At 37.9% G+C, this 72089-nt stretch overlaps 2 protein-coding genes across 2 annotated transcripts in view; both read right to left on the bottom strand.

The window, feature by feature from the left end:
- LUM (lumican) overlaps nucleotides 1-4703 on the bottom strand; it is an 11210-nt gene extending 6507 nt beyond the window's left edge. The window contains exons 1-2 of the mRNA XM_054215363.1: nucleotides 4427-4703; nucleotides 490-1386 (exon numbers count right to left, since the gene is read on the bottom strand). Of these exons, the coding sequence (XP_054071338.1) occupies nucleotides 490-1366 (877 nt within the window). The 5' untranslated portion in view covers nucleotides 1367-1386; nucleotides 4427-4703. The remainder of the gene's footprint in view (nucleotides 1-489; nucleotides 1387-4426) is intronic.
- A 17778-nt stretch (nucleotides 4704-22481) lies between these two features.
- DCN (decorin) lies at nucleotides 22482-62740 on the bottom strand. Its single transcript, XM_054184014.1, has 8 exons — nucleotides 62555-62740; nucleotides 58214-58446; nucleotides 41534-41646; nucleotides 31331-31544; nucleotides 31032-31145; nucleotides 29717-29810; nucleotides 25091-25229; nucleotides 22482-24005 (listed from the first exon to the last, which is right to left on the bottom strand). Exons 2-8 carry the CDS (start codon nucleotides 58416-58418, stop codon nucleotides 23811-23813), a joined length of 1074 nt encoding a protein of 357 aa, XP_054039989.1. The 5' UTR covers nucleotides 58419-58446; nucleotides 62555-62740; the 3' UTR covers nucleotides 22482-23810.
- Nucleotides 62741-72089: the final 9349 nt, after the last annotated feature.

Here is a 72089-nt window from a genome sequence, read left to right as displayed (position 1 = left end):
GTGCTTTGTGCCTGATACCTTATGAATCTGCTGTCTTCTCCGTCTCTCAAACCATGACACCCCTCCCTCCAGCACTCTCACTACCAGCTTTCTGAAAGGTTACACATACCAGGTGATGTCTGTCTCTTTTTGCTGGCTTACGTTCCACACTGACTAAACTTTTCCCACTGTTTTTTCCTCAATTTATAAGTCAACTCCATTGGCTTCAATGGAGTTACTCCAATTTACATGAGATGAGAATTTGGCCAATAGTACCCACATTAGTATGAAAACAGAAACTTCTGTCTTTAAGGTTAATTTGAGTAGCTATCAGATAAATGCCTGTCTTTTAACATCAATGTGGACAACAGTCAGAGAAATGTCAGTGTGCTAACAGTCTAACCAGTACCACTTCTTCAGACTGGTTGATCTACCTTTTCAGATATTTTTGTTGACCGTCACTGTCCAGACTGTGGTAAAAAATATTGAAAATATGCAAATTTAACTCACTGTTAATTTTGTTGACTTGGAGGTAGAAGTTTTCGAGATTCTCACTGACGGTTGGAATGCTCTTCAGTTGATTGAAGGAGAGATCCAACTCAACCAGAGATGTGATATTGAAGACATTGCCTGGTATTCCAGAATCTGTTAATTTATTGTGGGATAAACGTAAATATTGCAGGGCTTTAAAACCTTGGAAGTACTCATCGGGAACATTGGAGATCTGGTTATTATCAAAATACAGCATGAGTAAAGAGTGAGGCAGTCCTGACGGGAGCTTTGTAAGTCGATTGAAGCTTAAGTCAAGATACAAAAGTGAATTCAGGCCTTTAAAAGCCCCAGAAATAGAATCTGCTTTCAGCTGGTTGTTCTGGAGGTGAATGACAGTCAGATTCACCAGCCCCTCAAGTGCACTGGGATTGACTTTTGTGATCTTGTTGTGACTTAATTGCAGGTCATCCAGAGTTTTGGGGAGTGGTCCAACAGCTTCAGTCAAATTGTTGTAGTTAATGTGAAGTTTCTTCAGATGCTTTAGTTTAGAGAAGACTCTTCCCTTAATTTTTGAATTTTCCAAATGGTTGTGATCTAGGATCAGCCACTGGAGGTCTGTTACATTATCAAACGTGTTCTCTTCAATGCCCTCAATCATATTGTTTCGAAGATAAAGGTATTTTATTCCACTTGGTACAATCGGAATGGTTTTCAGTTTAAGATTGTCACAATACATGGCAGTAGGGTAGCTCAAAGGACAATTACATTCTGGGGCACAGACTGCTGAGGATGGCCCAAAAGGATCATAACCGTAATCATCTGCAGGACCATAGTCATATTGGCAAAAAATGCCACTAATCAATAACAGAAAGACGGCTAGGGAGTTTAAAGTCATCTTTCCAATGTGTCTTGTCCCTGTATAGTGAAAGGGAATAAAAAAAGTTATAACTTTCTTTTTTTCTCCCTTTCAGCAATATTTGAAATTTTACCACATAAAGATTGTAATTAAAAACTAATTAATTCAGTCTTCCTGTTTAAAGCAATTAATTAAGAAAAAATACATTAGTTTGTTAGCATTGCGTTGTTACTGCTATAAACTTACAGTCCTTGTCTTGTCGTAATCTGTCTTTGTAATGCAAAATTGCAGGCCATTCTGCTGCTGTAAGCAAAACATTCTTTACACCTTCCTGCATTCATTCATTAAGTCACAAGAACAACGATAAAGTCCAAGTTTTTTAAACTTGGCACAGAAGGGTTTTCAGTTTTGCTGAAGACCATGTTCAGAGGCAGTTCTGCTGTTTAAATTCTATCAGGCGTTCCTAATATACTGAATTGCCTCATGTGGCAATTTGACTTAAGTTTGAAAGAGCCAGGGAAGTGACAAACTGATGGTAATGATCTGCTGTATAGGGTGTTGTTAAGATGCCTGTAGCTTGAAATATCTTCTTCTCATGGATCATATCCAGTAAATCATGATCCACTAAGTTTCATATCCACATAAAGAGCAAACTAATAGAAATAGGTAGCATTTTCCCCTGGACATGTCAAACAACCAGCACTGCATATGTGTGCACGAGTATACTCTATCTAACATGGATCTACAGTGGATCTGAAATGACTGAATTTCAGATAGTGCAAATGTTCTTGCAAATTCTATATATAACAGTAAATGTGTTAGTTACATTGTATGACCATTATAAATCAATAGAACAATAAAGCACCGTCTTTACATATTTGGTCTTCCAGTTCACAAATGGTAAAAGGACATTCAGTGTCCTTGGGGGTGTTCTATTGTGATCCAATGAGTTGTCTCACCTTAATTTTTAAGGGCATACCTCCCTCATCAGGTACTCCGCAAGAGTCTAATTTGTGAATTTTAGTATCTTGCTTTTATTTCTTTGTACTGAGATAGATGTTGTGTTGGAAAAGTGGGTCTAGCATCACTGAAGTTAGTGAGCTTACTTTGATTTTCACCAGTAAAAGAAAAGGCTAAGTGTATTCAACTACTATTCAGAAAGTGAGACAATTAAGAAAATCCTTAGAATCTTCTTGTTCTCAGGTAATTTCAGAAAGCACGTGAAGACTGTAAACAGACCATCAGACATTGATCTCGGGTCTGGGCAATCTTCCAGCAAAGTTAGTTTTGCTATTGACATTGATTAGTACATAGCGTTAAAATGCAGAGCCATAGCCAGAAAGTCTTTCCTAATTCTAAATTTCCTTGCTTTTATTGACTTGATAAAAGACACATCACATTCTAGTAGGCTAATAATCTCAACTAAAGTACCTCTTGGTGGGGCCTATTGATCTCATGCAGTACAGCATGAAGATTTTTTAAAAAATGTTCTCATGTTATCTCCAGTTACCCACAAAGTCCTTCTGCCAGATTAGTGTTAGTCCCATCACATTTACATAATTATGAACCACAGGATAGAGCAATCACTGAAATATGAGTTATCAATGTAATTTTCTTTGTCTGTTCTTCATTACTGCATCAGAATATGCAAACTCAACATTCAGTCCCCTGCTGGTATAAATAAGTACAGCTCTTCTGAAAGCAAAGACACTACCGTGACACAATTCAGCTCAAAATCTGGTGTTATTTAGGTACTAAACATTAAGGATGGGAGACTAACTGCTTCTATATTCATAGTATAAAACAGAGCATCTTATTGGATTACACTCTCTGGCCTCACGGTGACATTTTTACACATATGCATCGTTTTATAGTCTTACTGATAAAGTAGCACAAACATCCTACTTTAAGCTCAAATTCTACTGTTCTTCTAGTTTCAAATTATATTTGTAATGGTAAATTTTATTATTGATATCACAGGCTGGCAGTTCTTTTAAATAGTACACATTTTTTAACTGCTCTGCAGAACCCTGGAAGTAATTTAAAAAGTTAGACCACAAGTGTTTTGAATTATTTTATTAACAACATTTTAAAATGTAGATGGCTATTCTGCAGTGCAAGGGAATATGAGCATGTGTGTGACATAAAATAGAACACTAAAGTACATACGTTGTGCAATTAACTTGTTTTATTCATGGATTTCTCATTCACGTATCTAAACGTTCCCCTGTCAGAAGTGTAAAAGGTAAATAGATCACGTACACATGCTTGTTTGTTGCACTGATCTGTATGAATCCAAAAGGTAAAATCAGAGTACATTCTTAGACGTTTATCTTATAACATAAGCATGTTAGAACTAATTGCCTGTGTTTGTTCTAATCAGTTATCTTGTAAAATACCTGTGAAAATATTTGTGAAGTTGCTCAGGCAACTTGCCAAAACATACTAAATGGCAAATCCATGATTTTGGAAAAATGCTTGCTACAGAAGTGCAGACAAACTATTCAAACTGTTTTCAAGCTAGTCTATACTACCTTAATCCTAAAGCTGTTGTGAAACAAAATAAGTATACGTTTATAATTCAGTCAGCCTTAAACTAAATATACCTTAATTCTGCAGCATAACCTCTTACACAGTGTGCAAAAGATTTAATTTTTAAAAGTTTCAATATTGTGTTCAAAATGTGCTTTAAAATTAACAAAATGCCTGCAATTTTCCTCTCATTGTTTACTTGATTAATCATTTATAGATCAGGATACCTTATCGTTTTGTAAAATGAAGCAAAATGATTTAACAAATGGAATCTGTGGAGCTCTTATGAATGAATAAGTAAGCAGTGAGTACTCTTAAAAGTTTCTTTGTACTGTACATCAACTCTTTTTTTGAAGTAGAACAAAACAGACTGCAAAAAAGTGCAGTACTGATGCGCAAAATATGTGAGGTTGTTTTAAGGAAATTGAGAAAGCAAATCCACTAAGCAACTGTTGATTTGTGTTCAATTTACAAATTGGCAAACTTATCCTGACATGTTTTCACGTTCCCATTACAGCTATATTTAAATAGCTGAACATTACACTTAAAACATGCAGCAGCACTTACCTTACTGCCTTGAAGCTGCTTTCCTTAATTCCCAGAGCAGATGCAATAAGGGACTGTATCGACCAATATATGCCGTAAACAGTGTCAGGAGGTAAAAGTCTGCCAGATCCTCTCTGTTACAAGAGAAAAAAAAAAAAAAAAAAGCCCTAGTCACGCTGTTCTCTGAAGCTGCTATGTCATCATGGTGATCTTGTGGTGTGGCATGTACAAAAATGCAGCTCTCTAATGAAGTGCAGGTGGATACCATATTTTGTACAAGGACAACCCATCTGTTATTCCTGTGGGATGAGAGGATGATCAGTGTTTCACAAACCTGAGAAAGTTTAGACCACTAGCCATAGCCTTACACAACTAATTTTTTTTTATTTTAATTTAGAGGGAAAACACTTCAGATTGTAAAACAAATTACAAACAGACTTTTGTTTTCTAACTTACTTTATACTGCTAGACATGAGCTAACAAATAGCACTCAGACCTCAATGCTGCTGTGCTTCTTCAGCCAAGTGACTCATTCATTTTTCTGCCTTTTTCTTTAACTATCTTATGTCCGTAGTAAAATATCCTTAATAAAAGTTTTAGCTTATGGATAAGAATCAAAGATGCAGGATTATCTTTGAATTATAACCCTTTCCACAACATTAAATTCGGAGTTCAAAGGGTCTTCTGCAAAGCACTGGAATTTATTTGGTCTGGAGATTTTCTTTGGTGATAGAATGCATGTTTGTTTAATAATCCCAAGAATGGTTTTTCAGCAGTTACTGTAAGCTCACTTTATACATTTGTTCATTTTTGCACTTACAGCTTTCTTCTGCTTTTCAGAATCTGGAACTACTCAGCTTTACGTTGTCTGTTTCTTATTCCATGGATGTAGTTCAAGAATGCATCTTAAGGCTTGGATGAGATGTTATTTTCACCAGACAACGCCAAAAAATAATGCATTAAGACAGTAACTGTTTAAAGTGGGTCTTAATTCTTCCATAAGAACCTTCCCTTATCTCCAAATGGTGGATGTCTTCCCTTTTTATGGGATACAAGTTCTTTCTTATAAAGTTGGATGGGAACAAATGTGAAATGTACATACAGAAAGCCTGTACAAGCTATTTTAAAATGTCTTGTGTGTTTAACTGTATTTAACTGTAATAGCTGTGGGTACAAATCAAGTTTCTTGTCTGTTATCAACTGGCTATCTTTATGAAAAGTCATGGTACAGGATGTGGCTAGGCTGGTGAACCCCAACAGCTCCCTGAAGAAGAGGAGCCTGGATGTGGGCTTCCCTCAAAGTCTGCTGCTGATGCACCTGGGCCTCCATGCCACTGCAGGTTACCGGGTGAGGGAAAGGCCTGGCATAATTCAGTGCCCTTCACTGCGAACAGGAAAGACGTCGAATGACGGCAGACCTCTGTGCTTCTGCGGTAATGCAATTAGCAAACAAAGTGCCAAGTGTTAGTGCAGCCCATAGGGAGTGAATATTAATCTTTCAATGTTCTGACATCATTCCTGTCACCCTGGTGAGGAAGAACCATTTACATGTTGGGAAACAGATGCTGGTGACAGACCATAACTACATTACTATTTGAATGATGCAAAGAAGCAAATGTGAAGCAGTGGGATTACGATAGTGAATTAAGGTAAGTAGGTGAAAAAGCGTATCAGAACTAGAAATGTAGAAGTGGACAAAGCTGCTGTTGTTCTGCATGTGGACAAATGGAGACCAGATGGAGTTTCTCAAGCACAGTATCATACTTATTTGAAAATTACTTCATTAGTTTCAGCTGACCAAGGAAAACCTTAACTGTAGCCTTGACTGCAAGTGATGCAACAAGCAGGAACATTCAGCAAAAGATCAACTGGAATAAAGAAAATATTTTGAACACAGAAAGAGATGTCCTGTAAAGCAATACTGAGCTTTGCTCTGTGGAAGAAGGTACAGCATGCTGAGCAATGGAGCATAATGTTTGTAAAGAGAATTTTAAAATTCATGGGAAAGGCACTGGTTGCGTTTTCTCTGATTAAAGATTTGTTTTGAAGGACAAGCTCAATATTATAATAAATTAATACATATTTTGATCTTTCAGTAATAGTTGTAGTTTTACATTTGCAGTACAAATAGAATTGAACACTGGCTGCAAATACAGGATAGCGCAGGCTTAACATGGTTTTTTGGCACAGTTATATTTGTGCGCCAGTTGTTTATTACATTGATTTCTGTAGGTCCAGTATACATCGTTTTCCTCATTCTATTAACAGAAATACAAAGCATGCATATCTTCATAACTTGTAGAAAAATCTTATTAAACAAACGTGATGATATTTCACAATTAACATATGGTAAAAACTTGGGTCACGTAAAGTTCAGCTGAGATTTTTCCATTCATATAGTTCCCATCTTGCTGACTGTTTTAAATTAGCTACATACATTGCACAGTCAAGATTAAGAATCACATGCCTTCCAAGGATCAGATATAAAGCAATAGATTTTCCCTTCTCTTTAATAAGATTTTTGCCATCTCTCCACTCTGTTATTTAATACTTTCCCTTCAGCATCATTTTGTATGCTTTCCTAATCCTGCCCTTGTGGCTCATGAAGCACTCACCTCATACAACTCTGTTTGGGAGAGCGGGTGGGGACTAAAGCCCAGCAAATGGAGATATGGATTCTTACGGAGCAAAAGGTGGGAGAGTGGGTGGGTCATGTCTTCTTTCTGGCCCTATTTTGTGTTTTTGGGGGGGTTTTTTTGGTAGCTCTCATAAGTCATTAAATGGCATGTGAACATATTTCCAAGGAATTTCCAAGGAATACACAAAACAATGTGTAAATTCACCTATGACACCTAAGTTGAAAACAAGTTATGAATATGCTTCATATCTGATAATGTCAGGACATATTGTTATTTCACCTTTACAGCAACTGTGCTCCTAATTAAGCTATCTCAGTTTGTTTTCTCCAAAGTTAATTTTCTTATTCCTTATTTATTCATTTTTCTTGAATGGGAAATGTGATCAAAACCTATTCTCACCTAGTTTTCTTCAGCTTGTGATCCACGAACAGAAATATGATTTTTCTTTAATTCAAATCTCCATTCTTGTTAATTCGTATTTTCATGGATGGAGATGGCCAAGAATTCTGTCAGGTTGCAGAGAGAGAATCTCAAAACAGAGCTCACTGCAAGCATATCACTTCACTGTGGGTGAGATCTAGTTTTCAAATAATGTTTAGTTACAGTGATATCTTTTCTGCGTTTTCTTTCCTGTAAAACTATCCTCTTTATAACTTCTACCCTCTTCAGCATAAATGGAAACTCCTCCCAATCTGTTTGCTTTTAAACCCCTTTTCCCCAAAAGACTCAAGTTACTAAAACCTAATAAATATTATATAAACCAACTGCTTCCTTTTAGTCTTAAACCTGTGTACACACCTGGTACACAGATGTGTATCCCAAGAACGAAGATATTTGGGTGCCTAAAATTAAGAGTAGGACATATGGGTCATAGGGGCATATATCCCCGCAAAAAAGTGGTTGTGGATCTTTTTACTTTGCCATATAAAATAAGTAGTGAGTTTTTGCACTGATCACTCATTATTTAAATTAAATATTACTCTCAAGATGAAATGAAGGCTAGTTCATTTAAATTGTCTACCTGTAGCAGAAGGTAAAGAAATGTCCCTTAAGGAAAACTCCATTCCATCGCCACCATACAGCAAGACACTTAATTAAGAGATAGTGTAGTGTTTATGCATGATGTTTTCCATATCTCTAAATAATGAATAAATAGCCTGTTGGACTACGTATAGTGAATAAACAAAAATATGATATTGGCTCAAATCTCCAGTAGTAATTAGATCAATGTTTTTGTGAAGTCCTGCAGCATTTTGAAAATATTACTTAAGGCTGACTCATATCAAATGAGTTCCACTAAAAACATTTCAGTTCCAGATTCTGAAGGCTGTAGGTGCTTATTATTTTTTCATCTGAAAACTTCCATTCCTCTAACTTGAAATTTTATTTGTCCAGCCTCTACACTGCACTTACATGTTAAATGGAAAGTTTTAGGGCACATACTATAAGCATTACAAAATTTGTGGTGATCCAAATCCTTTTTTTCCTTTCTCCTAAAAAGGAAATAACAGCTTTGGAAATCTACAAAAACAGCAATAGTGGTACAACCTATTAGCAGACCACAACAGATATTTTAGTTGAGCATGTTTTTGTCATTCTGAAAAATCGTTCACTGTTTTGCTTCAAACTTGACAGCATCTATATTCTAGTACTAATAGCCTCCTTCCCATTGCTTTTCAGACTTTTTTTTTTACTAGACTGTGCTTAAATTGATTCAAATTGTGAATAGCAAAATTCCTTTGAGTTGATTCAAAGCTTGATCGAACCTCTTTTATGATAAGAACTACACAGATGAAGGCAACGTGCTTTTTTTAAAACAGATTCCTAAACATACTGTATTTTGTGCTATAGCATTTAAAATGCACAGGTCTACGTGTAAAAGAAAGTCAGGTGGCCCTGATACCTGAACCAATTCAAATGATTCCTAATGTAAAGAATGTAAGAGGATCTCAAGGAGTTGTTCAATTTGTGGGAAAGTTGTTGTTACAGGTAAAAATTATAGTAACAGCTCTGTATTTTAAACAGTACAGGTAATTTACAGGAAAAGAAAGAAGTGTATTTGGCAGACTTGGCTAGTTTACTGCCTATTGTTTGTATATACTAATGCTGTATCAATCTTGTTTGAAAATCATTGGATGCTAAGCATCATCCCTTAATCTGAGCATTAGCAATGTCTGTCTGCTTTCAGTTCACTGCTGTCTAAGGTCAGAAGGCATCATCTACCCTGACCTCCTGCATAACACAAACCATTAAACTTCATCCTGTTACTGCTCTACTGAGTTCAACTAAACTCCTTTGCTTACATATGCTTCTGACAGCATATTACCATGATCTAAGACATGAAAACCTTGGCAGTTTTCTAGTTTGATGCAAAAATCTGATGATTTTTGCCCAGTCTGGTTTCAGTATCTGGCAGGTTGTGATGGGCATCCAGGACTTTCCCATCTGTGGGCAGAGGGTTGCATCTTGAGGAAGCACTCAACATAATTTAGACTGTCAGTCGAATAAGGCTTATTTGTCACAGTGTTCATCCTTGTGTCTGTTAATGTCTACTTGCAGGCAGTACCTAGAAGTAGAGGGCTGGTTCCCAGGTGGTAGGAAGGAGGGTCAGCTCGATTAGCACAGACCCAGGGCATCCCCGCTCAGTACATTTGTCTTCTTCTGTTTTCCTAAAGGAAACTTTAGGTTTATGAATGCAACAGGACTGCCAGCTGGTACAGAAACAGTAGCTTCCAGCTCGCAGGCTGCAGGGGGAGGTCCCGAGGAGTTGGCTGCTTCTCTTTGTGCATGCAGCTACAGTGGGCAGCAGCTGCTGGGACAGTCTGCTCTATCAGACTTCAGCAGAAGTGGGAACCGCTGCCTCCTGCAAAGCTGGTTTACTGCATCATGCTGCTTCTCCATGAGACGCTATCTTCCAGTGAGTTCCTATAACTGCAATCCTTCGCCTGAAGTAATACAGCAGTATGGTGCTATATGGTTGAGTGTTAGGTCGTCCTGCGAGGAGCAGGAAGTTGAACTCCATGATACTTATGGGTCCCTTCCAACGCGAGACGTTCTATGAATCTATGATTCTATGATTCTATGCAGAAAGCAGCAGTCTGGTGTGCAGCCACATACTCCTTAGCTTTGAACACGGGGTCCAGACCATGAACATAGCATTTGGGCTTCTGCCAGTTGATGCAACCCTCAACTCGAACATATCCAGATGGTGATGATAAATTGTCTTTGGCATGAAGATGGGACAGTTTGGGAGCTGCTTAGTGTGCGGTTTTTTAAAGTACTACTCATTGTCATTTTTAAAATTAAACACCTCGGAAAAATCTACTGCTCCTAGAGAAGACCCTGTTACCCACAAAGTTTACCATCTCATGAACAAGTAAAGGCTTGATACATAATATCTATTATATTATTAGTTATTTATTAGAATATATTCTAACATTAGTTGTCACTTAATTCATTACCAACTGAATGCTGTATCAGATTTTTGCATTATTTTTTCCTGGGGCTGATGGCAGGTTTATAGCCTTGAGGTATACTATCTACTTACTTGTAGTCCAGGAACACCAACAATACACTGGTGTTCTGGTATTCCCAGGCTCATGAAAATGGACTGTAAATGAACCAAAGATCTCTTACATGGCTTCCTAAGACATTTAGGTACAAATTACTATGACAATCCAATTTAAAAATATTTATCACTAACAAATATTACTTAGTTTTTTCCCTTTAGAAAGAATATGATAATCCTCATATGATGAAATCAGTTTGATGAAAATACATCAGTCTACTCCTCTCCAAATGCAGAGAAACAATGATTACTAATTATTTTGTTACATATTTAATTTTTGCCCATTGTCTTGTGTCTGTTTAGTTGTGGTCCTTTAACATTGCTAGAATTTATTTTCCGCCTCATAAACTTCATCTTCTTCCAACTATCTTCAGCCTTGCTATCTGTGGATGCATCACCGATACCTTCAGTGCAACTCAGTTTCATTTTTGCATTATTACTAATATGTACAGAGACACTATTATATATGCTTTATGTTTCCTCATTCTTCATGTCTCATACCTTTCTTCTTTTTTTTTCCCATCCAATCGCATTTCACTTTTCTACTAAAACAAGCAAGCTTATGAATAAAATTGCCCTTTTTTGGTTGCAAAATCAAGGAAGAAAAGGTATTTGAGGACAATCTCTCAAATTCTCTTTAAGTATAGGTATTTTTATTTTTCTTCTAATTTTTTCCTCCCAGACAAATTTGCTCATCCTTTTCCTGTTTGGGGACATTGAGCTTTTCTGAAATACTGGCTGGAAATATGCTTTTGACCATATTAAATGGTCAGCTTCAGCAACCACCAGATTCCAATCCAGTGATTAACTTGCCCTTATTAATCATAAGGAGGTCCAGAGTGGGTTTACCTCATGTTGTATGCAGTACCTTTTGTCTTCAGAATTGTGCTAATGCTTTATTATTGCCTGCATGGCACTGCTAGTAAGATCTCACAATTTATTTTTTTTTTCCATTAGAAAAGCTTTTTCTTTCATAAGGTACTCCATCTTCTATCTCATGAAGATTACTTCCACTGCTCTGTGAGGCCATCTTTTTTATAAGTGTCTCAGATGCTGTATCTCACACTTTAGTCCTGTGAGACAGCAAACATAGGTGTCTACATGTGTGCTAGCAGTCCAAGCGCTCCTCATGATCAGTGGAGATCTAGTAAATAGAGGTATGGAGCCTAGGGAGTGTTTCAACTCTCTAAACAGACACCATTACAGTATTCAGTTACTTAAATGTGGGCATCTAGTATCATTTCAGATGCTCTAAGGTATCCAGCTCGTCTGTATAGGTTATGAGAAAGGACTTAAAGGCCTGTCCCCTTTTCAAGTGGCAGTTGATGACAAAGCACAGTACTTCACAGTCCCTAATGACAAGGCATCTGCATTTAGGCAATTGCTTATTGTCAAGGGGCTTCAGTCAGCTGGTAACTGGGGCATTTACTGCTGTCTGTCATTCCCTGGACTGTCCAACACATCCAAGTGGGACTGGCTGCTATGACTCAGGATCTTGAGGAGACCTATCCTGTCCTGAAGTAAGGACAGGAGGCCAGGCACCTGTAAGCAATTTAGAATTATATTAGACACTTATGTTTTGGTACTTCGTGCCCTTGGAGCGCCAGTGCAGGAGATAGACAGTCTCCTAAGTGAGGTAATATCCTCACTTTGTGTAAACTGACTGAATGGTGTTTTCTCCAACAATTTTCTCTGTAGAATTCTCTTAGGTGGGTATTCAGTACAATGTCTGCAAAGAAATGTCACAGAAATAGAGCCAAGCAAAATGAGATGTACAAACCTGGAGACAGTCATGATCTATTCCTCACCAGTATTTTCCATTTTCTTACCACCTCTAAAAACATAATAATAAAAAAGCCAAAATAGGGAATTTTTTGAAAAGTCAAATAAAAGTTTAGAAAACAGTCCTCTGTTTCCATTAGATCATCACCTGAGTCCTCACTGAACAGTTTTGTTTTAATCAAGCAAAACATTTCAATAGATTGCTTATATAATTTATAATTGTATAAGTTATAGACAAGGGAAAGCACAGAAATAATTTAAGAGATTTTGCATCACAAGCTTCCATAGGCTTATTTTGAATTGAGACAAGAGCGCTCAAGGTCTAATTTGCTCTCTACCTAACCCAAGAAGGGACAAGTTGCACCAACATTTTCCTCATACTGTGTTGATTAAGTACTGTGATACACCACTGCCCAAGTATTCTTGTTGACCTCCCATAGATTTTAGACCTCTGTCTACTGACCCTTTTTTCTTTACCCCTGTATTTTCTGGACTTCAGTAAGGACTTAACAATTGTATTTGGATAATTATGTGTCTGTATATTTATACACATGTATGTCTGTTTGCTAAATGGCAAACTGATTTGGACAAAAAACTGGAATCAACATCTATCTCTTTAGCTTCTTAGTAGTCTTTTTTTGGCTTTTCTTAATATTTAAAATTACTTTTGTTTATACAGATACATTATGCTACAAAGCAGAATATTTTCAAAGATGCTGCACCTTTTTGGAATGGCGATATGAAGCTAACCTAGAGGGAATTTCTTTCCTTCTCTGTTCAAATGCTGAATGTAATTTCTTTTGGATTGTAGGTATGGAAACACCTATGAAAACATTGCAATCAAATATTGTAACTCCTCCAAACTTTCAGTCAGATCAGAACTCCATGTTATCAGCTGTTCAAAGATATAAGAAGACAGAGATAAAGTTTGCCATGAAGGTCTGAAGAAAGCATTACAACTGCTTGAGAAGAAAAAATAGGAAAGCATTCAGATAGCAATTAGGCAAAAGCATTGTCAATATTTGGGTAGGTCAATGCAAAATATTAATGTCACCACATTTTAAACGATTGTATATGAGCGAATGGATGACTTACCTCCCCTTTAGGCTTTACCTACACTAGTAAATCACATAGTGGCCCTGGCACTGGCAAGTCATTTTTTATAGTATTAAGTTACAATGGGCTTTTCCCTGATTCTAGCCTGAACTGAACAATTCCTAGCCATGGTTTGGGACTTACCACTCTCAACAGAGCGTTTAAATGAAGCCACCCTGTTTCATGGGGTAAAATAGCCTTACAGTAGAGACGGGGCTAAGTCACGCTAGTTGGTCCAGAGCTGGAAAATGGCATGATTTGAATTAATAATACAGATGCAGATTTAGACTCTGGAATATAAACTGGGCCATCAATAAGAAAATAGTCATTCAGGTCCTAAGATCTGCCAAGATTAGCTGATCCACAATTTGAATTTTATCAAATTATAATTTCATTGTTTTCACCATTTTCTCAAAACTTGTGTGTATTTGCATGTGTATGAATGTGCGTGTGTCACTCTTGCTTTACACTGAAGTTTTGAAGAAGGTACATGGATTATTTTTAATTTTCAAAAGAGAAACAAACATGTTCCAGAAATAAGATCTGATTCCAAGCTTTAGCAGAGTAACAATTTTTTTTAAGTGGAAAAGCTGGTTTTGCATAGAACTGCTGACACAAACTTAGCTACAACATTACGGGTGAGCAACACTATAATTTAGGTCATGTTTCTATCCCACAGATAACTTAAATAATACAGTTATCCAGTTGCAGTATAGCAAAGTCCGTTGCTCCTGTTCCAACCTCATGAAAGCAGAATGAGACCTTCTTGTTTCCAGAGCTAAGCATCACGCATTTGTAATATCTTTGCTCATGAACAGAAGGGCTTTACACTGTGTTTTAGCAGTTTATTGTGGAACTTTTATCACAACAATTGAGTAACCATGAGAATACCTGGTGTCAGAAAACAATATAAACAGGGTAATCACATTAGAAAGACCCACACCTTCTGTAAAAGAGCTTTGGCGACGCTTTTGTGCTTTTCTCATATTCTACCAAGGTTTACTCTTCCCCGTTTCTGGGGCTTAGTATTAGGGGTTTTTGAGACATGCAAATGTTGATGAATGAGCAAGGCTGGCTCTGAGCACATGAGTGAGCCTGCATCCTCATGTCCCCTCTGTCCAGATCCATCAGAGTTTTGTCTTGTCTCAGACTGGTGACTTTTCTAGGGAACCCACATGAGTGTCATTCTTTCAAGCAAGGGGGGAATAGATGTGCAGATGATATCCCACAGTGTTTTGATTCAAAGGATGGTGAAGGGAAGAAGGAGTTTGCTTTACCAATCAGGAGGTATCCTCCTCCTGAAAGCCATCAATAATGACTTGTCATATATTCACATGTCAAAACATTTTCAGAAATTTGCCCTCCAAGGTCTTGGAAAATAGCATTTGGGGTCCTAGTTCACTCAGGTGATGGTGAACATTTTACTCCATGCCTATGTGCCTTTCACCCTAGTAAAGGTTGTCTTGTCTATGTCCGAATGGCGTGTTAAGCTTGGAGCCGAGAGTGTCCTCAGGGAAGAACTCGTTTATTTCCCACATTTCAAGCCTGCAAACAAGGCTGTTAGAGCGACTGGGGACTTCTGAAAGCTCTGTATGTGACAACACACCATGTTCTGGGCACTGAGCACACCAGCAGGCTCTGATTGCCCCAACAAGCCCCATCCACATTCTCCAGCCATGCTGCCTCCACCTATTGGCCCAACAGCTGTATATAAACCCAAGCCCCTGCCCTACCTGGGTTTTGGGTATGCTGTGCCTGGTTTTGAACCTGATATTATCTTATTGACTTGATATTTGAGCATGATCTTGGACCTGCCTCCTCAGTGGACATCTGTCACTGCATGGTTGGCCAGCCTGGTTACAGTCACCAAACCAGCTCTGCTCTTCTTCAATAAGTGCTGTGCAACTTGCTTATGAGGTTGCTGCGTTTCTGGCTCCCAGCTTGCCTTTCCTTGCAGAGCTACCCTCTCTTGCTGAACCCCAAAAATAAGCTCAGGGAAAGGGCAAGGACCTGAGTTTAAATATATCTCCTGGGTCAATGAGCAGTAGATGTCTAGGTAGGCAGAGGCTCTGGAAGACTATGGTCATGGCAGCAAGAGCCTCCTGGTGTACTCAGGGCTTTGGTACTGCATATGGTATCACAGAATGGTTTCGTTTGGAAGGGACCTTTAAAGATCATCTAATCCAATCCCCCTGCCATAAGCAGGGACATCTTTCATGAGATCAGGTTGCTCAAAGCCAAGTCCAACCTGGTCTTGAACACTTCCAGTGATGCATCCAATAGGCATCCGCAACTTCTCTGGGCAACAGGTTCCAGTGCATCACCACCCTTAATGTAAAGAATGTCTTCCTGATATCCAACCTAAAACTACACTCTTTCAGTTTAAAACTCTTTCCCCTTGTCCTGTCAGTACAGGCCCTAGTAAAAAGTCTCTTTCCCTCTCTCTTATAAGCCCCCTTTATATACTGAAAGGCTGCAATAAGGTCTCCCTGGAGCCTTCTCTTCTCTAGACTGAACAACCCCAATTCTCTCAGCCTTTCTTTGTAGGGGAGGTGTCCCAGCCTTTGATCATTTGTGTGGCCCTCCTCTGGACCCACTCTAACAGGTCCATGTCTTTCCTGCGCTGGGGATCCCAGAACTGGACTCAGTACTCCAGGTGAGGGTCTCATAAGAGCTGAGTAGAGGGGCAGAATCACTTCCCTCAACCTGCTGGACACGCTTCTTGTTATGCAGCCCAGGATGTGATTGGTTTTCTGGGTTACAAACACATATTGTCATCTCATATCCAATTATTCATCCACCCATGTACCAAAGTCATTCTCTGCAGGGCTATTCTCAATCCATTCATCACCCAGTCTGTACTGATAGTGGGATTGACTCGGCCTTCATGAGGTTCTCATATGTTTATGTGCTACTACACATGCTCTCATACCAGCCCAGATGCCTGTGAGGTAGCCAAGTGGCTGTAAAGCTCTTTTACCTCCTTTGTCTCACTTGAACTGTCAGTGAGGGTGGAGGGGGTTGGGAGACATCCTCAGCTTCCTCCTCGGTAGAGCAGAGCTTTGGTAAATGGGACATGTCTTCTCCAATTCCTATTCCTGCTATCTTTTTTCTTTTTCAGCCCTGCAGAATAATCTAAAATGATTGTGCAGTTGTATTTTTCCATAGTGTGAGCACATTTCCACATTGTAGGGGACACAATTCTGTGGGTCAGAATTCTGACAAGGACGTTCAAAGGAAATATTACCATTTCAGAGTAATTTAGTCCTTTGACAGCAGTAAGGAGCCTAACTACTTAACTTTTTCCATAACAATCCAATTATCTACATCTGCTGAACAGAAATTTACACAATCTTCTCTGTCTCCTTGTTACCTACACATGCAGTGGCTCCTACTATGTATCAAAAATGATTGGCATGTCATTAAAGAACTTGGTGCTGGAAATGTGCAGTAAGGGATAGAAGGGAAAAAATTACCCAGAAGGTTAACCTTTTTGTTTCATTTTGGGATGGCATGACAAAATATTAATTCACCTGGGGTTTAGGATCTCTCAATCACTTTCTGTTAGCCAACACTTCAAAGACAGTGCTTTAAGACTTCATTGCAACATACCCACTTTCTCCTTCCACATGAGAATGTTGTGGATAGACAAACCTCTGAAGGATTATCCTCAGAAGTGAATAAGCCTTTTGAAGTGTTTCAGTTGTCTAGAGTTTCTAGCACAGACAAGCAATATTTAGAATGGTTCTGTCTTTCATGTAAAGATTATTTTATGCATTTTGAAATTCTTTTTTTTTTTCTGCACTCTGGAATTTAGTTTATTCTCTATAATCTTTTGATTCCTGCAAAGAGTCAATACCTTGAAATTAAAAGATGAAAGGATTCATCAGCAGAATACTACATGATTAGCTTAATTGGTTCTGAATTTTCCTGTTGAAAGTAATTTCTACCATGCATTTAGTAGCAGACACATGGACCCTATTTTCCATGCCTTTATATTAGGATTTAAACACTCAGAAAGTTGCTCCATGGAGAAGCACTAGCCTAATTCATCTCAATTAAAGTCTTCATCTGGAAGAAATAATGTAACTTTTCCAAACCTGAAGTTTGCAAAAATAGTAACAAAATTCTTAAGCTTTTTCATTCAAGTATAATATGGAGTTTTATGCATTAGTTGAAAATGAACAGAAGGTGTAAGTATGATTTATCATAAATTATATACTTCAAGGTGTTGAGTCAATAACAGAAAAGGTGGGGAAAAAAACTGGAATTTTTCTTGATTTCATGCAGATATGAAAATAGAAAGATTTTTAAATTGTAACCATTTATATAGAATAAAGCAGTACATATTCTACTATCCATTCTGCCAAATGCTAGGAGAAAGAAAAACTACCAAATTAATATTTGTGCATATAAGAAAAATATCATACCATTTATCACCAGCAATCATAATTTGCAAGTATTCATCTTCTCTCCATCTGTGTGTGAGCCAAAGACAGTACCTGGGACAATTCTTTGGTTGCAACTTTTCTGGATGGAGGGGGTTTGGATAGGCTTTTTTGTCTTTTTGTTTAAAAACTGCCTTTTGTACTTAGACAGTGGATGGCATTATTTGTTTAATTCCCTTTCAAAATTGAGTGCCCATCTGTAGCTTTCAGCTCCTCTGACTGAAAACGTTGGAACTATTCCCATGTGTCAAGGTTGGTAGATACAATGTCTACAATATTTGTTATTTTCCGAAAACTTCTTCACCGTGTTGCTTGCTGCAGCCGTACACGTGGATTCAGACATGACGATCACTGCTTCTCATCACGCTGCAGATTCTCTGATTTTGTTATTAGTTCCCTTTATTTCTTTTTTTTTTAATATTATGCTATAATCTAAAAAATGTGTGCACATATATATGTATGATTAGAGCAATACCATTTTTTCATAGTTTGTCCATTCTTTTTCTCACAGATGTAAGTTAAGTCAAGTCCCAGTTTAAGCAGGCAATAAGAGAGCATTAACATTCTTCTGGTCTGCTGATTTAAGACACCCACATAGAGGTAATCTCCCAAGCTTTCAAGCGGCGTAATGTACACACTGAGTAAGAGAACAGCCTGACAAAGCAATTTGGAAGAAACCACAGCTTTGTATCTCAGAAAGATTTTAGCAGGCAGGGCAAGCATCCCTCTGTAGTGCCTGCGTCCAGACACATCCTCAGGCACTTCTGGTACGTGAACAGCCCTGAACTTCCAGAGCAGGAAGCAGGGCAGGAGACCAAAGGCTGTTTTATGTCACTTTTAATGTATCCATTGATGAGCCTAGCTGATTGAGTGTTTGTGTTGAGTTCGATTCAAACACTAAAACAGTTTTTGTGCCTTTTCAGGAGATGCACAGATACTTTGTTCTATTGCAGCTGGAGTTCCTGGAGCACTGTTCGGGTAATGATGTTTTACGCTAAAATTTATCAACTATTTTTAGTTCCACTATTTCAGTTTGAAGTCGATGCACTTAATATTGAACATCTCACAGCTCATGTTTCCCTTTCAGTGCTGTGCAAACTTGCCTCTAACATGATCCTTAATTTCTTTTTCTTTTTATTGAATAAACATTTTCCAACTAAACTTGCACTGGCTAAAGCCTTTTGCTGGTTTAAAATTTGGAATGGAAAAAACCCAACCACCTAGCAATAGCTTGGTAATGACCATGGAAAATAAGGCCACTTCTTTTGAAAAAAAAAAAATACATAGATGTAGAGACCAGTTTCTGTAGTAAAACTGACTTCAGAGCAATGTGTACATTCATAGAGGATGAGCAAAATAACATCCATGTGCAAAGCAAGAATATTTGACTCTGGATGTACAAAAAGGCTATTGATGTTACAACTATGCACTCTGATTATTTAAACAAAAAAAAATAAAGGAAAGTGAATCAGCAGATTAAGAATGCAAATTTACATAGTCTCCTTTCATAAAGCCTCATAAACCTCTTTCCTCCTGGTTTTCACAATTAGTGAACAGTAATTTTGTTACTGTCCCTCCGTGACACTAGATGGCACTTCAGAGTAGTGGTGGGATCAGAAAGCCTTTTGTAATCTTTTCAATATTTTGCGTATGATATTATAGAGGCATTAAATTAATGCTAGCATCAAACAAAAACAATTTATCAGATTTATACTAAATTGTATATATGAGTATGAAGTAGATAATACTATCTGTTTAAAAGAAGTAGCAAACATAAGCAGAAAGAGATTATAACAAAGTAGTTCACTGATAGGTCAAAAAAGTCAGGTTCCGGGCCAAAGAGATGTTTCTAGAGCATTTGAGAAGCAGCCTGAGAAGGGAACTGAAAAAAATGTATAGACTTGGAAATCAGAGCAACATGTTGTTGCCAGAGATTTAAGAGATGATTCTTTCCTGGAAGTTAATAGAGATTTATTGTATTTATGATTCACCAATCAGGTATATGACAACTGTTCATAACCTGGTGCACTTTAGGAAAAACCATACAGCTCCCTTCTGGCCTTAAAAGACAAGCATATATGAAAGGACTAATTGATTTGTAGTCAAGTTTTGAAAAATAACATTCTTAAGCAATACATGGTTTTCCTAAGAAAAAGTTGTGTATGCACTTTTCGGAAAGCCTAAACCTGAGGGATATCACATTAATTTAAAAAAAAAAGGGGGGGGGAATATACTACAAAAGCAAAAGGATAAGTTTATAGCACTGCCATCAAATTGCAATAAAATCTTAAAGAAGCATCACCTCTTCAAGGCATCATTTTTGTTTCTAACTTATTTAGTTAATTCAGCAGAAGATAGGAGGGGCTATTTTCTTTAGTTAAAAACCTCTTACATGGATTTTAACTAACACTCTAAGAAGATTCATGAATAGGGGAAAAAGGGTACGTTTAGATATCAAAAAAATAGCAGAAAATATTGGCCATAATTCTGCAAAGCTCTTTAAATAAGAAAAAGGAAAGTTCATTTACTCAGTGATATTCCTAAGCAGTGTGATGGACAGTAGGTATTATTAATTTAAGATGGCAGAAAATACATTTTTGTCTCCAATTTTATTATTCTGTCTTCTTTATCATAAAAAGATAGAATTTTTAAAATATTATTAGAAAATTGGTTTTAAAAGAAAGCAAGTGCTATTATTGTGGTTTGGATTTGTTATAATTTTATATTCAGTGGAAGAAATGAGAAGCCTCTGTACATCAGTTAAATCATTCTTGCAGTTGAGGATCTGTAGCTGCACTTTTTTTATTCTCGTATCTCGTTTTCACCAGCCCAAATTTTCAGGTTATTGGCATATGTTTTGTTTTAGGCTCCCTAGGAGAGTCTTCATACCTTATGGAGGGATTGGAGATGCACTGTTGGGCCTAAAGGCTTTCAGCTTTAGCTCTCTTATTTCTTTCCACCCAACTATTATAGTTTGTTTGTGTTTGTTCTTTTTTTCTTTCTTTCATAAAACCATAGAATCATAGAATAGTCTTGTTTGGAAGAGGACCTTAAAGATCATCTAGTTCCAAATCCCCTGCCACGGGCAGGGACACCTCCCACTAGACCAGGCTGCTCAAAGCCCCATCCAGCCTGGCCTGGAACATCACCATGCATGGGGCATCTACAGCTTCTCTGGGCAAGCTGGTCTGGTGTCTCACCACCTCAGAGTTAAAAATTTCTTCCTAATGTCTAATCTAAATCCACCCTCTTTCAGTTTAAAATCGTTACTCCTCATCCTGTGGCTACACTCCCTGTTAAAGGGTCCCTCCCCATGTTTCTTGTAGGCCCTCTTTCTTTATTTTTGTTTTGGTTTGGTTTGGTTTGGTTTTAAGTGGAAGAGCCATCTGTTCTGTATTTATATGAAAAGCAGTTTTAAAAGTATTGGGTTTCCTGCTGCTTCGAAGTCTTTGCAGATGCTGTGCGTCTGTATTGGACTTAGGACAGAGTCCTATCAGTCAGAAACTGTAGGTATGGTTGCACAATTTATGGAAAACCAACAGCCTGTTTACCTTCTGAATTTGTCGTAGTCTTGCTGAGGATGTTATAGGGTTTGCTTATTCTTTTTTATTGCGCAGGACTGGGAATCAGGAAAGTCCTATTATCTTTGTAGCCCTTGGTTGTTAGCAGGGAATGTATTTTATGAGGAATAGCTTGTGCTTTAGCACAGAGGGCAGCAAGCTTGGTATGGGACATAACATAGGTATTACAGAGGCGGACCAGGCTCAGGTATTTTCTTCTGAACTTAAACTGCATCTGGTTTGTAAGGAAAGCCTTAGCATGGAGAGATTTTAAAGCCAAATTTTAAAGGAGGGACAAATATGAACCCTGTGTATATATTTATATGAAGTTTTATGTAATAAGTAATTGTTATTGTTTATTGTATAAATCTCTTCCTGTGAGTTGTATCTGTATCTGCTAATTTGAACCGGGTACATAAAAACCCTGTGGAGTTCTCCAAGCTAAGACAATGCCTTTGTTCTCGGTTGAAATGCCAGTGCTTAGCTTTCTGCACAAAGTCTGTCTCTGAATTATAGCAGATATTCAACCAAGAACCAAAAGGAAAAAATCTAACTGCTCATTTTCTGGAAGGATATAAGGTACTGTTATTTTTATTTAAAAATAACACTCAGAAAATGTGAAACCCAGAAGTAAGAACAGATGCAAATGGGGGTAATCATTGGCTACTATATGAAGAAGATTGCTAACAAGAGTGCACATACACTCTTTCTGTGTAATGGCTTTAGAGGTTCATAATAATTTCCAATTATTTGCTACCTGAATAAATTACAAATATAAAGAGAACATATTCATTTCCTAGAAAAAATACCTATGAGTGTTAGGCATGAAAAAGTTTCTTGAGGCAAGAGAATTTCACACAACTTACTCTTACTTTAGCTGTCACCATGCCTAAGATGTTCAATTTTCAAGACTTAATCATAATTAAAGTTCTGACACACTATGTAATGCCATCAAAACAGAAAATAAAGACAAACACCTTGGAGTTTGCCTGTATTACATTATTCTTTAATATAAATGACATATAAGTTTTACAAATTAGAGAGATTGACCTTGGAGTATTAAGAGGCTGCAGAAGATTCTTTTAAGGTGACATTTTTATCGAGTATATGTTTAGCTTTGTAGATTGACAGTAGAAATGTGCAGCCTACCTTTGATGTGCTTGCTACCCACTGGTATGGGTTGAAGAATCCAATTTGCATAGGGCTTCAAATCACTCTAAGAAGGTACTTCTACAAATGATGTCCCAGCAATGTCCAGCTAGGCCTTGCAGTTATTTCACTTCATATTTTGCTATACTTCTAATTTTGCTTATAACCTAAACGCCACAAATTCATCAGATGGGGAGCCTGCATATCTCTACTTAACGATTAAAAACTTTGTTTAAAAAACAAAAACAGTAAAGGATGCTGACAAATGTACAATGCAGAACAAGTGAACAGTGAACTGCTATTATTTTTGGTTTAGATATATACATGGATTGATACTAATGACTAAACCCTAATACCATACTCTGCAAGGCAGTCTCACTGAAGTTATTAAAACTGCTCTTCTGACTAAGGTGAGAGAGATTTGCCCTAGAGAAATTTAGCCATTGAGCTCCAGACATAGGTTACAGGTTTCGTACTGCAGACTACTCATTATTTTGTTCAATAGGATTATGTTAGGCTAATCCCGAATAGCATTGCTCTAGAAGAATGGCAAACTTAAAAGAACTATGTGTACAATATGAAATTCTTTTATTTTTCCCAAAATAATGACATTAGCAACAACTTTATTTGCCTCCGCTAAATAGATACATTCAGAATTAGCTTAGTGTTATAGTGGATATTTTTAAACCTCCAGGGCTTGAAATAAATTTAAAGGAGGTAACTCTCACCTTCTCAAGTCTTAAGATGATTTGAGAGTCCTTTTTCCCTCTACTATTTTTTCGTGTGTGTGTGGCTATAAAAATAACCTCAATCACTATCTTTTTTTTTTTTTTTTATATCATAGCTTGACAAATATTTACTCCGAATCTCATATACAGTGGAATCTTAAAACCTGTAGCATTCAGAAAACTGAAAAATACCACAGAAAGCATGCTGGAAAAGAAGGCTGAAATAAGTCAGTTAAAAGCACAGTTGGCAATTCTTTTCATGGTATGCTTGATCTTGTACATCTGTAATCATTCATTTATTCTACATCAATGGACCATCTCCACTTTAAAGTGAAGTTTCTGGTATTTGGCATTAATTGTTAGCAACAATTTTTTGAACAGGCCTATTACAACAGGTACTTTAGCTGAAACACAACCGAACCCCTTCTTTAGACATCTATTTGTAATTTCCAATCTGTACTGCAGAGCGTTCATGGATACATCGGAAAGCAGAGGGCTGGATTTCCCAGTACTGCACGGGGTTGCTGAAGAGACTCACACCAGAATAGCTAGCCTTTTTGGTGTTGTAGCCAAGAGGGCAAAAGTCGTTGATACCAATTGAAGCAATTTTGTTGTTATGAAGATAGACCACCTGAAAAGCATAGAAGTACAAAAGTGAGAAATAGAGCTACCGTGGCAAATAAGATTAATGATTTGATGTCAAATACTTGGTGTGTACCGTGCAATGTTATACAGAGTAACAATATATCCTTTCTTCCAAACAAATGCTTGATTCTGCTTACCTTTTGAAACACCTAGAATATATCCAATTAGAAATAATTTCTAAAGAAAGAGCAGAAACTATGCAAGGCAATGTAATAACATTGCTATCATTTGATAATAGTAACAAAAAAAGGATTCAAAGATGTGGAATTATTCAGTGCTGTGGTTCAGAGGCATGTGCTGAATATAAAGAATATATTTGGTGCTAACTGGTTTCTCTCCAGCTCTAACGCTTTCACTCTCATGAGTGCAACTGTACAGGACTCAGAGCCAAGGTAATCACTAATGATGATTTAAAATAGCTGATGAATATTACTGTGCTCCAAAGTTACCATTTCTGATTATTTTTCCCAAGCTACACGCAAGTGGTGATTTACATTTGGGAGTCTTCATTCTTTGGGAGCTTTCATTCCTGTAAAATCTTAGTCCAAGTGAAGACAGATTTTAATTGGTTCCAAGAGGCCATGTTTCTAGATATCCAGCCGCACAAACCTCAAAAATACTGCTGATGTGAAATGCATATTGCCTCTCTTTGCCCTCCTGAAGGTACAGCTTTGCAAGATACCACAGGGAAGGTTCTTGTGGAAGGCTGCAAAATGTCACTGAGTAGAATTGAAAAAATTCAACAGAAGAAATGTTCTTTGAAAGCATTTTTTTAGTAAAAAGGAAATCAAAGTACACAAATAATCCCATATTTGTCGTAAACCCTCAGACACACAAAGATACGAATGCACACCGCCAGATCTACACACTTCCATAGCCACACCCACACAAAAATCAGAGTACGTCTTCTGTTTGCAACTTTTCCATGCCTATTCAACAGTTTACGAAACTTTCATCGCATTACCTTCTGCACAAATACTGTCTATGTTTCTGTTCAAGACTGAATAACCACACAAATACCACTCAGAATCTTTCAACAGTTGCTCTCTGAGGCAGCGTGATAAACTTTACCTGAATATATTTGTGTTCACCCAGCCCACCAGGTACTCTGACAAGTTCATTGTTGTTCAAATGGAGCTCTCTCAGATGAGGTACATTGTTAAGAGACCCATTTTCAACTGAAGAAATACTGTTGAAGCTGAGACCCAATCTGAAAAAAAAAAACAAGCAACAACAAACAAACCCAAAAATATGTTAAATTTGTTCCCACAACTGTCTTTCTTAGGTTGGTTACTTCCATATACTACTGTTGTAGAACAGACCACAGTAATTTTCAGAATTATGCATGAGGTACAAAGCCACTATGGAGAAACAGTTTAGATAAACATATTTAAATAAGTTTGACATCTAATGTCATCATGGTAGCATTTAACTTGTGTCCATGGTACTGTATACTTCCATTATATGACTAATCCCAGTGTAGATAGGTACTGTGTACCTCCATAGGCACCAGTCTTTCTTCAGAAGCCGAATAAGAGTTTCTTGAATGACTTTAGGAGTACTGACTGCAACTTTCTTTGTCAAACTACATAACGCAGGGTGACCAGAACTCTTAAGTTTAAATCTTCACCACATCCTTCTAAGATACTTATGTAGTTAGAGCCATGTTACAGACTGGAAACAGGAGCTGAGTCATACATAATGATCTGTTCAGGAGGACACAGAAGTGGGACATACACATTTCTTTTGGGTTTACTAGAACAATTTATGTTCAATTTGGAAAAATTCTGGTCCTATCTGTGTGTTTCTGTGATAATACTATTTCGGTTTGCACCTACCAAACTACAGAATTTTTTCAAGAGACTCTCATAAGTTACAATGCTCTGTGTTGAGGCAGGGAATTCAGTGGTAATTCTGCAGGAGTTGTCATCAACAGTGTTGTCCTTTGAGAAAATTATTTCTATAAAGGCTAAACCTACTTCATCTAGTTTGCTTTATATTTTTCTTTAAGCGATCTTTTTTTTTTTAATTTTGAGGGAAAATTGCTCTGAGATTTATTAACTGACTCAATTTAGAATTTAATATAGGTAATCAGAATCCTTGTGACAAAATAATTTGCTATGGATGAGTATTTTTAAAGAAAGTCTGATTCACAGTAATCTACTTCTGTAATTCTTTGTGGCTTGTGCCAGCTTCAAAAGTCAAAATCTGCACCTGGTGTAAAATAACAGAACTAAAAATTCTTGTTTGATCTTTATGGCAGAGATTTTTCCTGAAATAATGCTGTCCAAGAATGGAAGCACATTTTAGAATTTTCATTTTAAAAAATAAACAGTCAAAGAAAGGTCTTGCTAACTAGTATTATATATATTACAAATAGCCATAATCATATTCATTTAAACATTGCAAGGTTGTCAAAGTATTAAATGACAAAGGAGAGTCCAATGAGATCTCCCACTGACATCAACAGGGATTTATTTCACTCAGAAATCAGTTCACAGTATCACGTATCTTTGCTAGGATTTGATCAGGAAGAATTTTCATTTAAAAGTTATTAGAACAAAATTCCTTTTGAGTAGAGTATATCAAGATTTAGTTAAACTTGGGGGATTTGATCCTACAGAGCAATTTGGTCTGAAGATCTACAGAATGTCTATTAAGGACTTCAGTAAAGGGTGCTTATAGTGAATGTCTTTAAAAGGATTGGGGAAAAGAAACACATTTTGGCAGAAGGCTATAAATTCTTGGTTGACATATATCTAAATATATGCTACTACATAAGCAGGTCTATAAGCAGATGTGTCACACGTAGGGAGACCAGCATGAAAAAAGCAATTAAGACTTTCATATTGGTCTGTTGAAGCAAAAGTAACCCCTTTACACACCATAAGGATGGACAAGATCCAACTCAGGATTAGCCCATGAAGGGAAACTGTTTTAGGGAAAGTAAAATTGGAGGAGTCTGTAGAAAAGTGGATCTAACTCCCACAGGCAGTGAAATTATATGTAATTACATCTCATCTAAATGTGCTACAAACAAACTCCTAGTCACTTAGGGCTGTGTTTACAAATGAAATAAGACAATATTAGTGTGTAAAATACAGGGTGATTAAGAGTGTTAGGGAAGAATATGGTCTTCATCTCTCTTCTTTTTCCCATGGGAACAAAAAGGGAAGAATTTGAAAAATCAGTCTTTCTTACTATATTGACGTACTATTTCCTTTTATGTTAGTGAAGATGTAACATATTTCCAGTGCTTTAGCTGACCTAGTCACAGTGTTCTAAATCATTGAAGAGCAACATCAAAGACATATCTAAACACTTAAGAAATTCTCAAATGTTTTTTCACCTTCTGTTGCCCTCAACATCCCTGCTTGCCTATTCCCACTTTTTTGTTATGTGCACTTTAACAGGCTTCAAGCTGCTCAACATCATTATTCAGGGCTTGATGCAACTTCCACTGTATGGAGCTAGACCTTTTCAGTAAACTTTAACAGGCTATAGACTTTAGTAACATCAGCTGTATTTCCTCCTGTGGATTTCATTCCTGCATGAAACCAGCAAAGTCTTTGCTGGGTTTACATTACGGAGATTATTTTTTTTTCCCAACTGTAGCACTATATGAAGACTTTTGGAATACTTAAGAGTAATTTTACAAGGAAAACAAACAAACAAACAAAAAGGATAAATACTGGTGATCTGCTAGAACTCAAGAATTCAAAAAAAAATGAACACTAGATCTACACTGAGCTCTTTTACAGTTCAAAACACCTTAACACAGTCAGAAAAGTGACCTGCTTCTCAAAGCCCAACTGTACTTTAGGGCAACTATTAGACTGTTGAGCATGCGTTGACGTGATCCAGGAGGAGAGTGATCTGGCCCCATACTAATGTTCTCGAAGTCTTAGATGTATAAATAAAAGCTATTTTTGGTAGCTTGTTTCTGCCCCATAACGGGCATGTTGCCCCTTAGATTTATCCCATATGCTGTCCTAGAGCTCTCCTGTAGCTCACTCCATTCTTCATCTGTCTGCTCTGTTATGTTCAATGCCCTCCCTTTTCATCAAATCTGTATTCTGCCTTACTTTTCAACTTTGCAAAAGAGGATTTCTGACTACGCTTAAGTTGCCTGCTTAAGCACAGGCCAGAGAGCAGTTAGGACTTGGTTCCTGCTCTGAGCAGCTCCACATTTCCACACCACAATCAACAGAGTATCTGGTTTCTCCGCACAGTAGAGCCACCATGGAAGCAGCCCAAGGTTAGATATTTTTAGCAGTCCATCAGCACTTGCTGCATAAAACTTCATGTCTTAAGAAGGACTTCCAACAATATTGTTCATGTGATGTTGCCTGTATTGTTTTCCAAGTGTGAATGTGAAAATTGGCTCATCTGCAGGACAACTGACTCATCCACACCTCCCTCCTCCAGTAAAGTGAATTACTCTCTACCTGAGCAGTTACAATTTTATTTTGGTTTTGGAAGTTTTCTTCATCATTTCTCTGGAGGATGTTACATTTTATACTAAGCCTCTATCATTAACAAGAACTGCTTCATAGTCCCCTAGCCTATAATTATGGTATATATAATTTTTCATTAAAATCCACGAGCAGACTTTTTTTGAGTGGTGATCAATCTGTGATCAAATATGAACATTAAACATGAATTGAAATGCCTTATTTTACAAGCTCTAGAAAGCTGTTCTAAGCCTTATCACCTGGAACTGACAGATTTAAAATACATGTTAAATTACTACATACTTCATTGCACTAAATTGCTATCCAATCTACTATAAGTAGTGGTAAATTTAACTCCTGTTGCTCAGTAAAGTTTCTTTTATTTCTGTTTTCTTCCTTGATTGTGACAAGAAGAATGATTAAGATTATTAAACTGAATGATTAAGGTGAAGACCCAGGAATTAGATACAATAATCTGATTAATGGTCTTATAGATCAATTACACTTCTATTTTCATAGAACAATCTTAAAATAGTATAGCATAGTATTAAAATACCCTGTATTAAAAGGCCCATTTTACTATTTTAGCACGTTATCTAATATGAACTAATTCACCAATAATTCTGTATGTCTATAACTGCTCTTTGGGAATTTTTCTTACATTTTCCTACAGTTAGATAAACATATTCAACAATATATTCACAGATTAGCAAGGTACAATCACCCTGAAAAAAATGATACTTTTTTATTTATATAGTGTGATTAATTTTTTGTCACTTTCTTGGACTCATTGCAGATTTGCTTTTCTTAAGAAACAAAAGAAACTGTTTCAAGCAGGTTTGGTTCCCATGTGTTTTTTTCCTCAGTTTGCAGAGGAAATTGCATGAGCAATGCAGTGTCCCAATAAAACTGCATAAACCAAAGATGGAAATACAATGAGAGAAGCATGACATAGTTAAAAAATCTAATTGCTTTCTTTATACTTTTTTTCTTTTTTTTTTTTTAAATCAAAGAAACAGTTGTCCTGGGCATACTTCACTCATAATTAAAAACAACTGGAAAGTGATGTTAGAAAAAACCAATTGTTTTGTTCTCTTAAGTCAGTGCACAAGTCCTTAGAAGCTTTCCCTGATACGTTATGTGCTGCTTCAATGATGATAACACTCATGAAGCCCAGAATGATGTTTTTTGTGGTTACAATTTCAACTAATATTTTATGTGAAAAGAAGAAATGAATTCTTACTTTGCCAAGTTGGTGAGTCCAGACAGACTTTCAGCATCAATTTTGCTGATTTTGTTGCCATCAAGGTGAAGTTCAGTAAGGGATGGGGGAAGGCCTGAAAGAGAAAACACCATCAAAGCACTTTTAATAAAACTGGATGATCTTTTTTAAAGGACTTGTGTTACACTGAGACTCTTTTACAGTAAGAAAAAAGATTTTTACTAGACATGGCCAAGAACAATTCATTGAATGAAACAAGGAACTTTCACAATGAGGGAAACTGAAAACAGCTAGTAACAGTTCTAGTAAACATTTATTTGGCATGAAATAAGATCATGCTCATAAGGTCATCATAGAACAGTTAAAAACTAACAATTCTTCTCAGATATGAATTCTAGCCTTCATTATTATGTAAATGGGACATATATGATAGTGTAAGGGAAAGAGCCTTCTTTTTATCCAGACTATGCACATACATAAATCTACAAACATTTGGCACCTAGATATTTAACAAATAACAGCAGCAGAAAATGAGATTATAAAGTTTAAGTAAAATAATTTTAATGTTATTTTAGGTAGGGCACATACTAGTTTGCAAATTCTGTTTATCAGGAAAAAAAAATTGGAACCAAATATATTAACTATGTGAGGTCCCTCAAAGGAACATCCAAAACAGGAAATGTGGTAAGAAAGAAATAACAACTTGTATTAACTTTCAAAAACTTTTCAGCTATTTCAAAACAATCTGCTGGCTAAAGTATGAATAAATTCAATATAATTTCCTCTGGATTGGAATCATTCTGGTTTGTTTTGTTTTGTGTGTGTTTGTGTTTTTTTAATAGGTTATATTGATGTTGTTCTTATTTTTTAGCAATTTGCAATTAATTACTTTTAAAACCATCAAATCTTTCTGTTTTGTATAGGAATAGTATTTTTGGCTTCAAACCCGCAGATTTGTGGAGGGCTGATTTTATGCTTATATAACTTCTGTTAATTCTACATGAGTTTACATCTATATAACGTTGATCAGGCTCACAAAACAGGGCTGGAGGATGAAAACACTCTTCCTCTTTGTATTTAAGCTATGAGATAAGGAAAGAAAAATAATATAAAATGTCTTGGTTTTGACAGTGAACCTCTTGTGGAGCTTCTCATAATAGAAAAACAAAATTTTCCAAACCAATAAAGGACAACAGAACAAAAATTGAAGCAGTCAAGTAATGGATACTCTAAGGACTGACTCAAAAGACTTCCATAATTTTTTTTTTTTCCAGCTGACTAAAAGTCACTATATTATACCTGTGAAAATCTCTGAAATATTCATTGAATTTCTTACCTTTTGGGATGCTAGTAATGTTGGTGTCTGCAATACGGATGTAGGAGAGCCTCTTCATCCCCTGAAAAGCTCCATTTTCAATGCCTGAACTCTTGATAGGATTGGTGCCTAGTTCTGCCAACAAAACATGGTCATGAGCTGTGCTGCAATGTAGGTACCTATATCCTTCAGGTCAAAGCTAATTTGGAGGTACAATTTATTGGAACATTTCTTGGCTTTTTACATAAAATCACTGATTGAACTAAAAACATCTTGAAAAAACACTGAGATGATTTTGTTATAATTTCTCATGCTCGTACCTAAGACAATCACTTGATTCAGTCCGTTAAAGACGGCTTTCCTCAACTTGGAGATATCATTCTCATGAGCCCGGATCTCCTGAAGAGACTTCGGCATGTTTTCCGGGAGTTCCTTCAGGTTGTTCTTGGACAGGTAAAGTCTTTCCAGTTTCTTCAGAGGAGCAAAAGCTAATGGGCTTATTTTGCTGATTTTATTGTTAACAAGGATCAATGCCTGTGGAGTAATAATGTAGAAGATCTCAGGTGACCACTAGAGAAGTTATTTTAAGGAATGAAACATTAAAAAGTTATTATTCTTTTCTAGTGTCTTTTGATATCTTTTGACGGCCAATCTAGCAAGCTGAATAAAATGCAATGCAGTACTAAAACAAATAGATTAAGAACTTCTGAAAGCAGTGAAAGATAAACAAGGCCTACTTAACACATAAAAGTATTATTTCATTGCTGAGGTATATGCAGCTTCTGTTAACATACATAATTTATATCCAAGTCCAACCCTTCCACTTGAAAGCTGTGAAGAACAAGTAATTCACATAAATCCAACATTATCAGGTTTATTTGCGCTTTTTGTTTTTCTGGTTTCATTTATTCTGAGGATACTTTTATACCTTACACATCATCACACAATCATCCTAACCAGTTTTTCCTGAACAGAAAATTCTATGACTCAATACAGTGAAGGCACAGCCTAACTTAATAAAAATATGTATATCATCACCTCTTTGCTGTTAGTCTAATAGACTGCACTTACTAGATTTCTGACTGATAATACCCTCATTTTTTGCAGAGATATAAGCTGAGTTTTTTTGGTAAGTATAACTTGGTATGGAAGGGGAGCAATTTGAAGCATCATACTGTAAGTCCTGCAGTTAGGGATCATGGACCATATTCATTCTGCCTCCTATGTAGGTACCTAATCTAGTTCTCACAATTGTGATATCTAGACTCAGGGTAACTCTAAGCAAATTAGCTCTCTACACTGTCAGGAAAGAAAGGCCTCCATAAAATCTCTGTTACCTGTTATAGGTGGTCTCTGTATTCCTCTGAAATTTTACGTTATTGCTAACTCTCTTTTAGATTAACCAACCATGACATAAAAAGGGAGAATAAAGTCCCATTACTGTCAGAAGAGTAATGCAGCTAACAGAAAAGATTTTAGATATGATACATATGAGAATGAATCTTATCATTCCTTCTGTTTGCTACCTACTCATCAGACTTACAGCGCTGCATGTTTGTGCAGTGAACTAGGTAGAATGGGTTGCATCAATAGCTATTCATATTTATTACTAGAGAATAGCTATAGAATATCTTTGTTCACTAACTCCGCTATGCTATTTTCAGAAACAGAAGACAACAGTTGCTGCTAAACCACATTTTCTGTATTGCATATACCATAGTTAACATTCACTGCTTTTTAATGCACTTTAAGTATTTTCAGAATTACACTTCAGCCTGTTTCTTGGAGGAAAATTGAGCATTCAGCTCTTTCCACAATCAGTTCAGTATTAAAACAGTGCCAAGAAGTGTACCACTATCAATGACAACACCTCTCTATCATGAAAACTAAAAAAGAGGTGAGAATATAGTTTAAAATGGTATTGGATGTGTGGTTTTGTCCTTAATAGACTCCTGTTGCAGATCATCCTGAGCAAAGCAAGCAGTGTGTTCTTTACATGGTTTCAATGAGTACGCATAAAGCTGAACATATCTGGTTTTAATTTTGTATGCTAGCTAGCAATAACACATTTGCAAGAGGAGGTAGAAAAGGTCACTCACAGTTCAGCAGAGTATTTCTCTAACAATAAGCCTCTCCCAAAATAAATATATTGGTCAGTGGAAGCCATGGCCTCAACTGTCTTTTATTTGAGCCTGAGCTATAAGAACTGCCATGAGAACACATGGGGTACACACAGGGTACACACGGGGTGGGGTTTCCTGAGTCATCATTGCCAGAGTTGTGGTACTGATGTAGATTCTGCCCGTAGTGCAATACAACTGGCTGCACAATATTAGGACATGGGAAACAAGCCATTTATTCTGAGGGGTACAGCTTGAATTATGCAGATGAGTCTCTTTCATTGTTTTTATCATAATAACTCAATAACTGAATGTACTATTGCTAATTACATGATTTTATTTTCTTTCTTTTTTCTTTATTTTACCATGGATTTCTTTTCCATAGATCTTTAAGTCAACATTCAATGAGTTTAGACTCATTTTATCAGCCCTTGACATTTTTATCCTGCATCCTGCTTTGAACTCCTTGGTCATTTATCTTGGTCTGCCTTATCTTTTTTTTCTATTTTATTTGGGGTTTTTTTTAACTTTGTTGCCTTTTTGATAAAAAATGTTCAGGCTATGATTATCACAGTTGATGATCTGATGTGAAATATTTCCTGCTGGAAATATATAGGTATACATCAGCTAGGCTCTGCAATGTAAATATTCTCTGAATAGTTGATGTTAAGAGGATTGTTACAGCTCTTGAGAGCAGAACTGATAGTCCAAAAATTATCTAGATATCTAGGATTAATCTGTTCTGCTTCGCCCTTGCTTTCTCCTGAATATGATCATGTCATCTTAGGAAAACACACAAAACTGTTGTTTTATTCAAACATTCAGAAAGTCTCTCAGTTAGAAACAATGGTATCTATCAAAGGTAGGCTTAAAAATACCGATTTCACAGTGGGAATGTATGTATGGTGGTATAAAGTGGGAAGGTATCACAACCCCATAGTTTTCAACTGTTTTGTACCAGAGTATGATTTCCCACTCACATCTCACTCTGCAAGTCCCTGCTCCCAGTTTTTTAAACCTGGACTATTTTTCCACACTGTTGTGCAGCTGTAAAGAAATAAAAATAAACCTACACATCAGAATTTGCAAGAGAAGTTTTACTGTCTCCCAGAGCAACAGCAAATGATGAGGATAACACACCAGCATAGCACCTGGCAAGCCATACCCCTGGGTTCCTTTCCCGCTTCACAATAACTCTATTATATGCAAGACTTAAAGAACGAAGTTATTAGCCTTGGAGCACTGCTGTTTACTTTCCTCAGAATGTGCCCCGTATGGTTTGCATGTAACGAAAGTTAAAACAAAACAAAACAAAATAAAATGAAATACACAGGGGGATTTAGAGGTCAGTGAAAACAGGAACTGGAGGAGAAAAACCTAGGGAAAACATCTGCAGGCAGTGCTATTGAGGAAGGGATGTTAGGCAAAAACATGCCACATGGACTAACTATCCTGAATAAAGCCCAGATGGCATGATGGGGCATTATATTCACCTTGTCAAAGGACATATAAAAATTGTGTACAGAGAGTACTTGGAGGGGAAAATAAGGGTCAACCTCAAAGTGCTGGAAGTGGTGGAGCCCCTTGGCTACAGACAGCACTTGAGATGCTGCTAGTATGAAATGATTTGGCAGATTGAAGAAACGTGACAGCCTAGAACAGAGCTAGAGGAATCGGCACTTTTATTCAAAAATCTATCTTCTTCCACACTCCCATTTTTGGTGGAGAAAAGGATATTTCTCTTAAAATAAATGTACCCCCAAAGAAAAAAAAAAAAAAAAGCGAAACGTGTCACCAAGTCCTGATACAAAATGCTGAGCACACCAATGCACAACTTTCAGCATGACTTGGTATGGGTGCTAAGATATTTAGCCATAGGTAAGAAAAGAGGCAAGAAAGCAAGGGAAAACAAACCGGCACAAATACATCGAGCATTAGTCATCGCTTAGTCAGGCTTCGAGGGCTCATAGCAATTTTCTATGGATAAGAGAAAATTTAGCTTCTATCCTCATTTGCTTGAGATAAAGTCATTTTACCTTGTCATATATAGCATGTGAACATTGCACTGTAAACCTTGACTCTGTTATAATATGTCACTGTGGTAATACCTATAGACCACCTTATCATGACCAGCAGTTTAAGCAGTGCTCAGAGAAGAAAAAAAATCCAGGTTTTGCTCCGAAGATTGTTTACTTTTTACTGAAACACCTCTGATATTAGAGTAGTAAGAAAAAAAAATAAAAGTCACTGTATGACAGGAATAGATGTTGGCTCAGTTGAAGTCAGTGGGAGTCTGGCCATTTAGCTCCCTCTGGCCTGGTTTCTACCTCAAATATTTATTCCCAAAACAAAAAGGAGGATTCACAATTCAGGAAAATTTTGGAACACTTGTTGGCAGGCTTTTGTCAAAATACACCCTGACAAACTGCAGAGGGAGCGTGTGGCAATCATGTAGGAACTAACGTAGGGTTGTTCTTCTTGGGGGTTACCAAAACTTACAGGTTTTGCCCTGTCTGGGGGTGGGCAGCAGGGGATTGCATTTTTTTGTGTAAAACTCCATTATGTGAGAATGTCAGGGGATTGTTCTGAGTGGTTTTCATCCCTACTTCTGGTCTTCTTAGTTTAGAATATGTTGAAGGGAGAGCCTTGCCAAAATCAGAATTGAACTGTAAAATGATCAGCAAATTGTTATCAGACGTAATACATGGTGATACATCTGTTTTGCCAGCTGGGGATGGTACTCTTACCTAACATCAAATCTTTAATGATGCATGTGTCCTTCAGGGTTTAAACTGAAAAGTCAATCTGCTGACCCGATGGAATTTCTTTAATTTCCTGGGTTATGTATTGCATTATTACCTGTTTTTTATTACAGTTCTGCTAGGAACGGTAATGCCTGAAGAACTGTAAGCTCAGGAGTCAGGCTTCCAAATAAAAATAATAATAAATTTGGCTTTTCTTGTTTGCCTTATGGTTTTAGTTGTTAAGTCATACTCATAACCTGGACATATAGTCCAGCTTTTCTGCCAAATTATTAGGAGTGGATGTACACTTAGGAAAAGGGAAAAAAAACCAAACCAAACCAAAACAAAGAACACCAAAAATATAAAAGAGAACTTGACATTCTTCACTAATTGCGTCATACCAGGAGACAGAATTCTACAAAATAAGCATTAATTTTTAAATTAATTTAAAAAATCATAAACATTCATAAACTTGAAGGCACCAAGAGCCCCTGAATCCAAGGAGGTCTCTGAACAGAATTTCAGATGTTATGTCTCTTGAAGGTCCCCTGATCTACAGTTATGGCAGGAAAAGGGTAAAGGTATAAAAAACCAGGATGGTGCAATTATTCTTTATTTGTTGTTACTTAAAGTCTTTGGTAGGGTTTGGTAGTAACCCTACCAGACCTAGGATCAAGTGGACATAGCTAAGAAGGGCAAGGAAAAAGGGATGACATAGAAACAAGAGGGAAGAGATGAATGAACTGTGAGGGAAGGAGGTGTCAAGGCATTGAAACAACAGCCCCCAGTATAAATGAAAGACGACTGTGGAAAGCTGTTTGATCACGTCAACAGCACCTTGTTGAATAATCTCGCAAAGCCAAGAAGCCTGCTGCAGATCCAGTTCGCGTGAGTTTGAGCTCTCACTGATAAGTATTGTGTTACATGACTTGCACACGTGACCAGGGAACAGCTGGCTCTGCTTTTTCCTGCTCCAACAAAAAATAGTCCTAATGCTCTAGACTTCTACAGAATCTTTCAACCCTGTCCTTGTCTACTGAGGCAAGCATTTTAGTTATTCATTATTCGTTTTATCACAATTTGCTTGTGTACTTTATTGTTGTACTCTTTAAAATTTCCTTTTTTCATTAGCTTAGTACGCTGATTCCAGAATTTTAAGGACTTAAAAGCATTTTCTTCTGTTGTTTTCCTTGCATGAAAAGTTCTTTACCCTCTGCACAATAAAAATATTTTGCACGTGTGTTGTGTATTGCACTTTGCTTGTTTCAGTGGAAAATTTCATTGTGTGTTGAGCACAATGTAAAAGAGAGTCTGAGGAAATGAGAGCTCTCTAAGGGAGTGCTGCATTTCAGAAAGGTTATTTTTTTTCTTCTCAGAATATTTGTTAGAAACCTACAGCTGCACCAAGTGGAAACAAAAAATTTAAAAAATGGTATTCCCCAGTCCTGTTAAGAATGTCTGCCATTGATGATAGTGGGAGTTGAGTTCAGAGGTAAAAACTGGAGAGATATCTGTCTTTGGTTTTTTACAGTATCTTGATGGTTACTGACTCTTCATTCTGCAATTTGCACAGCATTATGTTTACTTAACATCTCTTTTAATTATGCCTGGGAAAAGGGAGCTGAGGCTGTAATGAGTCATCAGAAGACTGTGTTCTTTCATTGATATTGTTTGATCTGTTAGGAGCTTTTCTGTATCCCTGGAAGATGTTCTTAGACTTTTCTTCAGTTAATCTGGGCTCCTGTCCTTCCATAGGGAGCCTCCTTTTGATTTTAAAAAAAAAAAAAAAAAAAAAAAAAAAGTGCACGAAACTTTTCAAATGTAATACATTATTTTTCCAGTGTTTCAGTTTATTTGCCCGTACATTTAGTGTTGATAATCCCTTAGTGTGGATATATCATAACCTTAGGTCCCAAGTTTAAATATTTTATCTCTTTCGTGCAGGGCTTTTCTTTCGGTATAAATACAACTGGTTTTAGCACTGTTGTATGCACCATCATGGCTTTGCATAGTTCTGCCAGCTTAGATGAAGCAATGTTCCATTTGATTTCAGGCCAATAGTGCATTTGTCTTCTTTTGCTGCACTGACACTGTGCCATTGAAAAATTCCCATTGGAAAAGCAGGCAGTTGCTATTTTGTTTGTGCTGTTCATATAGTGATCTAGTACACAGTAGTTTCTTTTACCTCTTTTTCCAAGTGCCAGGCGTTATGCTGGTTTGCTTTGGCTTTGCCACACAGCATGCAACTCCTTGTGCTGTTTTTGTAGACTCCTCCTTCACTCTGCATGAGGGCTTGCTCATGTAGTATTTTGGATTCTTTATTGTGTCCATGGGGTCAAAGTACTGTACTCTATCCAGAAGTGTCAGTCTGCCTGGAAAATCCTCATGGTTTCATAGAAGATTTTTTTCCTGGCTTTTCCAACAGCACCTCGCTGATTGTTTTGCCACAGGTCTAAATCACAAGCAATTTTTTTACATAATAGCAGACAGTTCTCTGAAACCGCAAAACTCAGTCCTCAGCCCTAAAAAAAGCCTGTCTTGATTTTTTTCCCTATTTTCCCAAGTCCTCCAGTAAAAAAATATATCTTATCTTTCATTTTTAAATAGTGTGAAGTGTCAGTGAGTTTTTATAGTACAACTTTAGACACTTTTTCCTGGATGAATTTAAAACTATAAAAATATCAAGTACACCAAAACTGTTGACTCTGGTGTTTTCTGGCAGGCATCTATTATTTGCAGATAAATATTCCCTTAGTTGCATCCTTTTCCAATTGCTTGCCATATTTCCACAGCTGCAAATTTTAACTTCTCTTTTACCTACTCAGGAAAATTTTCTGATACAAAGAATATTTTTTTTTTTTTAAGTACGCATTACTACCCTTTTGTTTCTTTTTCGGAGCATAAGCAGATACTTTTGTGCTGAAAGAGAAGCCGGGGGAAATTATAGGTAGATCCTTTCTTTTCTCCTTACTTCATCTGGTTTTCAGTACAAGTTGAAATTTATGTTCAACTCAACTTATTCATGAAAATCCCTTCTAAAACTATTACTTATGGGGTTGGTGATGTCTATAGAAATTAGGAAGGAATTTAAAAGGCATATTCAAAAGGAATAAACTGAATATACTGTTCATTTTTTTCAAGAGCTATGAAAATTGGGATTTAAGGAATTTTTCCCTTAAGTGATAAATTCATGCAAGAGGTTAATTTTAGATTTTGAAACAGTAATTATTTATGTAAACCTTGCTGTTTTAGTAGAGTATAAGAAGGTTTAGTAAAGTCTAAGAAGCCTAGAAACTCTTGAACATCACATTGTCAAGTGTAACGCTAACACAAGCCATGTTTATCAGGGAATATGATTAAAAGCATATACATTATATATATATTTTTATACATATGTCTCACACACACACATATATCTCCTTAAAACAAAAGTGACAATGGAGCTCTGTCAACAACAAAGCATTTGAGTTATATTTATCTAAAAACAATATTCCCCTTTCACTATGACTCTGAAGAATATTTAATTGCAAAGTTGGGAATGGGAATCATTCCCAGATATTACAAAAGAATAAGAATGATGCCTGCTGAGAGTAAAGATGGTGCCTAGTTACATAAATGTACTGCATGACTAAAATATTATTTTGGGGAGGAGATGAGAGGATCGGGTTTTGTTCCTGAGTAAATCCAGGAAAACTGTATTGTTTTGAAAGTAATTTGTTAAAACGGATGTTACTGTTGTCACTCTTCTGTATGATTTCCACTGGCCCCTAAGCATGTACTGGGTACTTCTGGGAGTTAGACAAACAAATTATCTCTTCCCTGAAGAGTTACCTATTTAATTCACTATTAAATTATATCTACTGCAATAAAAGAAATAAAGTAAATCCTAAGAGTTAACCTCAATGAGATAACATCGTTCACAGCAGCTTAATTCACAGCAGGATGTATAACAGAGACCCAGACTGAGTTCCAAGTATGCAGAAGTCCTTGAGGTCAGTGCTTTTCATCTGCAATACCATGGTCTGACTCATTTCATGCAGTGTCATGAAGAAAGATTGCAAAAAGATTAATTTCACTGACAAGTCTTTTCTCTTTTTTAGCACTTTGCAGATGATCTTCACTGAAGACACAGGACTTCTCTCCAAGGTGGAAGAAAACCAAAACAAGTGGGGCAGGAATTAGGGTGTCCAATCTGTTCAGCAGCCAAGCAGAGGAATTGAAAAAAAAAATTCTGGGACACAAGTCATCCCATTCTGAAACAAGTCAGATGAAATGTGATGTAGAAATACCTACTTCTCTGAGTTGACTGTAGAGGTTATCTATGTAATTAGCTTAACTATAGACATCTATGCTAAAATTAGATAACATGAACTTCATCATGATTTACTCATGCAGGTCCCTCTACTATGGACAGTCTGGCATTGTGCCTATTTCTAGAATTTTTTAAAAAATTTTCTTTTCAATGTTGCATTAAAAGAAAAATTTAAGAGGGAATTTGGAAGTATTTAAGGAAATAAATGTTTATAGGATTTTTTTTCCAACTATGAGTGGCTGAATGGAGATTATTTTTTTAAACAGTGCTTGTTTGGATGATGGCATTGGCATCATGAACGGATAAAAAGTGGGAGTTGGCTTCTTAGTTGTGAATGAAAACAATAGAATAGAAAGAGGCTATAAGGACCCAAGAAAGCAAAGCCAAGTAGTTTATATTGGTTATAATCAAAAAGGAACAAATGGAATAATACACAGAATAAATTGAGTTGGTGAAAAGCTAGAAAAATAATATTTCAGAAATATGCCTGAGTTGGGGTATTACTTTCAAAGGCAGAGAAGTAATAACCTTTTTCTGATCTGGAAAGAAAGAGATATTTCAACAAAATTGAGGCAAGGCTATGAGGTATAAATTTTAAGATGTTGATGAAAAGTATAGAAATAGGGGAGGAGGACCTCAGACAGAGAAACAAAAATTTGGAAACAGAGGAAGGTAGTTGTCTGATGGAAACTTGGAAAAGAAGAGGTGAACCAGAAAAAAGGGCAGTCACGGAAACCAGGGAAGGAAAATATTTCAGCAAAGAGGAAAACAGACAGCGGTGTTGGAAGAGACTGACAGGTAAAGGAGGATGAGGATGGAGTTTTGCTAGGAGAAGGTTACTGCAAGAACACAATTTCATTGTAGTGCAGGGGGCAGAAGATCGATTTGAAAAGATTTTTAAACTAAAATTACTACAGAAAAACTGCTAACAAACATGGTATATACAAAAATCTGTGAGCTCAGAGGTGGGAGGGGAAGGAATACGGTAATAAGTGAGTGAGGTGGCAGGGTTGAGATAGATCTGCTTTTTAAATAGAAATAACCTAGTCACTGTGCCAAAGGGACCAAAAACATACATAAATAGGTGAGAGAAGTTATAATGGAGATCAGGAGACCGAACGAACAGGAGACAGGTATGAAGAGCTGAAAAGAGATGAGAAACTTCTGTGGTATGAGAAGAGAGTTTGCAGGAGAGGAATGGGAAAGGAAATAAACACACTGGGCTGGTGGAGGAAGATCAGAGAGTATTTCATCAGTTTTCCTTAAAAAACTGAGTACTAGGCCAAAACCACATTTGTCCCCATTTATTTTTTTTGGGGGGAAATGGTAGTTCATTTATACACTTACATGAAGATTCTTCAAGTTCTTGAAATCTCCTTCTTTAATTTCAGTGATTTTGTTGTTCTGTAAATCCAGCAGAGTTGTGTCAGGAGGAAGGTCTTTTGGCACTTTTTCCAAACCTAGGGACAGTGAAAGGAATAAATAATTGGCTTTGAAAGAAACTTTAAATAGGGGTTAGTACTTTCCTTAGCAGCATTTACCTTTCAGTAAACACCATTTCTAGAACTCATTTCCTGAAGAAGCTTAAGAAGACTTATCTTAAAGTATTTCTGTCTCCAGCCAGTCAAAGGGAGTTTTATTTTGCTATGACAAATCAAAATTTATTTAGTCACATTTCCATTATGCCCTTTTCTGAGAATATATGTGAGTTATAGCTTGAAGCGAAGGATTGAGTTTGGGAAAATTATTTCCAACACATTTAATTCCACTGAATTGTGTGAATAAAAATTGCTTTCAGAAAGAGGTATGGTATTTATTAATTTCACTGTGTGTTAGCTTTTGTGGACAGAGAACATTTCCTGCTATTTAAAAGGTAGTGGGCTTTTTTGAAAGAAGTACGATAGTTAATTATAATCATTTCCAGAAAAAATACTGTTTGTTTGACAGTAACTGAATAACTTGCAGTAAAGTCCACCTTAAAAAAAACCAGTCCACCTCCCCCCTTTTCTTTCATCTGAAACTATGTCCAAGTTTTCTGGAGAACAAATCTCTTGGTTTCCCTACAACTGCCAAAAGAACATCAGACAGTTTAAATTAAAGACTCTCTTTGGGACTATTTTCTGAATAGCTGATATGTAAGTCCGATGAAGTCATGGAAATGAAATTATTTAGTGTTAAATAACACTTGCTTTACCCAGCTTTCCTTTCATACTGTGACTTGGAATAGAGCAAATCTTTTATAGTCATTCTGATTTACCACAAAATTAAAATGTTTTAATGTTTTTTTCTAACTAGTCTTTTTTTTTTTTTTTAACAGAATGTGAAATGCTAAATGAATGGTTGGTAGAAAAAAAATTATAGAAACTAATAAAGTCTCTATATGGGCATCTAACAGAAGTGGACTTCTCTTATTACCAGTAAAGTTTTTAACAAATATTTCTGAAGCTATATTTGAACTCTCCTGGGAAAGATCTCACTGCAACTATCACCAGTGTCTCCCCAGTATGATGGTGGACTGTGTGATACTGTTCTCAGGTGAAAGATATATACCTATATATTTTAACTTTTTTAACCTATGTATTTTAATCTCAAGCATGGCACTGCAAACACATTGAGATATGCTTGCCCAGAGATCATATATGCTTTGTCCACAAAGGCTGTGGAGTCTCCATGCTTGGAGATATTCAAAAGTTAACTGGACGCAGCCCTACGCAACCTGATCTAGCTGCCCTTGCTTCAGCAAGGGGGTGGAGTAGACAAACTCAAGAGGTGACCTTCAAACTCCACAATTCTGTGATTCTGTGATGTTTAACGTTCATCACAAATGTGTTTTCACACCTGAAATGTAGGTTTCTCTTTCAAAATCCAATGTTAAGTAGAATTCCTTCTCTTTCAGTCCTTTACAGAATATACGTGTGTATATATATATATCTATATGTAGAGTAAAAAAAATTTGGAAGGATTATGGCAAACGATGAAAAGAAGTATATGTTTGGTACTATATTTAATCCTTTTACCCTACATAAAGAGCACTATTCTATAGTTACTACTATAAAACTTTACCATAAACTCTAGAGAGGCCACAGTGATGTATCCTGGAGCTTTTTACTACAATTAGTGATGCACTAAGAATTCATTATAGATTTGGTCATAGTCTTAAAAATATCTGCATGCAGATGAGGCCTCAAATTCATCTTTAGGTGCCTGGTCTGAATCTTCCAAAGTGTTGAGCATCTCACAGATCCCACTGGTGTCTGTTACAGCTGTTTGGTGCTTGGCACATTCTGGAAACAAGATTGCTTTTTTAGTTATCTATATATGGGTGCAGGAGACCCAAACTTTTGAGAAGTGCTTGCTTCTTTTAATCTTACTTTTGAATTCATAACATTAGTCTGTATAGATCACACTCTGTTGTTCTACCATTAGAAAAGTTTCAGTTTTGAATTAAAAAACATCCTAGCTACTATTTCAAATTTATTTTCCGACCCATAAGTTCTCTAACATTAGCTAAAAAATTATTAAAATATTTGGATCTGATATTTATTAAAACTGAGTACAATATAGATTAACCTGGTTGAGTTTTAATCCAGTCCAAAAGTATTAAAAAGCACAATCATCTAGCCTGGGATTAATTAGTAAAAGCTTCTACCATACATAAAATGACAAAAGCCAAATCTCACATCTCATCCTGTTTACCTTACTGATATTCGGTGCATGAATATATGATACAGATCAAGATTCTACATATTACTAAAATAACCTTTCCTCATTCAGGCGTGGACTTCATTTTTACTGAAGGCAGTTGCAAAACCCTCATTACCTTCAGAAGTTTAGGACTAGAGTTCCAAATATATAAAAATCTGATACCGTATAATTTGTATGTTGGTTGTCTTTGGACAGTTTTTGTCCTCAGCGGACAGGAATGATGTCAGCAACTAAAAATTCTCTCCCAAAAAGCACTACTTTTTCAAGATCATAATTTTGTTACAAGAAGTTCTTACAGTCTAGCAACTTTTACAGATTTTTTCACATATAAATACAAAAAAAAAAGGTTTAATTATTTGCACTCAAAGTAATAGCACTATGTTCTGGTTGTCAGTATATTTATATTAGTAGACTGGTAACTGTAAATAACTGCTTACGGCAGAAACTAGGGCACATGAGAGCTATACAGCTGTCCTTTATGTGATGTCCTTGGAACATACTTTGTAAGAACACTTGGATTGCCACTGAAGGGGTAATTTTCCAGAGACTAAACTTCAAACTAAATTTCCAACTGTACATTTCAAGCTTCATATGTCAGCTTCTAAAAGCTAAAGTGTTATCCCCGAATAAGGTAGAACTGACAATTTCTCAGTGCAATGAAGTTAACCTTTAAATGTTTCATATTATAAGGGTAAGACAAATTTAACAATCAGATATCCATTTGTGAAAAGTGATTTATAAAATCTTCCTATCTTGTACTAGAAACTAGAAGGATATACAATACAGTAATTAGTTTTGCATGCAAAGAATAAAGATTTGCCATCCCTGAAAGCGTTAAACTTGTTTTGTTACCTATCTCATGTATATTCTTTTATGCATTTCCTGAAGTTGTTTTTAAAAATGTTTCAGAAAACAGCTATAGAAATTATATTTGAATTTTTTCTTGCTTTGTCTGAGTTTGGGAGAGCAAAGCATGGTGGAGTACAGGATGCACCCCAGATGCTGAAGAGACATTGCATTACCATTAGGCAGTTTAGTACATCCTCCAGCTGAAAGCTACAACTGGAACTCTCCAGCGGAGGAAAAGTTTATGAATGGGTGGATCTGGACACTGCCTTGTAAAATCAGCAGCTAAATAATTCAGGACTAAACCTGAATGTGTTTGAGGTGTGGACTGGATCCAAGTGTTTCACCACTTGTCACATCTACATTGGCTTCAAGGGCTGTGCTTCAGCTTGCAGGTCCATGTCTCTATACAGGTAGATGTATCTCCAGATAGACACATGTAGGAGGAGCACTGGTGTAGTGCAAACTAGCCCCTGTGCTGGAGATTCTCGGTCTGCAGAACAAACCTTCAAACCTTTCTGGTCAGGACAGGTCAATAGACAGCCAGTTTAGACGAATGGGGAAGCCTGAATGAACACAACAGCATGACAGAATTTAAACTGAATCAAGAAAATGATAATCCCACTGGAAGTTGAAATGCATCTTGGCTCCTGAGATAGAATTACTATTTCCTAGGAGGATTTTTTGATTCCTCTGTCTGGGAGACTGAGAAGTTCAGAGGGGAACTGTGGGCTGTCCTTACAACTTATGAGAAACTCAAGTGATGCTCATATACTTCTGAAGCCATGTTGTACAGTATGACTGCGTGTCCACCTACAAATGCCTCCAGTGAAATTTATGTAATAGCAACTGAAAGGGGGAACTGGTGTTTCGAAATGTCAGTTGAGTCAACTCTCAATCTTTTTAAGAACAGTTCACACAAGTATTCCAGCTCTTGGCTGTTATTTTTTTATACATTAAAGCTTGCTTCTTAAAAAGCCGTATGAAAAATCTCTCATAGCAGGATGACTTTTTATGTGAATAATCAGTGCTACACAGATTATAATTCAGTTCCCTGGAAATATTTCAGGCCTCTTGTTCCTAACATTAATTTATAACTGATTAAAGATTTAGATTCTTCTGCCTTTCACACCGTATGTTAATTTGAAGATACATATGTCTTTATTTATTTTGGTTGAATAAAACTAAGTCAGTTATTATTTAAGTTGGTAAATACTTTTTTTAAAATTTCTACTTATTCACAAATAAGTAGAAATGGTATAGCTCCACCCTTCCAATATCCTTGTTTACACTGAAATTAAGAGCCTGAAGATTCTGGAAAGATAAGGGATTTAATAGACCCATTCACGTATCCTTAGTCACAAAGACCATTTCAATTTGCACTTAAGTATTTCTCTGGGAGGAGTCATGACTTCCTTACAGAAGCTGAACAGCCATCACTTCCTACAGCACAGGTAAAATTTGTATTATTCTCTGCAGATTTCTATAAGTAGAAATTTCCTTCTGTTCTACGTTATCAACCTGTAGCACTCAACGGTTCCCACCAGTGCACATGTATGTGTGTAAAAATGCCTGCATCTGAAAACACATAAAAGACAGAAGATGCAACAGAAGTGCAAAATGGAAAAAGTGTGTAAGTAAGCTTGATTTATTTCCTGTTGTTAGTCAGGATCAGCTGAACTTCTATTATCCCTGGCAGAAATTTTCCGAACTTTTTCTTACACTAGTCGCTAGACCACAGAATTTTGGAATAACAAACACAATCAAAATGTATTTATCAAAATCCAGCAGAGCTGGATCATCAACGGATTTCTTTCATGCAGACAACAAGGGCCCACACTCACTTTTGGAAGCACTGAAAGGCTCATCTACAGTCACCTAGAAGACGTTTGGTGGGGAGAGGTTAACAGGACCAGGAATCCCTCCTTAGTGGGAGGATGGAGGAGAAGGTAACTTTGCAGAAATCAGGCTTGTCTCTGTGGGATCCTATCCGTGTGGCGTGTAGATTTTAAAAAAAAAAAAAATTCTTAAGCAAATTACAGTGTCTGGCTGTTTAGCTGTGATTGCCTCACCTCCTGGAGAGGACAGAAGGCTGATGGATCTGGAGATTTTATGAGACCAGAAATTAGGCAGAGAAAAGCCAAGACCAGTATAATTCAGCTATTACCCAGTCCCTGGGAGAGCAGCAATCAGTGGCTAGCCATCTCCTGTGTAGCACTGCACCAGCCCAACTAGCATATAGTGCCATTTAGACAGCCAAACAGGTGTAGGAGATGTAGCAAGGATTTGGGAACAGTGTGAGGACTAAGGGAGGTTAGGGGTTTTGGTATACAAGACGGGCTTTATTACTTTTGCAGCTGAGGGAATAACCTGCTCGGCTACAGGAGCTGTGATCAAGCAGCCGTGGAACTGTTGAACCCACAAAAGGAGGAGGGTGGCTTTTGAACCCTTCTCGCTATGGAGGGGTTTCAGTCCGCTGCTCCAGTTTCTCAGAAGTGAGAGCCACAAGTTAGTCTGCAACTTGGCACGGGGCCACATTTCTGCTGAAGCCGTACGACTATGCAGAAAAGGAATGTAAGATTTATGGGGCCAGCGAGGGAGACTAAGCAAATGGAAGTCTGAGTCTGTAGCCCAGAGATGAGGACACTTCCCTGAGAATTGCATCCTTGCAACATTGAGACCACATAGTCAAAATAACAAATATGTGAACAGTGCCAATTCTAAACAACTTTAACAACGCAACAGAGCTTGTGGTTTGATTTTTTTTGTTTTGTTTTGTTTGGGGTATTTTTATTTTTTTCCCTCCACCTATCTGTTTTACAAGCAGAGATGGGGCTTATTGCTCTGAATAAACCTTCCCTTCCCCAGCTGGAGAGAAGGGGCCAAAAGGCAGAGAGATATCTGAACGCTGTAGCTCAGATACATGTGTTATTACATTGCAACACTCACGATTATTATCACAGGGGCCATAAAATGGGGCTCTTTTCAAGACTCCTTCAGTTTCCACAAACAGCTGCTGCCAGCTGAGGAATTTGGGCTGAGCTACATGTAATTCCCAACCGTGATCTTCAGCGGCTGCTCTCCCGGCGGAGGCAGCCTTCTCCAGCAGCTGCCTGCGCTGCCTGTGCAGGCTGCTCTGGGCTCTCCCCTGCTCCCAGTACAGCCCTGCCGCATCCCACTGACGGGCAGCAACCCTCCACGGGGGGTCAATGCCCTTAGTAATGCCCTGAGTGGACTCTGGGGTGAATGAGGCAAACGGCACGTTTACAGGGTCAGGATACTTGGTCATGGAAAATAACAGGAGTCAAGGACTGCTTTCTGGAAGGATGGCAAGTTGCTTAACACAGCTTTGAATGCTTTGACTTAGAAAAGTTCACTGACGCTTTCCCAGGCTCTGTGCTTCAGTATTTACTGGAAATTTGTTCTCTATTGTGTGGGATTTGCAAATATGAGTAATTTCATTATTTGCGTCCTACCATCCATAAAATAAGAAACAATTGTCTCTCTTAACAGAGAAATATCTACAGCCTCCTTCTCTCTCCCACTTTCAAAGTAAAAGTTTGTTCTCCACCTTCCCCTTGCTTGCTATGAAATCAACAGCAATATTTTTTTTAAAAAAGACTGAAAAATTAAAGAGTTATTTATCTCAAGTGATCTTTCTAAGAGCTAAAAAAAAAACCAAACAGTGCCCATTGGAATGCATTAAGACTCTTAAAATACATCTCTTTAAAGGTAATTCACAACCATTTTTCAGACTTGTTTTCTTCTCTACAATCCATAAGAGTCATGTTCCATTAAGATCTATTTTGGACTTATTTTTATCACAGATTATTATTTTTGTATACCTCTTTCCCTTCCCATAGGAAAAAACAAGAAACTGAACATGAGGAGGAACTTCTTTACTTTGAGGGTGGCAGGGCACTGGGACAGGCTGCCCAGAGAGGTGGTGGAGTCTCCAACTCTGGAGACATTCAAAACCCGCCTGGATGCGTTCCTGTACAACCTGCTCTGGGTGACCCTGCTCTGGCAGGGGGGTTGGACTGGATGATCTCCAGAGGTCCCTTCCAACCCTATGATTCTATGATTCTATGAACTCCACCCCATGCTGAGGTGGCCTCTCACAATCACTGACATGTTACTACACTGGGGTTTTTCCCAAACATGTACAACATTGCTTCCCAGAACACAGCGAGTAGCACAGCAAAACAGAAACACATTCACACATTATGATTAAATGCATAATTCTCCATTCTGATAGTAGTGAGAATTGTAAAGGCCCTAGCAAACGTTTAAAAATTAGTGCATTGCTATAACTCCTCTTTTCTATTTCCACCCACTCTGTGTAGTGAACACATATTTCAAAGTATAACGGATATTGCAAGCTACAGATGTTATAAATTATTTTTCAGTGCTAGTCACATTTTTGGTACAGACAGATTCAGCCTCCCGGCCCCAAAAGCTAATACCTAAGAGTAATGATATATTCTTGAAACTAAAAATCAAGCAACTTCCATTTCTGTGTTCTTTCTAACTTTCTGGGACTTGTCATTTCAAAGGTCTGGAAGGTATATGCCTTCTCAAGAAGTACAGAAGTATTTTAAAAGGCTTAAAAATATTTTGAAATAGTCATGAGACTTCAGGGATTAAGACATTAAGTAAAACAAAAAAAAATCAAATATGAGTTTTCAGAGCTCCTAAAATTGCCAGCTTTACATTTGCCACTGTCACGGTTACAGACATAAAACATCCCATCAGAGAACAGCAACCGTCGCGTGTGATTCATGCAATCTGCCAGCACCATGTGCATAATGGCTTCAGTTAAAGTGGATGCAGTTGCAGATGCACTATCTATGAGTACTCATGCATTAAGGTGAAACATTTATTTCTTACGAGTATTTACAGTAGTCAGAAGAGAGCATTTCAGTGACTCAGAAAAGTGAGCATTATCTAACAAATTACATTTTGAATTAGCCTGTGGAGTAATATAATTTGAGGTTTGCCTGGTTCGTAGTTTAAGCAGCAGGCAACAGATACCAATTTAAGGGTAGCTCCCTCAGTCTTTACTTTGGGATTTACCAGAATTAGCACTAACATAATGGAGTAGCCATAAAGAGTCATTTGGGGGGGTGGATCTTCTCTGGTTTCAAGTAAACCTACCCCTTCCTGTTCTGACCACATGGCCACTGAACAGCCCTAGTTTTATTATGACCTGAGGGCAAAGATATGTTCCCGGTTATTTTGGGTACTTCTAAACATAACATGGCCATTTTTCATAAATGTTGTAGGATTGTTTTCAACCTACTTTCACACAAGCAAACAATGGAAGGAGACGCTGTGACTGGACATAGCGAATAACATTTAAATAAATGTTGAGAGAGGATATCCTGACTGAATCAGGGAGTCTGCAGACCTGCTAGTTCCCTTTTTCTACTAGATGATGTTGTATATATCCTTGTAACTCTTAGATATTTTAGGTTTGTTACTTTTTTATTTTATTAGTCATTTAGTGACCTTCCCCAGGTCAGTTATCACTGTAATAGTCATCCCCTTCAGTACAGACGATGTAAACTCTCTGCCATAGAGAGAGAAAATAAAGAAAACAAATTTTGCCGCCTAACCCTGAAAACAGTAAAATTTCCATTCAATTATATCTGAAACTTTCTGTACATCCCCTTTTCTAACAATTTCTATTATAGCTTCCCTTGAAAAAGCATGGTTTTCCCTTCCACGTTCATATTGTCCCTTCTTTTCTTGAAAGGGTTCCTATCGTGTCTATCTTCCTATCCTGGTCTTCTTCCATTGGCTTTCTCCTCTTTCATTTTTCTTCTAGTATCTGTTCAGTATCTAGTATCTGCCTTTTTTTCTTTTCTGGACTGCTGCTAATATAAAAACTTTATTAGCACCGTTCGCCTTTCCTTTTCCATTCTTACTTCCCAGCCGTAAAGAATTAGTGTAATCTTCCCAATCTGAAGGTGTGGAAATCAATGCTGAAGAACTAATTGAACTTATGGAAAGAAATGGCATCACAGCTGAATGAGATAACATAGCCTTTTAGTCCTGTTTGGCTAACTTGCTTATATCTTTGCTCCTACATCCCTTAGGTAGAGATATTCAGCAAAGAGTTTGTACCACGACAAACACTCTTCCATGTCACCCTAAAATATGAATTCACCGAGAGCCTGTTTAGTTTCTGAGGCCCACACTGGAGCAATAGAAGGGAAAACCTGCAGTCCAGCGTAGAAACTGAGGTCGTCCTAGGCTTTCACATTTTACACGGTGCAGGCAGAAACTGGGGCTGGGATGACCTATTGCATGTTTCTGTTGTGCTGATGATGTATTACAGAACCAGATTGTAGCCCCATTTACATTTTCACATGTTTCAAATGCTTTAGTATTTCTGTAAATAATCTGTCCATTTGTTGCTTTTCCATTAAATCTAAAGTTGCCATGAAATTTGGTGGGAAGAAAAGGTTTCTTGTTTTCACTGCTTTTTAAAATATGAGTATATATTGCATTCCTTTTCTCATTGAAATTAAAACTGCAAGCATCCTCTCCTTAACAGATTTTTATAGCAACTCAAAGCACTCCAAATAGAACCCAGGAAACAAACACAAAGCTGGTATGGGATGCTCTCCTGGGTGCCCTCTCACTTAAGAGCACGTATGCAGAGAACGAACAAATTCTTTAAATACCGCTTATCACCTTTTTCATTCCCTATTGACTGCCTAAGAAGTCTGCAGTAGAGTTGTCTGTGTAGCAAATGTAACCCTGCTAACAACAGGGTCATTTGTACAGAGCTGTTCTAGTCCCATAATTGGTCCCATAAATTGAAAATTACAACTCAATCCCCCCCACTGCGGAAAAAAACCCCGGTCAGACACAGTCCTTCGTGTTAAGGTCCCCCTGTGTTCATTGTTTCCATCTCTTTGCTTGCAGAGAAGCCAATGAGTGAGTTCTACTCCATCTATCTACTTCGCTTTCATAGCAGACATAGTAGGACAAGAATGATCTGTGTGAATGAGACCTTAAATACAATACAACCAAAGAGACCTAGAATTCCAGCATTTGTCAATACTGTCTGTCAGGGCAGGCAGGTAAAGCAGGAAAAATAAGTTTAAAAAATGCAATATATTTTGAAGGATATAATCTTAGATTTTAAATTTAGGAAAAGATAAAAGTATATTCAGAAAACTACTCTGGTTTTTGTTTTTGTTTTTTTTTCTGTAACCTGATTATCTTCTTTTGGCTCACACATGACAGATATGGGTAAAGCAAAATACAGAGCAGTGCATCCAAAGTTGATAAGGAGGGGACACTCTCAAGTCTGTGTTAGAAAGAGGTGTTTTGAAAATCTGCTTAAAACTAGAATCTTTTCTAAATACCATGGTAACTGGACTCTGTGAGCAGAGTTTTCCTGAGTAGCTGGAGGTTAGTATTGGCAGTTCCTTGATGTTATCATTGGTGGCTTCACATAGAAGCCAAATTCCTAGGTCTCCTCCCTGTTGGCAGTGGATTCTCAGTGAACATTGGGAAGGAGCCTTTGGACTCTTTAGCTCTTCCTAAGACTTGGCTGGGAACCTTTCGCAGTTGAATAGCACAGGCTTTATGCTGTGAAAACACGGATAGTTTTTTAAATATTTATATGTCTTACCAAGTAATAAAAGTGTTAAGAAGATAATACACATACTAAAGATGTCCATAACGCTAGTAGGTGTCAGCAGTTATTACTTAGTATGTTTTAAGCACTGTAATCACCTGCTATGACTTATAATAATTGACACACATTTCACTAGCTATCTATCAGCTATTTATTTGTGCACTGGGACATTTTAAAAATAAACTCTTGTCACAGTGCAAACCAGAAAACAGTCGCTTCTTGTATCACTTGCACTTGGCAGTCAGGATTTCCATTCCTGCCATTAGGCTTTCTTAAAAAAAAAGAAAACTCACAGAGTTGGTAACTGTTACCTTGGAGTAAGCAGCTAGTAAAGAAGGGATGTATTTAGAGTGGATTAATTTTCACCTAGAATCATGTTTATCAACTGGAACTGGAACATCAGCAATCCAGGCTGCGATGCAACAAGGCCTGTCTTTTACTGTTACACTGGTGAAAGCTAATGACTTTTTGTTACTATAAAGCAGTCTACATCCAGGTCAATATATTTTTTTTTCTTGACAACTTTTCAAGAGTGTTTTCTAATTATTGGGTTCTTGAATTAATAATTTTTCAGGATGTACCGAGTACAGGGCTTTAATTGATGCTTTCTTTAACTTCCAAGGCATCCCAAAAATTGTATATAAGCAGAATATATACAAAAATTTTAAAAATCCATGGCAAATTTGTTAAAAAATAATGCTGGTAACCCGAGTTTATTTTTCCCATGTTTTAATTTCATCACACATAACTTCGTCAATCTGAAAGTAAGTTGTATAGCCTTGAGTAGTCACTGGGGCCCTGTGTTGGCAGCTTAATTTCCCAAGAATCCTTTCTGTCACCTTAGACAGGATGAACTGCCCCATGGGGTGGCTGCCTGACTCTCCCCATGGCTGTGAAAGGAGCCAGATAACTCTTAGATAGCTAACATCACCCGAGATCACTCCTATGTTACGGATAATACCTGTAATACTCCATATAGATCCTCCAGTCTGATCTCCAACGTGTTAGAGTATTACTGTTCAGCCAGTTAGCATGTGGAAAGGTTGATTACAGCATAACTTCTGTTTGTCTAAGTAATGTTGTCCAAAAAGGCATTTAGTCTTCAGTTTTAAGGCCATGGTATTGTGTTGCAGAGGCTACTCTCAGTATAAGTGACAATATACCTTCCTAGATTTCATGGTTGCATTTTTATTGATAATGTTTTTGTTAAATGATCAAGTTTCATGGAGTCAGGGGATTTCATGAGGGTCTCAGCTTTTATTAAACATAAAAGGAATAAGTCTCTAGTCCTTATTGTTAACAGGAAAAAGTGCATAAAACATGGAACAACTTGTCCTAAAGGCTCAGCAATTACAATGTAAATTAGCAAAATCTTTTTTATTTAAAAATTATATTTGTTGATGTCTGGCCATTTAAGGATCCATGCTTTCTCTTATTACATCTTTAGAAACCTGTAAGATTTTGAGCTAAACATTTAGCTTTAAAAATTATAGTTTTGAAAGGTTGGTAAACATTTAAGTAATGACAGGGATTCTAAAGCCAAGTACACAATAGTAAGTAACCCTATCTGTTTTCTTGAACTCCTAAAATGACTGAGACTGATCACCAATGAGGCATGTATTATTTTTCTTCAAAAATATTTTATGTTGACAACAGAAATTCAAATCAAGGTATATCTCAAAGGAGATCATTTCCTTTATAATGAGAGATGGGGTTCCCAAATGGAGTCGTGATCAGAAAATGGGTGTTCAGATGTTTCTGGAAGATTTTATACAATGAGTTAAATCATCTTTTGTCAAGAATTAAATTAGCTGTTGTCAAATTACCACGGTTCACATGTTGATAGAGTTTAGACACTCTATGTGTTCGGATAAACTGCCTCATGTTACTGGATCCCTGGAATAATGCTTTACGTATCTATGAGATTTTCACCCACTGATCTCAAAGTGCTTTTCAAACGCACACTCCAGCACCCATGCTGAGCTTTAATATACCCTTCTTTACAGATGGAGAAACCAGCATTTCTGAGCTGTGAGTAAAATTCCAATTTAAGCTGTAACACTGCTTGAACTTTGATTACTGACATTCATCTCTTGCACACTTTTTGGAGACCACAAAACCTCCATGGATGCTCACAGCAAGAGGACTGGAGGGACCCCCCTACATCCTGTGAAGTCTCCAAGGAAGGCGATCTCATTCAATCCTGCAGAACACAGATGCTGCTCACTTTGTAAGGGGCTGACAGACTTATCTGAAGGTGAAATAAAGCTCTGACGACCACCTCTGAAAGCGCTTATGGAGCATTTTGCATGCTCTGCAGGGCTGAGTAATCACACATGTGTCCTCCTGCCTATCAAGGCACTCTGGGAGGAACCTTTTCCTGAGACTCCCTTTGGGAGGATGAGACTTTAAATGGAACGGTTAATCCTTGCTAGGGCTTTTACGAGGTGTGCTTGCCTGGCCAACTGACTGCATATCTTCCCTGTATTTATTACTTTAAAACATGAAGAGCTGCCTCTTACCAGCTATATCAGCTAGTCCTCATCTGTACTGTGTGCTAATAAGGAAGATGTTCGTGATTTCTATGGCAAGTCTGGCACAGTAATGCCTTATACTGAGGCATGATTATAAAGGGAACCTGTGGCTCCCTTTTAGCAACAGGAAGCAGATTCAGAAAAGGCAGGACTTTTACAGAGATACCACGGTGGCCTTCCTTGATGAGATACTTGAGCCTATTGCACAAAGGTAATACATCTCATATAAGGTAGGCGCATGGGGCTCTGCTCTCGATCTGTCAGTAACCGCAGCTCGGAGAGAATTCTTCTTCAGGGTGTGAGAAGACGGCTTTCTCCTTCCTGCTAACTCAGCTCTTGGCTTGGAGGCAAAATAAATTAATTCGGAGGTATGTGCTTAGGAAGATGTGACTGAAGCTTAAAAGTTCAGGAATGCAAAACTTCAGCTGACAAGAGTGTAATTGGACCACTGGGCATTTTTTCCCTGTTTTTATTAATTTGGATATTATTTTTTTTATTATTCCCATCCAGTGCTCATGAGACAAGGGGCAAACCTGATCTCTGGACCCTGGATGTGATAGTTCTCCTGTGGTTTACTCACATAACTCTGTGTCAGGTAGTTGGCTTTTTCCTTAAGAAGCAAGAGTTTACAAATAGCAAATGCCCCTTTGGTAACAAAAAGAAGCATGCTGAGGAAGAGGAAACCTCTCCATAAGTAGCCCACGTTAGGGTCCCCCAGCTGCCTTGCTCTGACATGCCCTCTGCACCCAGGGGTTCATGGCTGCAAAGAGCCCTACCTCCACGCCAGAGACTGGGTGGAAGGAAGGATCCTGATCCAGATTTCAACTTTCCTTTGTGGGACTTAATTTAGTAAGCTCTTAATATATCCCTGGGAGGAGTCTTGTTATTGCCTGCAGTTTTTCTTCAATTAGTGCCCATGGGACTAGATGACTAAATTTGATAATTTTAGGGGAGGGAGATAGCTAATTTTTTTGGGTCGTAAAAGCCCGGAGCTGAAGGGCAAGTCGGGCCAGGAGAGATGGTTTGCAGGGAGGTGGAAGTGGTTTCATGGCTCCTGCATGCACATTGCCTTCCTGATCGCCGTGCCCCAAGCACCCTTCATCCCACAGCCCAGGAGCATGCTCGGTCATCCCGGCAGGACCTCCACAGTTTGCAACGAAATTTTGAGATTTTAGAGCCAGCTGCCAGCTATCCTCAAGTCAGTAGGTAAACCTGACCTTGTCTGAGTCACATAGAAATGGATTCAAGGCTGGAAGAGAGGAGAGCGGAGGGCAGATTTACCTGTGAGCAGGCAGCACACACAGCTGCCCTGTCCCTACTGCAGGGGTGGCCACGGGACTTGCGCCCCGATGAGCCTCCCACTTGGGCCATGACCCAGGAGGGGCTGTCATAGCCACATCTGACAGGGATGGACTTAATGCCAAGGCTGGGGAACTCTGCATGATTATTACTTCCTTGAGCTCTACCAGGGAAATATTATTTATTTTTCAGGGCTGCATATTTTGAGCCCAGAGAGATCTCTCTTCCTTCGTGCCCAGAGGCCGGATGTTATCAGCTCAGCCGCTTCAAAAGCACAATCTTTTCATTGCAGTATCTGCATCATGCGGGTTTAAATCAAGCTCAAAATATATCTCTTTCTTATCACCCCTCTCGAAATTATCTCTGAAACACAGAACTGGGGCCTTAATTGCTGTATTTCTGAGTCTCCTTGTCAGTATGGGACTCTATTAACCTAGAAGCATCTGTAGGGAGTGGACTGTAGAGCAACCCTTCAGAAACCACATGTGTGTGAAGGAGAACTGAACGAACATGGGAGCAAGTACAGCAACAAAGGGTCCCTGTGTGAATATATCTACTTTTTTACCAAGTGAAAGCTCCTTACGTTCTGTAGAATTGAAGCAGACTGGGTACAAGTTCCCAAAATAACTTAAATTCCATCAGCATTAGCCAGTGTAACAACAATAAAAGACCTTCATGGCATGTGGGGCAACCTCCTCTCCACTCCCCACGCCATGTTTGCTATTATCTGTCACCTAAATGGTAAAAAAAGAAAATATCTTTCAACAGGGACAGTACTGTGAAAGCTTTATGAATGCACGGCTAGGTTAGTCCGTGCTCATTTGTGCAACTTGGCTTGCATTATTCACTGGGTCTTTGCCAAACGTATCTGTTGCGTAATTATGTGGCTTGCTTTAATAAATTCACAGAAGTTTCTAGGGATGTAACTAATGTTTCCCTCTCCTTTTTGTAATTATATGACACCCACCACAATGAGACTCAGGTCCTAATTGGTGAATTTGTGCCATGGTTTACAGCAATTATCAAGCCAATGCTATAACACAGGAAAATAGAAACACCCAGCTATACATTTAAACAGCTGAAAGAAGACTTAAAAAAAAAAGTCTGTAAAATTATATGAGAAATTATTTGTCTGTCCACTGAATAAATTGCCTAATTTCCTTGTGAGCAAAACCGACTTTAATTGATTTTCTGCACTGCGCATTGACTTAGGCTGAATAATACAGGTTTAAACCAAGAGCAGTCTCACTGAAGTCAACTTCATTACTTGCATGGGGAAGTCAAATACAGCGATGTCAGACATGGCTTCACATCCTGCTGGTCTGACTGTGCAGACGAGCCCTGCTATGTGAGGGAGTAAGGGGAGTTTGTGAGAAAGTTTCTCAAGGTTTCAGCTTGAACAGTGTCTACGAAAGATATTTAATAAGGAGCTCCAAAACGTGTTTATTGCTTTGGAGTGTTTCCAAGTCCTTTCCTCCAAAGGACTGGTTCCAGCATATATGATTCAGGTTTGGTTATTCCATGCTCATGTATTCCAATGGAAATGGGATGATTTCTATGTTGAGGTACCAGACAGTATGATTAAGAGTGTTGGAGCTTGGACCATGCAATTTAGAACCTTTTAAAATGTTTCCATCCCCACATCTGACCTTGCCAAATTTATTTAATATGTATTTGAAGGAATAGCCTTGAAAAGTTATTTTGTCTGCAATAGAAATCTGTGGTCTTTGAAGAACAAGTGATACATACATACACAAAACACACATTAAAAAAATCAAACATTCTTCATGGTCTTAACAAATGCCCATCTTGTCGGGGCTTTATGGCCTACTTCATATAGTACATTCTACTTGACAATAGCTGTAGCATATTTCTTTGACAAAAACCCAGTTACAGCGTGGCAGTGCTTGGCAGCCTCACCACCTCAGCTGCAAACCCGTGGCTAGAATGTTAGTACAGACTCTATGAAGATACTCTTGGGCTTACCTAGGTCAGAGCACTGCACCACGCGAAGATGGCACTGGCAGCGGAAGGGGCACACTGGTCCAAATCCAGATATGACGGGATCATCTGTTGGAGGCATATCGGCCGACCCTTCATCCTCCAGCATAAAGTCAAAGAGGCCCTGCTGGTGGAACGGCTTGGCCAAGCATGCTGGCAGCAGTAGGACGAAGAGAAGAGCCAGCTTCATGGCTTAGTTCATCGACTCCGGGCAGAACCTAGGGATCAAAGCAGGAGATTTACAACAAAAGTAGCAGTTTCCCATAGCTGCACAGTTCCTGCTGACGGAGGTCCAGCATATCCACCAATTGCATAACTGTTCCTTTCGATAAATGAAAACTCAATTCTGAAAATAGGACAGTTATGTGATAGGAGTCTGGTAACTGCTTGTCAATAGGCTTTTCTTTTTTTTTTTTTTTTTACAGAGCAGTTTAAAGGCAACTGTAAACACATCTGTTTGCATATTTAGAGTAATATTTATTAGGAACAGGCAGCGCTGTCAACTTTGTTATGCAAAACAGTCAAAACAATAAGCCACATTTTCCATGTGTCTGTTTTCTGCCAACGTAACAGTCTATTTGATTTCATTAGCATTTGTTTCATAGCAATGAGTTTGTCTCCTGGGGACAAACCTGAGGTTCCCAAACTCACTGTAATGCAGTATTTCATGGCCTGAGAAATATTTTTTTTTTCCAAAGTGCCAGCTTGCTGTGTGTTTTAAATTATAGCCTAGTAAAACTGACTGAGAAAGAGTAAGATCTAGTGACGGGGTGGAGAGAGAGGGGAAGATCTTTAGTTCTTTAAATGAGCTATACTTCTTTTTTAGTTTAAACAGCGCAATAAAATGGAATACAATGTTGTGTTATATTGGATGTTCTTGGCTTGCTTTCCAGATTTTTGGCTAGGGGATTTTATGATATAAACAATGCACCCTGAAAATCCTCTGCTTTGCACTGCATAAGCATTTGAATTGATGCTTGTAGTATTGTCAGCACACTTTCTAATGTGCCTTCAGGGCCTCATTTTGCAGATTTTCATGTTCAGGGGCAACTTTATGCAAGTATGTATTGCCATAGATATTAACAAGGAAAACTGCTTAAATACGTGTTCTCAGGACCTAGGCCTAAATGCATTTCAACACAACATTGTGCTACCTGTGTCATTGTGTGCTAAGGAGAAATTACAAAACAACTGTTTGCAGGTTTTGTATTAAGGCTGTATAGATCACCTAATTTTCTGAAATTTTTTTATTTTTTTTTTACAGTTCATTATACAAAAGAAAGCTTATCTTTTACAAACCTTCATGGATCTAAAAAAGAGCTCACAAAGAAAAAAATATGAAGAATCCTGCCTTCAAGTTGCCAAGTGACAGAAAGGCAAACTTGTCATTTATTTAGAAGCCTTTGCATAAAATGGATGGCATAGTCCTGAATACAGATATTGCTCTCCGTAATGAAAGCAAAAATGTTACTTGCTTCTTCAGGTCAGTAACTTCTGAAATGCCTTGTCTGGGCACTAGCTGTGATTGATTTTTTTCTAGCAGAAATTATCTAACAGTTAGGGGCGTGGTATGGCATTTCTCAGCTCCATATTGACTAATGGAAAGATAAAAAAATGGGGAAGAGGCAGAGGAGGAGGACCGCCTCTCTTTCTGCATTGACATGTGGAACCTACCAGGTAGATGACTAAAATGGTCAGCTGATGTGAGGTGAGAGTGGTATACTGAGGCCTCTCTTTCTAGAATAACACATCCAGGTACTCTAATAGGAGTGGTTAGTATAAAAAAAAACCCTAAATAAATAAAAAACAAAGGCCTGGAAATAGATACAGTCTATATTGTGCCTGGGTTCAATTTCCTTCATGAATTTCTACCTACAGATGCCAATAATGCAATCCTGCAGAAACTTGTAGGGCTGAGTCTTGAGAGGATGATAAGGTTACCTCATAAAACATGCTAGTATTTTAAAATCATAACTTGCAATTCTGTCATCTACGTAACAGTAAGACAGGTATCTACGACCTTCAGATGTCCCAAAGACTTCAAAGTGACTTCACATGGATAAAGTACCCTTTCTGTTGCCTCATAAAGAGACATAGTTGGTTGCTTAGTTGGACCTGAAAGCACTTTCTATTCCTGGAGCAGACATATTACCTACTGCATACACTGAGGGGTTTTGCAGACCCCAATGTCAACTAGAGCATTTTAGCATGCCCTGTTGGCCCAACTCAGTGCTGTGCAAACTCGTGCCATGTAGCAGGGGCAGGCTGTGTCGCCATGTGGGCCATCCTCCTGCGCTCCCTCCTGCCCTGCCCCCCCCCACCGACATTGGGGCTGAGTCCCTTCCCCGGCAACACCCCCAGGAGCACACAGGAACAAGGAAGGATGTCACAGCAAAGTGGTGTTAATACGTGGTGGTGAGTTCTTACCATGGTTCAAACCAAAAGAAGATTTTTGAAATAATCATTATTATGTATGAATTATTGTAATACAACAATGCAATTTATTAATAGTCTGAAACAGGACGACAAATTTGCCAAATCATCACCATTCATTGTAATAAGCTGCCTTGTGAAAATGATCAATAAAACATTACCCCAGTACAAATTATTTTTCAGAATGTACATTAACATCAATAAACTTTGGGTATGCTGCACGCCAACCCTGGCATGGCACTGGCAGTCAGTACTTTTTAAAGAGCTTCCCCTGTTCTTTTTTATGTATTCATGTATTTTTAAAATATTTTTAAATATTTAAAACTGCTTGTATTCCCCCCCAGGGTCACTGCTGAAGCACCGTCCGTCCCAAGAAAGCACAATCAGGATCTTATCCTGGAGTTAAATTACTACCCCTCAAAAAAAAAAACAAACCCAAAAACAATGCAAAGGTACTTTGGAAGTGTCTTCACACTTCTTGTTCACATTAATATTGATGACTTCACTTATCTCAGTTAAACCCTGTAGTAGGCCTTTTCCTTTGGTCTCTGTTTTGTCAAAATGATAATGAAATCAGTAAGAGTTGTGTATAAAGGAAAACTGTAGGACAACAAAGGATATCAAGGATCTAATTTGAGGACACAGCAGAGAAAATAGCACACACAAGCTACATATTAATCAGGAAACAGGAATAGATATGTGTCTGCATATCTTTATTCGTATATGTATTTGTACCACAGGCACACACATCTGTTCCTATTGTTTGCATGTGTAAATGAACATAAACAGTTAGAGAAAAAAAATATACACAAAACTGTACTAGTAAGAAATGTTTACATTTCACTTACAAAAAAAATAGAGAGGGGGGAAAAAATCTGAATTCTTAAAGGTCTGTGAAACAATATTTATGTCTGCAGGACATAACTGTTTAAATTTGCTTTAATTATGTGTTTACAATGAGGAAGACTTTTCCACAAACAGAGGAAACTATACCATAGACTTGGCCACATTTCAGTTTAAAATACCACTGGAAATGTGCTTCATCAGTTCACGTCACCACTCTATTGGTGGTCTTCTTGTCAGTTTACCCTAATATTAAGTTTTAAATATTAGTTCACCTACTGTCAGAAATCTTTCAAAATGCCACAAAAAACACGTTAAACAATATCTGCAGTTTCAAAAAAAAAAATCCCCTACATTACATGTTTTACCCATTTTGTGTAATAAAGTCTAGGTGTGCAAACATAGGAGCTGGAAGTTTTAAAGAGATTCAAACTCTGTTAATAGGAGTTTAAACTCCAGGAATTTTCTTTTCTACTATTTCATTCATAGGAACCTTCTTTAAATGTGAATCCCTGTTTGTACACTGTAACATAGCACATTCTAACATTACAAAGGCATACACTCAGCCCGTCTAACTGATTACTACGTATTTTTTTCTCTGAAAATTGAAATTATATTCATTAATATTTGGAATACATATGAAGAAACCCGAACGAAAAAGAAACCACAGAGTGCAGTTTAAAAGAGAAATGTAAGAACTCACGCATTTTTTACACTCACTCCATCACCGATTCTAAGCACTGGCTTGCAAACAGAGAATATACTGCTGCAAAAGTTTACAGTAAAGAAAAAGAAAGGACTATAGCTGTGCTTATACAAATCAAAACAAGAGACAGAGCAGTCAAATAAACAGTAGGAAATCTGCACAATCCTTGAGAATGCATTCTCATGTTCCCAAGAAACAAAAGTGCTGGATACAAAACTTAACATTGCTAGACATTTAGTAGGATTTTTTCCTTCCTTCTCTTAAAATTCAACTAGTTCTTGCCGTAGACTTGCCTGAAGTTTTATTAGTACAGCATAGTTCAGGAGAATTACTGAAAACCGTACCTTTTAATCCAGGGATTTGCAACAGGAGCTCTCAAAGCTGAGATGTAATTAAACTAAATATTCAACCCAGGCAAAAGGCTTTGCAGGTGTGGAAAGGAGGAGGGGGTAAGTTCAGCTCAGTGACTGTCACTTGGTGGAAAACCCTCCTGCTTCTATTCCATAGCACAGTTAAAAAATAAGGTTTCTCTCAATGAACACAATCCAGGCTGACACCCACATTAGATCATATGGTAATGATATGTCTCCTGTATTGTAGCCAGAAACTTTATCAGCTCTTTTGCTTTCTTTTCCTCCTTTTTCTTTTTCATTTGCTTTATTTCTTTTTCATATGTTTATAATCCCAAACTACTTGTACACTAGAAGACAGATGCTTAGCTGTAATTCATCTTACTTACTTTATTTATGTCCCTACAACATATATTTAGGAAAGTTTTCTTGGTTTTAACTATGTTTTTTTTTCTGACTCAATACTGAGAAAAATTTCTGGCTGTTCCTCTTGTTTATAGTATTTGTAATTCAAGGAAATGATATAAAATTAATCTTGGAGGTAGTCAAAGTGGAGATTTATATCAGAAAAAAAGGGTAGCTTTAGGTAAAACTATTTAAACAGATATCAACCTGCCTTTGCTTTTGCTGTAATCTCTGTCAAACCAAGCACTATATAGTGTAATATAATATTATCCTGTCTAATAATAGAGTTTTTATGTATTTCTTCAAACTAAAGCATGTTTTTGATATGTATGAAAATCATGTTTTCATTAGTAGAACAATTCTAACATTTGTGGTTAGAACTGCTTTATATAAACTTTGCTTTTTTTTACTGCTTTCTCACCAGGACAGCAAAGCAGAGGGGAAATTAGCTTTAAGTGGTTTTTTGGGGTGGTTTGGTTTTGGGGATTTTTTTGTGTTTTTTTAAGAGACAGTGGAGAATTTTTAAAGCATGAAAGGAAAAACACATCTGACTCATTTTATTCAGACTTATATTTTATTTTACTAATTTCTGTTTTGATGCAAATATCAATGGAAGCTAAAATGCAGTTTCTCTATTCCTGCGCAATTTTAAAAGTCTAGCAAACCGAAAGGGAGGGCAAATACAATAATTGCTATTTATTTAGTAATCCAAACACATTGTGAACATATGTAGCTTCCCTGTGCTGTTAGCTGTCCTATCTAAATACTGGAGGCTTGTGTCTCTGTGTTTTGACTTGTATCCTTTTATTTCTGCCCCTAGGCTAAGACCAGGTGCAAATCTGGAATTAAAGCCTGTAAAATGTGAAATGACGTTTAAAAGAAGTCTGAATTTTTAGAAACACAATAAACTCTTGACATTTTAGCTATTCTCTTCATTTAATTTCAAGAAGAGCCAATAAAACAGCTCTTATAATTGCTCTTCTTTGGTGGAAGAAAACATGGTAGAATAATTAACTGCTAGCTTTGGTCAGTGTAGCACAAAGGTGTAATCAGACATCTTACATTACAGCTTCTTCATACAGTTCACTCTAAAAGTTAAGGATCGTTTATTCACCCCTAGTCCTTGAGCTAACTTCTTTCCCCTGCCTCTCCACTGGATGCAAGATTGTTAATGATTTTTGTTGTGACATTTTTCTACATATGATTAGTGGTGTTCCAAGCTTTCATGCTTACAACAAAGCCTTATCTTTGTCCAGAAGTGTCGCCATGAGGCTTGCTGAAATCTTGGCTGCATCTTAGTAATGTCAGTTATTTGAACCTTGGTCACCAGCTGCATCTGGTGTTTAAAAACATTTCAAAGCAAGATTTTGATGAGGAACAGGTCGGGGTGAACTTGTTGTCAGTTTGCTTCACAAAACCCATTCATATCCTTTCCCAGTGAAATCCTAATACATTTGTTCTGATATCTGTTATGGGGTTGAAAGGTGCTATAATTTAATAGCTTAGTCATCTCTTTAGAGGCACAGGAGGGGATGGACAGCCACCTCTCCTTCTTTTTTGTCTTAGGCATTAGGGAAAGTCAAACAAAAACATGAAGATCAAGGTGGGAATGGGTGGAGCACAGGGTGCCTGCCGGGTGGACTGGGGGCTTCCAGTCTACCTCCAGAGGAACTGCTGCCCATAGAGGGAGAATTTTCCTACTTTTTCCGTATTAAAGTCCATCTCACGAAGCTCAAAGGGGGAAAAGATGTTACCACCTTTAGAAACCATGAAAACACTTATGCTGCCTGTTGATACCCAGGGTCAGAAGAAGTGTTAGGCATCCAAGCCCTCCTGAAATGTAAAGCGGAGAATGCAGAGGACTGAGCACCTGAATGGGAAAGGTCCTACGACATTGAATATTGGTGATGTACCCCACTAATTGTTTTCAGTCATTTGTGTGCATTTATGGGAATGTGGGATCCTTTCTGATACAAGCATTCCTTTAACCCCACTCTTTGCCCCCTGCTATGTCACTCAGAAGATAAACAAATTTTTAAGAAAATAAACCATAAACAGTATTGTCATTATGTAATTTTAAGGCCCATGGCCATACACAGGGACTAACATCGATAAACTCTCCTTCTCAGTCTGACCTACTTTGACTACAGCTAAATCAATATTAAAAAATCATTATTAGAACAATCTTGTTTTCTATATGATTTTATTATTCCAATTTAACAAACTACAGGGCTACATGCTGCTCCAAATACTGACTCCCAGAAAGTTACAGGCAACTGCATGTTAATGTTATTTATATAACAGTCTTTTTATTAAATTTTGATGGATAGCATCTGCTTCATTTGCTCACAGCTTATTTTGTGGACCTTTCAAAGGGCAGTGGTGGGAGAGAAGACAGGAAGCCTGCCTGCTGTTGACTTCTCTGCCTGGGTCCAGGGGCAGTCTCTGCAGGAAGGAGATGAGCAGCTGCCTTGCAAGGAGCAAACATGCCCTGGGGGAAGAGCTCCTGGAGCGCGGGGCTGGGCTGGTAGAGAGGAACGTCCAGCAGGTGCCCAGCACTGCCAGCACAGGTTGCAGACTCCTCAGAAGAACAGGGAGCCAACACAATCTACCCCTGGGGGGTAGAAAGAAAGGCTTTTTTTTAGGGAGCCTGGGAAAAAAAAAAGAAGTAGCATTTATTGCAATCCAGAATGGTACTGGAATAAAACTGAAGCAGGAGGACAGGATCTGTCCTGCAGGAACATGGTGGCCCAGAGATTCAGGTTCTTACTCATTCTAAGTTTCCACTACAGAAAAAGGCGTTATTCTTGGGCTGCCTTCTAATAGTTCCCAGCTTTGATGATCAAAGACTGGTTAGCATTATTGTGGTTGTTGTGGTAAGGAAGAGGGGCAGGCAAATCTGCCTCGAAGTCCTCATGAATCAGCTACGTAACTGCCAATCACCATCAGGAAGGGATGAAACCAGATCCACTGTTTGGCTGCCTCTCAGAGGCCTTCTCCACCTCCTCTATCTTTATATCTCACGCCCAGGCTTTAGTAGCTCCCTAGCATGGCATCCTCCACGTTCTCGAACATACTACTGCCTGTGTCTCCTCCCCTTTCTACAATAAGTATAATAGTTTCTTCCAATCACCCGTAGTAAACTGTTATTTACCATAGCAATGGAGTTCCTCTACTAAAAATGTGAGTAAATATTGACCGAAGCTTAGTAAATATTGATTCAGGTAAATATTGATCCAGGCATAGCCTGACATGGTAGCTAAAGAGACAGAAATGTAATTTCTGGATATTCTGAGTATCAAAGTTTCCTTCAGTGCTCTGTGACCTCAGAAATTACAGTCCTGAACTTCTTGACATTTCTACAGATCAAAAGGACCAATTTATCAGATTTTGGACATGTGCTACCAGTAGCATTATTTTTATATGGCTGTGAAAGCACTTCTTGTATAACTGTTTGAACAAAATGCAACCCAGCTTCAAAAGAGAGAGCCCTCTCTTTGTAGGAATAGTCTCTTCCGCCACTCTCTGTCTTCCCTTCTCTACCTTTCCCACTCTGCAAGAGCATGTACTTTGTACCCCTCACAGTCATCTCCCTGATCTCTTCTTAAGGGAGTCTGGGGGATCTACAGGTCACTCTAGTAAACAAATTCAAATTGTCCTCCGCAGAAGTATCCGACATGTGATCATGTCCTTTACTTTGGTCTCTTTTCTTTGTAAAGGCCAATCTGTTCCTGTGCTCAAAACTGGCTTTCCTTTCCACTGGCGTTTCTGTTCTCTCCTGAGAACATTTTGTCCAGGTGTATCCAGCAGCTGCAGGAGCTAACTACATATCCATGTAGCCTTACTACTCACTATGGTTTCAAGGTGGTGTTCCCCAGGGCTCAAGACTGGGGCCAATTCTGCTCAGTATCTTTATCAATGATCTGGACAAGGGGATTGAGTGCACCCTCAGTAAGTTTGATGATATCAAGTTGGGTGGGAATGTTGATCTGCTTGAGCGTAGAAGGCTCTACGGAGGGATCTGGACAGGCTGGATCGATGGGCTGAGGCCAGAGGTATGAGGTTCAACAAGGCCACGTGCCAAGTTCTGCACTTGGGTCACAACAACCCCATGCAACATTACAGGCTTGGGCAAGAACAGCTGAAAAGCTGCCCCACAGAAAATTACGTGGTGGTGTTAGTCGCAAGCTGGCTGACTATGAGCCAGCAGTGTACCCAGGTGGTCAAAAAGACCAGATAGTGTGGCCAGCAGGACTAGGGAAGTGATTGTCCCCCTGTACTCAGCACTGGTGAGGCTGCGCTTTGAATACTGTGTTCAGTTTTGGGCCCCTCACTGCAAGAAAGACATTGGAGAAGAGAAGGTTGAGGGGGGACCTGATTAATGTTTACAAGTATCTAAAGGGTGGGTTTAAGGAGGACGGAGCCAGGCTCTTTTCAATGGTTCCCAGTGACAGGACAAGGGGCAATGGGCACAAGCTAGAACATAGGAAGTTCCGTTCAAATACATGGAAAAACTTCTTTACAGTGAGGGTGACAGAGCACTGGAACAGGCTGCCCAGGGAGGTTGTGGAGTCCCCTTCTCTGGAGATTTTCAAGACCCGCCTGGATGCAGCCCTGAGGGATGTGCTTTAGGCAATCCTGCTCTAGCAGGGGAGTTGGACTAGATGATCTCTAGAGGTCCCTTCCAACTCTGAAGATTCTGTGATTCCGTGATTCCCTGACTCCGTGAGGTGCTGGTGCCTAAGGAAGGGCAATGAAGCTGGTGAAGGTTCTCGAGCACAAGTCTTATGAGGAGTGGCTGAGGGAGCTGGGGTTGTTTAGCCTAGAGAAAAGGAGGCTGAGGGGAGACCTTATGGCTCTCTACAACTACCTGAAAGGAGATTGTAGCAAGGTGGGTGTTGGTCTCTTCTCCCAAGTAACAGGCAATAGGACAAGAGGAAATGGCCTCAAGTTGCACTAGGGGAGGTTTAGGTTGGATAATAAGAAAAATTTCTTCAACAAAAGAGTTGTCAAGCATTGCAACGGGCTGCCCAGGGAAGTGGTTAAGTCACCATCCCTGGAGGTATTTAAAAGACTGGTAGAATCATAGAATCATAGAATCGTTTTGGTTGGAAGAGACCTTTAAGATCATTGAGTCCAACCATTAACCTAACACTGTCAAGTTACCACTAAACTATGTCCCTCAGCACTACATCTACATGTCATTTTTGTAGATGTAGTGCTGAGGGACATAGTTTAGTGGTAACTTGGCAGTGCTTGGTTAACGGTTGGACTCGATGATCCTTAGGGTCTTTTCCAACCTAAACAATCTGTGGTTCTATGATTCTATGAAATGCTCTGAACTTAACTTCCACCCTTGAGGAGGAAGCATGTCCTAAATATTTCTCACACTTTTGTAATGTAGACATACATTTTGAGTTCACTGTTACCTCTCTCGCTCAAAAATGCAGCAAGTAGGTAAAACTAGACTTTGTATGAGTCCTCCTACCTCCTAGCCATCCTAAACACGAAGTGAGAGAAAAGTAAATGTGATCGTGGACCAAAGACCCCAGAACCTCCCTTTGACTTTACCTCTTCACCTTTACTTAATGGTGAAGAAAACATATGCGAAAACATTTGCTATCGTACACACTGGTATACCTCTGTATTAGTACTCAGGTGCTCCATTTGCTGTGTGTCAGTGATAGACAGCGTTACATTTTCTCCTGCCTGGCTTCTATGCAAGTGTCAGCAGTCTTCTGCCCTCCAGAAAATTTCTTACATGAAGGAATGCACTGGCAGATGCCCCTCACCAAAAGTACCAGGAGGCCACAACTCGCTATGGAAAAGACCTTCCCAGGAAAGAGTGTCACTCTGGGAGTGTGGGCCACAAAAGAGGGAGTGATGGCTGGAGAAGAGAGAGGATTAGTTTAGGTAAGAGGCAATGAAATTTCAAGTGAGCAGCTGTTTCATCAGATTTTGGCCTTTCTTTATATTTTGCAGTATCTTGAGTTGCAGTCCAACCATTTTCAAGGTTCAGATGAAAAATCCAAACCTTAGTTCTCATTTTGATGGCCCTTAGGTCATGCTCTGGACAAGAGTCATCATCCCAGCTGGATTACACAATGCCCTAGAAAAGGATGACAGTAATTCATGCAAATGTTGGAACTATACTCCTTGCATGTCCTCTGTTAGTCAGGGGTTATGAACCAGCATTCAAACTGAGACACATCCTGTGCAGCTCTGAACAGCCTATTCCCAGATTATGAAAAACATGTGAATAGCCAGGTCATCCTTGATTTCCAGTTTAGTCATCACAGACAGTAAAGTTTTTCAGGGGGAGCTAATGACAGTGTTACTGAGGAAAGTCCTGAAAAAAAGGTGTGGAATAGGAAAAAAGGACCTTTACAGTAGGATTTGTGTCTGTCTGTCTGTATTAAAATGCTCATTTTTCTATGTTGGCAATCTGCTGAGGAAATAAATAATTTCTAACTTCAGCTAAACATACAAAACAGTGACTTTGAAGATATAAGCAATGACATCACAAAACTTAACAGTTTTGTTTGGATTGTGTGACCTCACTATAGAAAGGAACTGTTGAGATTCTTAAGGTGGATGGCGATGAGTTGCATGAGAACCAACCCTGTCTAAACAGGGTGTGCCCAGTGGGGTTCAAATGAAAAAGACGTGCTTTTCATAACTCTTGAACCTTAGAAGTAACTCACTGCATTTGACTCAATTTAAAAACATAATAAAGAAAAATAATGATGTGGGAGCAGAGTCCAAATAGCACAGATGATATCTAGCATTCAGGATGGAGAAGTCATCATGAGAACACTGTACACTGTACTTGAATTTTACCTGATTTGAAGACATGGAAAGGTAAAATATAAGTCTCTTCAAGAAAAGCAAAATGGATGTTCATAAAAAAGGGCAGTAGGAAGCTTTTAAATTCATTTTCACACTATCATGGCTCAGAATGGAAAAAAAAAAAAAGTCTGGAATATTTTTAAATGTTTTTCTACCAGTATAGAATCAGATTTCTTCCACTTCCAAGATCACTTGGAATTAGGGTTATCAGCCACTAAATACTTCCAGGTTACGGTATTGTTCAGGGAACAGTCTTCAAAATATCCATTGCATTTCATTAAGTATTTGAAGAGTCATTCACTTTAACTTGCCATTAACCAGATACAGACTTCCTTTTGACTACTATTTAAAGCATATTCTACTTGTATTCTTATAAATAGGCTCTTCAAAGGATTCCTTTGATGAAGTAATTGCACTGAGGTTCTTCAACAGTAATTTTCCATAGTCAACCTGGATAAAACGTAGTGAGGTTTTCTAAACAAAACAGGGTTTCATTCTACATATAAAAACTTTTAATGTGATGGCAATTCCTTCAGCTATTGAATTACAGTGGAATGTTTACTCTATCGGTAATTAGAAAAAATGAAGGCTATCCTTTTTCTGCATTATTCATTGTTGTATTTCCTTCTTTAGAACATGTTTTTCAGTTACTTCTTTGTTCCATACTGTGTTCCTGGAGCAACCTTCTGTTCCAAAAAGACCAGTTATATTTAAATTTAGAGGATAACACACATGTCCATTGTGTTTCAACTGAAGAAAAGTTAAACTATACTTTGAGTATGAATATTCTCAGTTTGCAGTTATTTGTGTCACTTTTGGATTTTTGATTGGTTTCTTTTTTTAGATCTGCATATGTAATAGATGAATTTATGTGCATGCTGGGACACATCTCCAGGAGACATAAATCATACCATCTTATTGAAATTGCAGCATCCTGTGATTTATGCCATTTCAAAATCTATCCACTGATTTTCTTGACTCATCTTCATGTATCATAATATACCAGGAACACAAACCCTTAGAGATCTAAGTCAACATTGGGAAAAGTGACTAACAGTTTTCCAAAATATCTCTAATAGATCTGATTTTCAAAGAGACTTTCAAAGAGCAATTTTTGAAAATCAGGTATTGCATAACGCACTGGAGGATGGACACAGAAAACAGCCAGGGGACCACACCAACTAATTAGTTTTGAAAATCTCAGTACATTGAACTAGTTTGAATCTACTAACTAAATTTAAGGATGGAATTATTTTGCCTTACATGTGAAAATTAAACAGGATGTTTCAAAATTAATGTATCGGCTTTTTATAACAAGATGGAAAGCTTGCCTCTGAAGAAGCCACACATATGCTCGCAAGCAAAAATAGAGTCAGAGACTGTTCTTCATTTATAAAACCAAAACCAGTGCAAATTGGACCTTCAGACTTGGACAGGTTGGAACAGTCATTTGTCACGTTTTTAAGGATCTTCCACTGTGTTCTTGCAGTCGGTGTCTCATCCAAATTGTTTGAATCAGCCTCACAGAGCAATTACCTATCTTTCAGTCACACTTAGAAAATTCAGCTCTTGAAGGAGGAGTTCACACTGTATGTAACCCATTCACAGCCTGCAATGCCATTTTTGTGTCAATTTAAAATGAGAAACTTTTGGCAAAAGAAGCAATGGAATTAAGTCACAAAAATAAACAATTATTCTTCAAATTATAGGATAGATGAAAGAAAAGCAAGTTTTAAAAACACATCCAACAAAATTCTAGTAATTTAGAGGACCCTGTAGAATCTTTCAGGCCTCACAAAAGCCTTACTTTTTTGGCTTTATTGTGGGTTTTTTTTCCCACCTATCCAACTATGGCTACAATTTAGGTTGTATTTCACCCTAAAGGACCGTAGTCTGAAGTGCCTATCTAATAATCACAATATATTTGTCAAGGGCACATCCAGGATAAAAACCTATATGGTTTACAAATAGTCCATTTTGCAACCTCGCTTCTCCTTCTGGGTCCCAAAGATGTTCCATTCCCCCAGCTCCAACAGAATAAACCTCTGGATTATCTATTATAGCAGGCTTGCAGGGGCAAATTAGGGTTGCTTAGGGTTAAGATTACTTTGACACATTTTTATTTTATTCTGTGGCCTTGAAGCACTAAACTTGATGTCACTTGAAGTCACTGTGATATCTTCTACCCTTTGTTATAAGCATTACCAGGACATGCAGGAGATGGCATTGCCAGGCTGAGAGGTTCAATGGTCTGACCAGACTGACGAGCTCAAGT

The sequence above is a fragment of the Rissa tridactyla genome, chromosome 1 (assembly GCF_028500815.1).
Source record: "Rissa tridactyla isolate bRisTri1 chromosome 1, bRisTri1.patW.cur.20221130, whole genome shotgun sequence".
In the NCBI taxonomy this organism is placed as follows: domain Eukaryota; kingdom Metazoa; phylum Chordata; class Aves; order Charadriiformes; family Laridae; genus Rissa; species Rissa tridactyla.
This window is presented reverse-complemented; position numbering and strand designations above follow the sequence as displayed.

What these genes read in the sequence shown, in the direction of transcription:
- DCN (XM_054184014.1), bottom strand. Translation starts at nt 58,418, where the DNA reads ATGAAGCTGGCTCTTCTCTTCGTCCTACTGCTGCCAGCATGCTTGGCC. An exon ending in GGTGCAGTGCTCTGACCTAG is followed by an intron (nt 41,647 to 58,213) that starts GTAAGCCCAAGA and finishes CACTGTCCCTAG; the next exon opens with GTTTGGAAAAAGTGCCAAAA. An exon ending in CATTACTAGCATCCCAAAAG is followed by an intron (nt 29,811 to 31,031) that starts GTAAGAAATTCA and finishes TTTCTCTTTCAG; the next exon opens with GCCTTCCCCCATCCCTTACT.